Source organism: Macaca nemestrina, chromosome 9, assembly GCF_043159975.1.
Source record: "Macaca nemestrina isolate mMacNem1 chromosome 9, mMacNem.hap1, whole genome shotgun sequence".
In the NCBI taxonomy this organism is placed as follows: domain Eukaryota; kingdom Metazoa; phylum Chordata; class Mammalia; order Primates; family Cercopithecidae; genus Macaca; species Macaca nemestrina.
Window position 1 is genome coordinate 111,948,337 of NC_092133.1, and position 72,089 is coordinate 112,020,425.

Sequence of the window (72,089 nt, forward strand, 5' to 3'; positions counted from 1 at the left end):
ACATTACTACTCTATTAATTGGGTTTAAGTGAATGTACTGGTTGTGATAACATTCCTGCCAGTTTTCTTGTGGAGCTGTCTGCTTAATTCTAGATGTGTGGACTTGGCTTTACAAATGTTAATTTCTGTAGGCTGGGCATGGTGGTTCATGCCTATAATCCCAGCACTTTGGGAGGCCGAGGTGGGTGGATCATCTGAGGTCAAGTGTTTGACCTACTCAGAGGCTGAGGCAGGAGAATCACTTGAACCCGGGAGGTGGAGGTTGCAGTGAGCTGAGGTCATGCCACTGCACTCCAGCCTGGCAACAGAGCAAGATTTTGCCTCAAAAAAAAAAAAAAAAAAAAAAGAAAAAGGAGTCTGAAAAAAGAGTCTGAAAAAAATGTAAATGTATACAAGTCTTGTTTTTTAGATATAGAATCAATTAGCTTGTCAAATCACAGTAAAAATATGAATAAATAGGAGAGGCTCTTCAGTTTATTTTTCAATTATGTCCATTCTCCTTATAATTATTAATATCAGGGGACTTGCTGAGTAAGAATGAAATCTTGGTCATTGAAGACATGAGGAGGCTGGGAGCAGTGGCTCACACCTGTAATTCCTGCACTTTCGGAGGCCAAGGGGAGAGGATCACCTGAGCCCAGGAGTTGGAGACCAGCCTGGATGACATAGCGAGACCCTGTCTCTATAAAATATTTTAAAATTAGCTAAGTATGGTAGCACATGCCTGTAGTTCCTGCTACTCGGGAGGCTGATGCAGGAGGATCACTTGTACCTAGGAGCCTGAGGCTGTAGTGAGCTGTGATTGAGCCACTGTACTCCAGCCTGGGCAACAGAGCAAGACCCTATCTCCAAAAAAAATAAAAAATACAAAAATATGTGAGGGAAGCTGCTACGCCTGGTCAACGAATGGTGCATTTAACCTAACGTTCTGCACAGAGAGGCAAGTTTTATTAAACATCTTGACAATCATCCCTGATATCAACTTTAAATGGTCAGGAAAGTTTTCCAAAATATCCATTCTTTGTGCTCTCATGGCCCCGCTTTCATAGAACCTATCCCTATGGTTTCTACTATCCTAACTCCCCAACAGAATCCTGGTCTTTTTCAACGGGACCCTGTTCATATTTGTATCCCACCACCTTTTGAGCAGAGCATGTTAATTAATAGGCACTCGTTGAATTCCAATTTCAATCAGTACAGAGGACTTATTAGCATTCGTGAGATCCTGAGCACTGAGCTAAGCATTGTTGAAGGAAATGAGCCACAGTCACTGCCCTCAAGTAACTTATATTCTTGGGGTGACAACATAATTAAACTAGAGACTCAGACACAAACTGTGGCAAATTAAATATGGGAGGTTGAACATTTACATTTCTCTTCAAACCCCTTGAAGCTCCACTAAAATGTTAGTAAAGAAATACCAGGCCGGTCGCGGTGGCTCAAGCCTAGCCTATAATTCCAGCACTTTGGAAGGCCAAGGCGGGCAGATCACTTGATGCCAGGAGTTCAAGACCAGCCTGGCCAACACAACGAAACCCTGTCTCTACTAAAAATACAAAAATCAGCCAGGTGTGGTGGCATATGCCTGTCCAACCCACTCGGGAGGCTGAAGCAGGAGAATCGCCTCAGCCTGGGAGGCAGAAGTTACAGTGCGTTGAGATTGCTCCACTACACTCCAGCCTGGGTAGCACTGCAAGACCTTGTCTCAAAAAAAAAAAAAAAAAAAAAAAAAACCCAAAAACAAAAAACCCCCAAAAAACAAAATACCAAAGCCTAAAGCCACGGCATAAAGAAAACTTGAAAGAAGACCATCAGCAAACAGGATTTCAACAAAATGTTGGAAATGTGTAACTACCTAAATAGCCTGGAGAAAGCTAAAAACCTAAGCTTGCAGGCAGAATGTCAAGAAGTAAGTTAATTATCTATATAGAACACCAGAAAGCCTCGGGAAATGTAGACACCAGGAGGCTGGGGTGCAGGGTAGAGTTGAAAATAGGAGGGTTTAGTTAAAAATGTATATAAAGATCTGTTGAAATGCAATTCCCCCCCACCAAAAGTGCCAGAAGATTGTCCTCTCCCCCAGCACAGCAGAAAGAAGGAAGCTCACTCTCTAGAGAAGTTGAACCAGGGAGGCTGTGGACTCAGGGACACCACACACACGAAGATAGGGTGAGTCGCCTTACTGAAAACAGGGAAATAAAACCTACAAACTGAATGTTAAGATTGCCTAACCCCATCACTTTTGAGAAAACTGGCAGCCAGACTTATGTAAACCCGGCAAAAAATAAGATAATTCCTTTCTAGGGAAACGAACCAATTCACAAGAAATGTTTTAAAACGACATTGGGTCTACACTACCCAAAAAGGTCTATAGATTCAATGCAATCCCTATCAAAATACCAGTGACATTCTTCATATTAATAGAATGTTTTAAAAATCCAGAAATTCATATGGAACCACAAAAGAATTCAAAGTAATCTTGAGCAGAGAACCAAGCTGGAGGCATCACACTACCTGACTTCAAAATATGCTACCGAGTTATAGTAACCAAAACAGCATGGTACTGGCATAAAAGCAGACATGTAGACCAGTGGAACAGAATAAATAGCTCAGAAATAAATCCACACATTTATAGCCAACTGATTTTCGACAACAGTGCTGAGAACACACAATGGGGAAAAGATAGTCTCTTCAATAAAAGGTATTGTGATAACTGAGTATCCACATGCCAAAGAATGAAATGAGACCCTTATCTGCTACTATATTCAAAAACCAACTAAAAATGGATTAAAGATTTAAATGTAAGACCCAAAACTATGAAACTACTAGAAGAAAACAGGGGGAAAGCTCCATGACATTGGTAGGGGCAATGATTTTTTTGGATATGGCCCCAAAAGCATAGGCAACAAAAGCAAAACTATTTTTAGACAAATGGGATTATGTCAAACTAAAAAAGTTCTGTACAGTAAAGAAAAAAATTAACAGTGGCCCGGCACAGTAGCCCACACCCATAATCCCAGCACTTTGAGAGGCTGAGGCAGGTGGATCACCTGAGGTCAGGAGTTCGAGACCAGCCTGGCCAACATGGCGAAACCCTGTCTCTACTAAACATAACAAAAATTAGCCGGACCTCATGGCACTCACCTGTAACCCCAGCTACTTGGGAGGCTGAGGCAGGAGAATCACTTGAACCCAGGAGGCAGAGGTTGCAGTCAGCCGAGATCATGCCACTGCACTCCAGCCTGGGTGATGGAGTGAGACTTTGTCTCAAAATAAAAATAAAAATAAAATAAAAAAGACATTTAGAATTTCCCTAATGAAATGGCTAGTTTCTGCCCAATCACACCTTAGTGAAACGCATTAATCTCTAAACGCTACCAACATGCACAAGGTTTTCCAACACATGTTTTAGTTTCTCACTCAAGTTGTTAGAATACCAAGGCCCACCACTTATGTGAGGAAATCCTCTGACATGAGTGACAGACACCAGAGAAAATTTGGAGAACAAAAACAAAATAAAAAACAAAACATGCCAGGGGCAGTGACTCACACCTGGAATCCTAGCACTTTGGGATGCCGAGGTGGGTGGATCACCTGAGGTCAGGAGTTTGAGACCAGCCTGACCAACATAGAGAAACCCCGTTTCTAGTAAAAATACAAAATTAGCTGAGTGTGGTGGCACATGCCTGTAATCCCAGCTACTTGGGAGGCTGAGGCAAGATAATTACTTGAACCCAGGAGGCAGAGGTTGTGGTGAGCCGAGATTACACCATTGCACTCCAGCCTGGGTAACAAGAGCAAAACTCCGTCTCAAAAAAAAAAAAAAAACATATATATATAAAAATCTGAATAACAAGAGAAGATATTGGTTTGTGAATAGAAACATTTCATTAAAAACATCCATTTGGAGAATTAAGGGTTCAGAGAGTTTTACACACACACACACACACACACACACACACACACACACACCCCCATAGGGTGGGATCAGCACATCAAAGACTTTTGTTTGTTTGTTTCAGACAGGATCTTGCTCTGTTGCCCAGACTGTAGTGCAGTTGTGCAATCACAGTTCACTGTAGTCTTGACCTCCCCAGGCTCAGGTGATTCTCCCACCTTAGCCTCCCAAGTAGCTAGGACTACAGGTGCATACCACCATGCCCAGCTAGTTTTTTGTATTTTTTGTAGAGATGGGGGCTTGCTGTGTTGCCTAGGCTGGTCTTGAACTCCTGAGCTGAAGTGATCCTCCTGCCTTGGCCTGTCAAAGTTCTGAGATTACAGTTGTGAGCCATCATGCCCAGTCCATCCAAGAGATACTATCCTCCTAATTATACACACACACACACATACACACACACAGATCACCAATAGAAAAGAGTTGAAAATAAAGTTAAGAGAATATCTCTAAAAGGAGAACAAGAAAACAAAGAAATGGAAAATAGGAAAGAAAAGAGAAATGTAGACAAAAAGAGACTAAACGCTGCCTGGAAGAAAAATTCAGATCACATACAAATGATTAGGACTCGGAATCAGACTTAACAAAAGGAGCAATACCTTCAAAATATCAAGAGTAGCTTTATACTGCTGGTGGCTATTTGGAATGTGTTAAGAGTGAACTGGTAGAAAAAGTTAGGCAATTTTTAAATCCAGAGAAAACCAAAAAGTTGTACAAGGTAGGCAATGTAATTACAGTGCACTATATGGCTAAGCTGGGAATAATAATTATGTAGCGTGTAAATGCTGTATATTAATTTAACTAAAAATACTGATAGAAATATATATTGAGAAGATAAAGAGAAGAAAATATGTTGATTCAGATGGAGGCTAGTGTAAAGGAGCTATAACCTCATTTAATAATAATAGTTCATAAGTCAAAAAGCAGCAATAAAATCATGCTACTTAGAAACATGGAGATAAATACTAGAAGAAATTGCTAAAAGATTTAAAGTAGTTGCCCTGGAGAACAGAAATGGAGGTTGGATAGAGTGGAAACAGAACTTCTATTTTTCAGGGTTGTAGTGTAGTTTTCACTTTTTAAACTATGAATGTGTTTCTTTGATAAAATAGAAAAAATATATAGGTTCTAAAGAATTAAATGAAGCTAGATGCGATAGTGTGTGCCTGTAATCCTATCTACTTGGGAGGCTAAGACAGGAGTATCGCTTGAGCCCAGGAGTTTGAGACCAGTCTGGGCAACGCAAAGAGACCCCGTCTCAAAAAATTAAAAATAAGGCCAGGTGCAGTGGCTCACGCCTGTAATCCCAGCACTTTGAGAGGCTGAGGTGGGTGGATCACCTGAGGTCAGGAGTTTGAGACCAGCCTGACCAACATGGTGAAACTCCGTCTCTACTAAAAATACAAAAATTAGCCAGGTGCGGTGGCAGGTGCCTTAGTCCCAGCTACTCAGGAGGCTGAGACAGGAGAATCACTTGAACCTAGGAATGGAGGTTGCAGTGAGCTGAGATAGTGCCACTGCACTCCAGCCTGGACGACAGAACAAGACTCCATCTGAAAAAAAATCTAAAAATAAATAAATAAATAAATAAATAAAACTATAGTATTAAATACCACGTAGGAGTTTTCACTCTGACCTCTGAAATAGTTCCGTGTGGTACAAACCACTTGCAGAAGGCGGAACCTGAGGAAAGATGGATGGGATCTAGACAAGTACAAAGGAGAGAGACACATATGGCAGATCAGATCGACTTTGAAATTAGCAAATTATAATGAAGGACAGTGAAAAGACCAGTTTCCAGGAGTTAAGAATGTAAGTCATGGAGCAGTGGGAAACCCTAATTATGTAATGGGGAGTCAGTGCTAGAATAAGGCCTTGGAATCCAAGCAGAGAAATTTGAATTAGTTTGAGTAGGAAAAGGGGGTGTTGTTGTAGGTTCTTGAGTAATGAAATGACGTAATAAATGTAATGATTTTGGAGACTTAATCTGAAAGTTGCATGCAAAACAGTGGATGTGGGAGGAATTGTTTAGTCTTTTTCACTATTGTATTCCTTCAGTCTATCTCAGCATCTGGCCCATGGTGGGAACTCAACCTATAGTTACTGAATGTTTAAATGGGAAAGAGGCTGAGACCTCCCGTAGTAACCTGGGCCTGAAGTAGTGAGGCCTTGGACCAGGATGGGGTCCTGGAGCTAGAAAAGAGCAGGTGTGTCTTATACAGATTTGAAAAAGAAACGCTATAATTTTCTATTCCAAAAGCCCATTTCCAGTCATTTCAACTAGAAACAGAAAATAAATTTTCTTACAGTAGTAATGTTAAAAATAACATACTTTAATAAATGTACTAATAATAACTTTAATAAATGTACTTATAATAAATAAGTACATTTATTTTTAAACAGTGGTGATGTTCTTAGATTCCCTCCATTTAATTCATAATTAATTTAGAATATAGCCCACTCTAATACATTTATTACATATAAGTAGCATTTGACAGGATTATTTCCAGGAGAAACATTTTAAATTCCAAGTTTTAGGTTATCATTCCAGGGATCTACCGCTACGTAACAAATGATTCAAAACGGAGCAGCTGAAAACAATAACCATTTTATTATATCTCATGATTTTATGAGTCAGGAATTAGGACAGGCCTCGGCTGGGTGATTCTTCTACTCCAAGAGTGTTAATTGAAATTACTCACTGGTATTTAACGGGTGGGTGTGCTGGTCAGGATGGTCCAAGATGGCTTCACTGACAAGTCTGGTCTCTGGAGGAAAGGCTGGGATCAGCTGAGACCATTGCTTAATGCCCACATCTGGCCTCCCCAGCATGGTAGTCTCAGGGTGGTTGGTCATCCTAGATGGCAGTTCAGAGCTCCTAGAGTATTCCACGAAACTAAGGTGGAAGCTGCAAGACTTCTTCTTGCCTAGTCTCAGATAGCATGTGGTGTCACACTTCTGCCACATATATTGGTTGCAAGTGAGTCATAGGGCCAACCATGTAAGATTTAAGGAGAGAGGCTGCACAAAAGTGTGAACCCAGGAAGGCACAGTTCATCGGAGACTAACTTCCACAGTGGAGATTTTTGTTTTTGTTTTTGAGACGGAATTGCACTTTCTTGGCCAGGCTGGAGTGCAATGGCATGATCTCAGCTCACTGCAACCTCTGCCTCCTGGGTTCAAGTGATTCTCCTGCTTCAGCCTCCCGAGTAGCTGGGATTACACGTGCCTGCCACCATGCCCGGTTAATTTTTGTATTTTTAGTAGAGATGGGGTTTCACCATGTTGGCCATGCTGGTCTCGAACTCCTGACCTCAAGTGATCCTCCTGCCTAGGCCTCCCAAAGTACTAGAATTAGAGGCCTGAGCCACTGAGCCCAGCCCACAGTGGAGGTTTAATGTTCTTAATCTCTATAGGTGAAAGCACCACTTGCATTTCCATAAGAAAAAGTTATGCTAATAAGTCTCAAAATGTGCTCTCAAGGAAACCTGCTGTTTCACTGCTAGTGCTGAATAATGGCAGTCTGTTCTATATTTGGAAAAATTACTAGGATTAACCAGGTGTTAAAAAATCAATCTTTTGTTTCCCCGTGAAAATATTTCTTAAACCCTTATCGCCTGATACCATTATTCTTTAGTAGTGTGACAGGACAATGTTAAGAACAATTTTGTTTTTCCATAGCATTTTTCTCCTTCCTGGTTCTGTGATAACATTCAGGCTTTTTGTGCTCTCTTTCCCAGGAAAAGTATGTCTGTCAGGTCTGAAAGCAGAAAGCTCTTGCAGACACTTCCCTTTCTCGCTTTTATTTATTTATTTATGAGATGGAGTCTCACTCTGTTGCCTAGGCCAGAGTGTAGTGCTACGATCTTGGCTCACTGCAACCTCCGCCTCCTGGGTTCAAGCAATTCTCCTGCCTCGACCTCCCGAGTAGCTGGGACTTCAGGCACACGCTGCCACGCCCAGCTAATTTTTTTGTATTTTAGTAGAGATGGGATTTCACTGTGTTGCCCAGGCTGGTCTCGAACTCCTGAGGTCAGGCAATCCACCTGCCTTGGCCTTCCAAAATGCTGGGATTACAGGCGTGAGCCACCGCACCCAGCCTCTGGTTTTTATTTTTATGAAGACTGAGCTTCCAGAATCTGTTGTGCAGGAAGAGGAGAGAGGCAGGGGTTGAAAGGCAACAGAAGTTGGCCAGTACCTTCAGTAGCAGAGGTTCCCAGAGTTTCACTCCCTTCCTTCTACCTCCTTTCCTGCCCACACACATGATGTGTCCTCAGTCACCTCTTTGGAACCTCTGTTTCCATGGAGTAGAATTTGAAACTCACTGCTCTAGATCAATCAATCCTCAGAGGAACATAGGGGAATGGTAGAGTCGAAGTTCAGGAGCTTCAAATACAGACTACCATGTTTCTCTTTTGCATGTATAGGGGATAAAGGGAAGAGCAGAATTACAGGTGATTGGAACTTTCTTAGCCTGGAAGTATAGAAGAATACTGATACCAGTCATGAATTAAGTATTGGCAGGGAGTGGGGGATAATTCGTTTCATTTCTGGAATGCTAAATTTGAGGTTACGGTACAGCATTCTACACAAGGTAGCCTGTAAGCAGCTGGAGAGATGGCAATGTCACACAGATGAAAAAATCAGTTGTAGGTAAGAGACTCCAGCAATTGTTAAAGAAGTGAGCCTAGAAATAAGAGAGCCAGGGCTGGGGACAGAGCCCTCACCACATCCTGCTCAAAGGTTGCAAACTGGAGGCCCACCTGCCACATCCAGCCCACAGGGATGTTTTACTTAGTTCATGCATTATTTAAATTATTTTTAAATTGATGGCCAATTGAAGTTAAAAATTGAGAGTTTTAAGGAAATCTGGATTATGTCTTTCTGGAAAAAGGAAAACTTGGTAGTGTTGGGCCCACAATTCTCACGTGGTAGAAGCTGCATAGCCACTGCTGTCTTCAGATGGAACTGCCTCTGAGCAATCACAGTCCCTTCTAGTCAATTTCACCCACTAAATGGCAGCAAGAAGTGGCAAAGATTCTCCGCTTGACCAAACTCTAGCCAGGTTCCTCTGAGCCTTTGTTGAGTAGGCCTCAACCGTGGCCTATAAAGACTTGAACAAAACATGAACATAGCTTAACACCTCAAGGTCACATTCCTGGGATGACCCTTACTTCCTTTAAAGTGGCTTCCTGAGAAAATTCAAGACTATAGAAAAGATACTGTTTGTTCCAACCAATACCTGAAGATAGGGTCCCTGTCTCCTAGGTTCTGTGGGAGTGCAGGAGCCTAATCTCCATAAGGATCAGTTAGCGAACCCAGATGGGTTCCATGTGGACCAACCCCCACTTCTTGCTTTTTGCCATTTTTCACTTCCCGGGCTCTACTGAGCTCCAGCTCATCCCCCTTTGTAGTTCTCTGTGCTCCCTTTAAAACATCTAGTTACCTCTGTACAAGTCAAAGTTGAGTTCTGTTGATTCTGGCTTATTTTCCCCATTGCAATAGTGTGTTATGTATTAAAATCTGTTGATACCACTTTAACTATTTTCTGGCTTGTTTTATCTCTGACAGAAGGCAACTAGTCAACAGGAACCAATGAAGGTGTTAGGTTTCATTGTTTTTTTTTTTTTTTTTTGAGACGGAGTCTTGCTCTGTCGCCGAGACTGGAGTGCAGTGGCCGGATCTCCGGCTCACTGCAAGCTCCGCCTCCCGGGTTTACGCCATTCTCCTGCCTCAGCCTCCCGAGTAGCTGGGACTACAGGCACCCGCCACCTCGCCCGGCTATTTTTTTGTATTTTTTTACTACAGACGGGGTTTCACCGGGTTAGCCAGGATGGTCTCGATCTCCTGACCTCGTGATCCGCCCGTCTCGGCCTCCCAAAGTGCTGGGATTACAGGCTTGAGCCACCGCGCCCGGCCAGGTTTCATTGTTGTTTTAAAGATAGGGTGGCTGAGCGTATTTGTTTCCCTTTTTTCTCCAGGGAAGCCAAGAAAAGGGAGAAATCAAAGATGGAATAAGACGGTGGCCATTGGTAAGATCCAGGTATTGGACAAAGTTGGAAAGAATTTTGAATGCAACTGAGAAATTAGTTTTTGAGAGGGAGAGTGCTGACTTTTTCTGCAATTGTAGATTAGGATGACAGGATATAGATATGATGAAGGAACCAGGTAAAGAATACTAGGACTGAAAGAGTGACAAAGTAAGACTCTACCTTCATTGATTAGACTGGACTAACAGACAGAGTGTAAAGCCAGCTGAAAGGTAAGCAGAAAAGAGTATTTCTCTTAAGGACATATTACATTTATAAAGTGTCACACAAATTCCTTCTTTGAGTTACCTAATTTTTTTTTTTTTTTTTTTTTGAGACAGGGTCTTGCTGTGTTACCCAGACTGGAGTGTAGTGGCATGACCATAGCTCAGTGTAGCCTTGGCTCCTAGGCTCAAGCGATCCTCCTGCCTCAGCCTCTGTAGTAGCTAGGACTGCAGGCACTCACCACCATGCCCGGCTAATTTTATTATTTTGTAGAGACAAGGTCTCTCTATGTTGCCCAGGTTGGTTTTAAACTCCTGGCTTCAAGCAATCCCCCTGCCTCAGCCTCCCAAAGTTCTGGGATTACAAGCACGAGCCATCATGCCTGGCCTACTGATTTCTTACTGAGAAAACCGATTCTACAAAGATCATAGACTATTAGAAACTGTTGCTTGAAATTATATCAGTAAGAATAAAACATTCCACTCTTACTTGGAGGACCTAAGACACAGAGAAGCAGCCTTGACTTCCAAGCCAGGTGAAGAGCTTTGGAAAAAGGGGTTTCTGAAGACAACCCTTCCCATCCATCTTAACTTTAGTATTCAAAGAAACAGAACCTGGGGTCCACTGTAGTCCAGACCTGATTTTTGTTTGTTTGTTTTTTTGAGATGTAGTTTCGCTCTCCTTGCCCAGGCTGGAGTGCAACCTCAGCCTCCCGGGTTCAAGTGATTCTCCTGCCTCAGCCTCCCGAATAGCTGGGATTACAGGCATGCACCATCATGCCCAGCTGCTTTTGTATTTTTAGTAGAGACAGGGTTTCTCCATGTTGGTCAGGCTGCTCTCAAACTCCCGACCTCAGGTAACCCGCCTGCCTCAGCCTCCCAAAGTGCTGGGATTACAGGCGTGAGCCACCACCCCTGGCCAGATCTGATGTTAATGCCTTTACTTGCAGCTCTGCCTTGCTTGGGGCCTCTCAAAACACTGCTTCATTGAAATGTTATCAGAACTCCACACCTCCCAGAAAGCCCCGGGGGTTAATTCCATCTATTCTTTTGTTTGGTGAGATGCTCTAAGGTTCCTTGAGCTTGAGCTCTTCTTCAAGGCAGTGGATTAATAAACCTGAATCTGTTGAACTCTGAATTGGTTTCTGGAGGTATTAGGATGATTGGGTGAGCACAGGGAGCCCTGGAGGTTTTCATAGTTCAATCCTTCGTTTTACAAACAGAAATTGGGGACCGGGGGAGGAAGTGTTACTGCAGTTCTTCCGCAGCACCTCAGAGCCACTTCCTCAGATCCACTTCCCCGTGGAATTTTATGGTACTCATCTTCTAAAACTAGAAGGCAAAATCAGCTATGGAGTGGTTTTCCTTGGATATGTAATGCACAAATTTACCTAGGCCTTTTATAAAGACCATCTTTATGCTCCAGGTCAGTCATTCCTCCAGTATTGGGATTGATGAGTTCCGTATGTTCATTGCCGGCGAAGTGGCGGGAATTCGCTGAACTGCGTGGGGGCGGCGAGGGTGCGGGCTGGATACAAGGCACTGGGCAGATGAAGTGACAGAGATGCTGTGTGAGGGGGGCTGAGGGCTCTTCCCCCTCCTCACCCTGCTGTTCCACATTTCTTCAGCAACCTTCTTCATTCCTCAGGAAAATTTTCCTTTTTCTTTCTTATTCCTGTCTCCCTACATCCCACTCTCAGGAAAGAGTTACCCTTCATTGAAATCTTACTTTTTCTGGCAATGCGCTCTAAAAAGGTAGACCAGGAATGATTCCCGCCGCCAGAAAAAAATGAAAGCAACACTTCCTTTTAGGAATATAGTACTTTATGTTTTTAATTTTAAAGCTGGTCAAGTGACACAGCGGGAGTGGAGAAGAAACAAATCTCTGGCTGTCATCAACTAGTTGCAAACACCACCGCACCCGGACCAGCCTAGTGATTTATTTAAACAAACCACATTAAGTAGTTAAAGCAAACCCTTTCTCCCCCAAAGAAAAGAAAGCTAAGTACGTCTGCCTTAGCTCTGGGGGATTCTTCGGCGGCTGGGGATGGCGACTGGGAGCTGCCGCCCTGCGTCCCCAGGCACTTCTGCGAGACTGGCAGTGCTGTAAAATTTGAATCTGCGACTCCTGGCCAGGAGTGGTGGCGGAACCGGCGGCGCGGCCGTAGCGACCGGCTGCGAGCTCGGGCACGGATTGGTCGCCGGGCCTCCCGGCCCACCGCGCCTGCGCACTCCTCCTCCCGCGCCGCCCAGTCGCCCAACGGCGGCCTCAGGAGTGATAGGGCAGCAGCCGGCCAGCCGGCCAGGGGACAGCAGAGCGGGCGGACGGGTAGGCCCCATCTGCTCTTTGCGAGGAGGAAGAAGGTGGCCACTCTCCCGGCCCCCAGAACCTCCCCAGCCTCCGCAGCACGCCCAGGCCGTCGAGGGCGTCGCTGAGGAGCCGCCGACGCTCTCCCCGGTGCCGCCGCCGCCATGACTGCCATGATGGATCGGAAGTGAGCCTTAGGGTAACGGCTGCCGGCGCCGGCTCTTCGAGTCCCGGCTCCCCGGCCGCCTCCGCCCGGGGAAGCGCTGCGCAGCGCAGCTGACTGCTGCCTCTCACGGCCCTAGCGACCCCAGGCCCTTAGCCCCGTCGCGCTCCCCGCAAGACTAAGCAGCCGGGAGTGGCTCCCGGCCGCCGGCCCCGGCTGCGAGAAAGATGGCGGACCTGGCCGAGTGCAACATCAAAGTGATGTGTCGCTTCAGACCTCTCAACGAGTCTGAGGTGAACCGCGGCGACAAGTACGTCGCCAAGTTTCAGGGAGAAGACACGGTCGTGATCGCGGTGAGTGGACCCCCTCCGGCACCCCTCCTCCCGCTTCTTCGGGCCGGGCTGTGCAGAGAGTTTAGGGAAGTGGCAGGGTGCAGAATTGAAAGGGAGCAGCGGTGTCCGCAGCCCTCCCCGGCGGGGTTTGCCGGTTCAGATAACCCAGTGGAGGAAGACTGCGCAGCTTCGCGTGCGTTCCGGGATCGCCCCCACCCCGGTCTTTGGCGCCGGGAGACGGGAGGCGCCCAGCCTCAGCCCCGGACACTCCCCCACCTGCGGCAACGGAGGAACGTCCGGGGAGCAATTTCAGTGCACGTTTGTCTGCGTTTCTGTGTGTGCAATTACGGATATTGGTGTTTTGGATTAACCCCAAATTTGCCATTCAGAAAATATGTAATGCTTATATAAAGTTCAGCTGGGGACATTGAGCCGTATTATGCTTTAGTAAAGATACTTAGTTTTATAGAAACATAACCAGTCCTTGAACCGTGTTGTTTCCCCCTGGGAGAAGGAAAAAGCACCAAACAGCTACAAATATTATCTACACCTCAAACTTTCACCCACCACTTTTTGAGTGGTGAATGACTTTTCATGTTAACAATTACAAATGGTAAATGGATGATTGTAGAAAGAAATAGTTGAGCTTTTTTTTTTTTTTTTAATAAATCGGAATGAACAATTTTGTTTAATCTAGCAGACCTAGCCGACTTTGGTTGAGTCAGATAAGTGCTCCGAAAGAGAAATCGCACTCTTGCTAGGTTTTATGGGATAACAGCCTAGGAAAAAGTATCAGCTTTTTGTTTTTATATCAGACAAAGTATTATAAAAACAAGCTTATAAAAAAGATAAAAATTGACCAGTATTAGATTCATACTTCTGCAATTAAGGTCTATCTTGAAGAAAATTGATCTTTGGTAATCCCAAGAATAGTGAGATACTGTTTTTTTGTAATGTAAAACATAACTAGAGTTGAGTGATCATTTGAGACCAGAATGTGAGGGTGTTTTAAGGTCTGATCTCTGGCATTGAAAGGTCTGAGAAAATAGCACTCCTAGTTGAAGGAGATTAAAAATTAATTGTAAAGTATGGCATACGAAACAGTGAACTGTGACTAAATTATGTTCATCTTTCTTGGCAATGCTATGTAGTAGAACTAACTTTCTACATTGTTACCGTAGTATGAAATTTTAATATGTTAATTTTTCCTCTAATGTCATTCTGTAGTTAATAATTGTATGGGGCTATTTAATTTGGAAATAGGGCAGAGGTCACAGGAGATGGGACAAGGATGATTGAAAGCATTGACACTGAAGACAGACTAAAGTTCTTTAGGGTTTTGATGTGAAAGTTTCTCCAAAGTTCAGCTCCGAAAAATGAATGTCTTAGCTCCTTGGTAGGCCTTTGGCAAACAAGTCATTAGGCCACTAACAACTGCCAACTATTACTGTGTAAAGATTGTCAGGCCAGTTCTTTGTTAACAAGTGCACAAGAAAACCTCTTGTGTAAATGACATCATAGGTTGGCAGAGGCGGAGTAGGAGTAGTTAAGCGCAGTAATCCTTTTCCTTTAGGATGGTATATTTTACATATAGTCTGGAGGCTTGCAAGGCCTAGATTAGTTGTCACACTTGAGGCCATTAGTTTCTTAAGAGTTTTTGTAATTTACAGTACTCAGCTTCAGCAGTGGTTGGCACATAACAAACCTATTTTTCCTTTTACACTTGTCTTAAGAATGTCTTATTTCTTCAGATTTTGTGTTTACACAGATCTGTAGTTATCACTATGATTCTTTTTGTTGGAATGCTAAAATTTAGGATTCATAAAATGTATTAAGATTAGAAGGTAACTTTTGATGAGGCCCAGATATGACATAAACTATGAAGAAAGAACTAAAGGAAAATGAATAAAGGAAACATACATTTATTCTAGGTTTCCACTGGGAAAAAGTTGCTTATAAGTTCTGTTTCAAAATTTCAGTACTCTATATAAACGGTAATATTAGGAATAAATGTATAGGTTGTTGGTTTGTGAATCCATAATGAACAGTTAACCTTTAGGTAAACTGATAAGCATTTTAGTTGTTTTTTGGTTGGTTGATTTTTTTTTTGAGATTTTTTTGAGTTGAGTTTTGCTCTTGTTGCCCAGGCTGGAGTGCAGTGGGGTGATGTCAGCACACTGCAACCTCCGCCTCCCAAGTTCAAGCGACTCTACTGCTTCAGCTGCCTGATTAGCTGGGATTACAGGCACGCGCCACCACGCCCAGCTAATTTTTGTATTTTTAGCAGAGATGGGTTTCACCATGTTGGCCAGGGTGGTCTAGAACTCCTGACCTCAGGTGATCCACGTGCCTCGGCCTCCCAAAGTGCTGGGATCACAGGTGTGGGCCACTGTGCCTGGCCTGTTTTTGTTTGTTTGTTTGTTTGTTTTAAGTGTAAGCAAAAATACATTACAACTAAATAACAGCTTTAAAAAATGAAAGGCAACATGTTTTGGTTCATTGTTTTCAGAAATAGTTTCTTGCCTATAGTAACGACATTAATTACTGAAGTCTCATTTTTGTTCAGTTTTTTAAATGAATTATTTCATTTTGTAAATGGTTATAAGAGCAGCCAGGAGGAGCGGAATTAGAAAATCTCTGGGTAAAATCTTCTCGGTTTATTTTTTTCATTTTACTGGTTTCTAATCCTGATTCATAATGAACAGTTTAGGAGAGAATTGCTGCAATGCAGCATTTAAAACTCAATTCTTTAAAACGTGATTTAAGAACATTTTGTACACAATCTTCTATTTAGATCAAAATTGAAAGAATAGTTTATGATGTTAGAAGCATAATCAGTGCTCATGGAGAAAGTAATTTTTAAGGATTCTGATTTTTCTTCTAACTTCAGTTTTTAATACTTTGTCTAAACTTTTTTCCTGCTACTCATGTAATCAGTGATTTTAATAGGACACCATGGCAGGCAAATCTTTCAATTTCATAGTGTTTCTCTGTATGCTGTACAGCCTTTAATACAGAATTTATTTTTAATTAAGTGCTTGGTGAAGTGTTATAAATGTAACATTGAATGAAATGAATTATTTTACGAAAGTCTATAAGTGATATAAACTATTTGCTTTAAATTAGAGAACTTGTTACCTGCAAAACAAGGACAAGGGAAACAGTTTATGTCTTTGAAATGAGCTTGCTGAAAACACCAGAAAAAAAAATGATAGAAAAAATTAGGAGCTTGCTAAAAATGCCAGGAAGAAAAATCAATAAAAAATGACACCTGTTTATGAACCATGAAAGTAGAATATGGTTATTTGCATCATTAAGTATCTTTACAAATCATTATTCCTTATATGGTACACCGTGAAGGCTTCCAAAAACAAGTTGTGGTAGTTCAGAGAAATTAGAAGAGAATAAAACTAATTAGTTAATCTTGCCCAGTTCCTTGCCTAAAGGAAAACAAGATTCTCCCTTTTCAAGTGAATGATTTGGTGTTTGGACCTTCTTGATTACCTTAAGAGGGAAAAATGAAAGGGAGGAGGGAAGGAACCATCATCACATACCTTTACAGTTGTGGAATGTTAGCCCACTATAGTGTCTAAAGAAAATCTAATATAATACACTCCCAAGTGATCTGAAATAATCAGCTATTCAGAATTCCAGAGAAAGATATATCCCTGCCAGAAGGGTGTCCTTCATAACCAAATTTGGTGTTCAGCCTGGTTGGTGCATACTCAAAACAGGAATCACTTCCCTTAAGAAACCTAAGGTATGCAGTCGAGATCAATTTACTCCTTTTTGATTTGTCCCCTTAAAGCGTCAGTCAGATGTGAATGCATCTTGTGACTTGGAGTTATTAGTAAAAATTGAAATCTGAAACTTCAAGGATCTTTGAAGATACATGGGATTAAAAGTTACATAATGTAGATTTCGAGGCTGAAACCAGGTTTGAAAAATACAGATGTCCAGATGAGTTTTTCTTTGTTTAATCTATTTGAAAAATAGAGATATGCCTTAATTATAGACCATTAGAAATAATCTTTATGTATCACAAAGTCAATTTTCATTCCAGGAAGCCAGAGTCAGTCATTAATTTATGGCTAGATCTTTAATTAAAACATTTGCCTTACTTAGTATTACAAAATCATAATTTGGATTTGCAGTCAAGATAAGAAGACTGTTTTGTCAACTTAATGCTAAGCACTTGAGTTAATTTTTATTGAACAATAACTTTTAGAAAGATAATCACTCCACTCTCAATTATTTTTATGTTTGTGTGTTACCTTTTAATAGTTGCCATTTATATTATTTTAGTAAGGTTGTAATGGTAGTTTGTATATTTGCTTTGAGTTGGTAACAAGAGTAAGCAGCTTCAAAAAGTACTTTTGAGGCAGGCTTTACTACTAAAACTGTTTACTATTGTGAAGCTGTTTACATTATTGTCTGGCATATCTGTTGGTAAATGGTTTAGTAGCACTATTTTCTATTGATGTAAACATTGAGGCCAGGCATGGTGGGTCATGCCTGTAATCCCAGCACTTTGGGAGGCTGAGGCAGGTGGATCACTGGAGGTCAGTTTGAGACCATTCTGACCAACATGGCAAAACCTCATCTCTACTAAAAATACAAAAATTAGCCAGGTGTGGTGGCACGTGCCTGTGGTCCCAGCTACTCAGGAGACTGAGGCACGAGAATTACTTGAACCCAGGAAACAGAGATTGCAGTGAACTAAGATGGCGTCACTGCACTCCAGCCTGGGCAACAGAGTGAGACTGTTTTAAAAAAATATATATGTGTGTGTGTGTGCGTGCGCGCATATGTATATATGTAGATATATATAAAATTCAGCTGACATCACTAGATCACTTACATTAGATCCAAGTATACAGCTTAACTTAGTATTCAGGTTTTTGCCTGGCCTTATCCTCTATTACTCTTTGAACGCTACAGTCTGTGCTAATTATTTCTAAAATTGTGTTACTCATCTACAGTATTTCATATCTTTATAGTCACTAAATGAATGTCTGCTGAATAAATGAGGAGGGAAAATTATTTTTGCGTAGAAAAACTATTAATATGGTTCATTTCTGGGTGGTGATTGTTACTTTGATTGTACTTAACATTTGTTTTCAGAATTGTTCACCATGAATATATCATGTGTCAGCAGTAAAATAATAGATTTCTTTTAGCCACACCTGTAGAATTGAATGTTATTTGTTTCAGTAGCATCTAAGAAAAGGATACGTTCACATATGTCATAACTAAAGAATAATCAGACATTGATGCCTATTTTAAATTGATGCCAAAGTGAGATCAGCTTATTATATCTGTCAGTAATGCTTTCAGCTTTAGAGGGAAAACCAACAGCTAATAGTGGCCTAAATAATAAGAGGATGTTTTTCTCACATAACAGAAAGCCTGAATATAGGTCCTTCATGGTTCCTGACTCTGTTATACTTTGTCATCCTTAGCTGTTGCTTTTCATCATTCTATTTGTCGTATTTGCAAGATGGATACTACAGCTCCAGGCATTCATTCCAGGAAGGAGAAAGGGCAGTTTCAGCTGAGATGGTCCTTTTTATCAGGATAACAACACCCTTCTCAGAGACCTCAAACAGACTACCACTTCGTATTATTCAGAGCTTGGTCATGTGACTACTAGTTGCAGGGAGACTAAGCTAGCAGGTATTTGGCTTTCCAGCCTATTGGGAGGTAGCAAGGGAAAGGGGAATTGGGAACAGCTTTAGGAGTGTCTGGTTCATTGTTACTTTTATTTCAGACTTTGAGGTGGGGATGTGGAGTGTAGTAGGTCTTTTTCAGCTAAGACCTAGAAAGTGTTTTCTAATGTTGAGGGCTTTTTCTGGGGTCATGATTGTTTTGTGTTTTAGGGACCAGCTTCCTTTCTTTCCTTTAGAAGAAACTAGAGAGCAGGCAGATACTTGCAAATACATAGAGCCCCTTACCTCTTGTTTTCGGATACCTATTCTTTCTCCTAGATTATTAAATTGTTCCTGCAAGCATTTAAAGTTCCTCAGGTCTTACAAGTTTTTAAAACAAAAAAACAAAAAAAAAACTTTCTTAGACATATAGCAGATTTTCTGCTCCACTTGGTTACCTCCCATTCTTTTTCAATCCATTCCAATCTGACCTTTGTCATTGAGTACTTTTTAGTTTTGTCTTAGCCTCACAACTATGTTTGACATAATCACTCCCTCCTTGAAAAAAATTTTTTTTTTTGACTTACATGGACACTACTGATTTTTTTTTTTCAATACCTCTGTCTCCTCAGACTATATAAGTGGTTCTCCAACAGTGGTCCATGGAGTCCCCAATATCATTTTTGGGGCCCGGAAGATCAGAGCTGTTTTCAGAATAAGATGATGTCTTTTTAACTGTTTTGATATTTGCATTTGATTCTTGCTCCTTGTACTTCAACTTAACAACTTCCCTTGGTGTCTTGCATTCTATACTATTCTTTCTGCCTTAGGATCTTTTAAGCATCCTCCCAATGCCTAGACTACTTTTCTACACGAAACCTTTTTCATCCTTCATGAGTAATACTGGAAAGAGTGATGATAAATTAGTTGCTGCTTATTCTTCCATTCTTAAATATTCTTTCTCCAAGCGTGTTTCCCTGATATTCTGCTTTCCCGTAGACTTAGGTTCTCCTCCTATATGCTCTCATTGCGCTTTCATAGCACTCAATTGTATGAGTCAGAATTCTGATCACTTAATTGTTTAATATTTGCCCCACTATTACTTATGCTCCACTAAAGCACAGAGGGAATCTGTCTTGGTTATCATTCTAGCATGTCATCTCACATTCCATAAGTATTTGTTAAATGAAAGAATGGTTGAAAAGCTGTTGCAGGACAGGCATGGTGTTTCACACCTGTAATCCCAGCACTTGGGGAGGCTGAGACAGGAGGATCTCTTGAGCCTAAAAGTTCAAGACTAGCCTGGGCAACATAGCATGGTGGCACATGCCTCTAGTCCCAGCTGCTCAGGAGGCTAAGGTGGGAGAATTTCTTGAGCTCAGAAGGTTGAGGCGGCAATAAGCAGTGATTGTGCCACTGCACTCCAGCCTGGGTGACAGAACCGAAACCCTGTCTTTAAATAGGTATTTAAAAAAATAAAAATCACTCAGCAATATTTGGCTGCCATAGTAGTGCTAATTATAATTTACCGGGAATTACAATTGTGATTACTGGGCCCTGGGATTGCAGCAAAGACTAAAGACCATTCATGTTTTCCTGGAGTTTATTCTAATGGGTTTGTATATGGTGATGCCTAAGATCCTTTCCACTTCAAAGATTCAATGATATTAAATTATGCATACTAGGTATACTATTTTGAAGATTAAATATATGATGGCATCTGTAAAGGTTAGAAAGGTTCCTTTACCTTTAATTTGTATAGTTGAAACACTTTTTTGTTTTTCAGTCCAAGCCTTATGCATTTGATCGGGTGTTCCAGTCAAGCACATCCCAAGAGCAAGTGTATAATGATTGTGCAAAGAAGATTGTTAAAGGTAAATATATTTAACCTGCTGAGTTGTCTCAGCAATAAGTAAATAAGTTTGTGATCTTTTCTACTTATTCAACTTTCTCTTTTTCATTTTAATGCTCCTTTCTTCTAAGTTAATTGCAGAAGAAAGTTGTTTAAATAATAAAAAGGTCAAATACAATTAGTAAGTATTCTATTGCTGAAATTCCGTGATTATGTACAGTACCTAATTAAGGGTATTATGAGAACTATGTTACACACTTATTCTTGAGAGATGCATTTCTATTAGATATTCCTGGGAGAATTTCCAAGGTGGCAGTTCTAGAAAGAGAACAGCATGAGAATGAAAACAAAATGGCTAGACACATTTCTAAAAAGTAGTGGAAAATGGCAGTCTATCATTCTTCCATTCCATTGTTATTCCTTCCCCCAAAGACTTACCTATATCCCTTGAGGAATTTAACAAGGGTTGCCAAGGGTGAGAAAAGTATGTGCATTCCAGTTAATACTGCAACTTATACAAGGATATGTATAATTTTACGTTTTCTAAAACCATTGAATTTTAAAGCTTAGAGAGTACTCATTGTTTATCTGGAGTTACTTCCAGTTACTGTAGAAATCTGTTTAATCAAAGGGATGACTATTACTTTGTGATATGATTTATTTCATTTTTTTACAGCTGTAGTTGTTAAAAACTGCTTCTTAGATTGAGGCAAAATCTGTGTTGTGGCATTCACCACATTTGAGGAGTTGAGATTCAGTATAAAAGTAGATGGATTAGGATAGCATAGGAGCACAGATGTTCATCCTAGTAGCAGGAGATAAAGTGGAGTTATAGAAGGTCTATAGATGTAAGGGAGGGAAAATGTGGATGTACTCATTATATCAATTCCATATTGTCTAATACAGGGAGGAGAGTCATCATGGAGATGAGGAAGGGGGAAGAAGTTCTAGGAAAAGGCATGAAATGGATGGATTCAGGCAGTGTGAGAGTATTGCCAGGCAGTATTAAGGGCCCACGTGAGGTTAGCTGCTGAAAGAGTTGAATTTTTGCCCATTTGGAGTTTTGCTAATTGAGTACAAAAGAGGGAAGTGGGGGACAAGAGAATTGAGGAAATAGTCAAAGGAGTGATTATAATGGTGGACCATGGGATCTAAGGTGGTTAAGTTACAGGCATAAGGATATGAGGGAGGCTGAAGGGCAGTGAAAAAAGGTGGTTACATTAGTGGGTTGTAGATCTCAGTGGGGTCAAAGATTTGTTGGAATCAGGGTACTGGATGGAGTAATAGAAGGTGAATACAGACAGTCCCTGACTTAGAACAACTTAAAATTGTTTGACTTTATGATGGTGGAAAAGCAATACACATTCATTAGAAACAATATTTCTAGTACCTGTACAACCATTCTGTTTTTCACTTTCAGTATAGTATTCAATAAATTATATGAACTATTTGACACTTTATTATAAAATAGGCTTTGTGTTAGATGGTTTTGCCGAATTGTAGGTCAATGTACGTGTTATGAGCACTTTTATTTTTTTTTTATTTTTATTTTTTTTTTGAAATGGAATCTCGCTCTGTCGCCCGGGCTGGAGTGCAGTGGCGCAATCTGGGCTCACTGCAAGCTCCGCCTCCTGGGTTCACGCCATTCTCCTGCCTCAGCCTCCCGAGTAGCTGGGACTACAGGCGCCCGCCACCTCGCCTGGCTACTTTTTGTATTTTTTTTTAGTAGAGACAGGGTTTCACCGTGTTAGCCAGGATGATCTCGATCTCCTGACCTCGTGATCTGCCCGTCTCGGCCTCCCAAAGTGCTGAGATTATAGGCTTGAGCCACCGCGCCCAGCCTATGAGCACTTTTAAAGTAGGCTGTGCTAAACCATGGTGTTTGGTAGGTTACATGTGTTTGATGCATTTTCAGCTTAAGGTATTTTCAACTTACAATACATTTTTCAGGAAGTAGCCCCATTGTAAGTTGAGTATTATCTGTACTTGAAATTGAGATTATGGAAGCAATGCAGTTAGTAATGAAAGGTAAAGGAGTTGTCATGGAGTTGGCTTCTGAGGTAGTAAAGAAAGGATAAGGCCAGACATGGTAGGTCACACTTATAATTCCAGCACTTTGGGAGGCTGAGGTGGGAGGATTGCTTGAGGCCAGGAGTTTGAGACCAGCCTGGGCAACAGCGAGACCACATCTCTGTTTTTAAAATAAAAATGAAAGAATAAGATTGCAGAAAATTTGGTTGAGGAGCTGAGAGGCCAGGGTATTTTAGTGGGATTATCTGCTACAGACTTTGAAACCACCAATACTGTTGTATTACAGCAGTAATGGTATTGGTGAGAGGGAGTGAACTGGGTACTGAAATCTTTGTAAAATGAAGGGGAATTAACACTTGTAATTGTGTAAATGACTGCAGCAAAGAGGAACAGGGTCATCATGTTGTAAGCATCATGTGGTTTTCCAGAGGGATCTGTCGTAGAACACAATTTCTTTGATTGAGACATACTTCTGTCTCATCAGTACAGTTTAAGATTACATTAGCTTTCTAACTAATAGAAAGTTACTGATTCATGAATTCATGGGCAATTTGAATATACAGGTCTTTTTTATATCTCTTGCTGCCTACTTTAAACCCCACCCCATACTTGCACTTTGGAGAGCAAACCTTTAAGGTGCAGATTCCATTTTGTTCATTTTAGCTCTTAATCATATTTTGAGTTTTATTTTTATAATTATCTTACCGGGGGGGATCTAGTAAGTTGGCTGTCAGCACATTTGATAAGTCTATTAAAGTGTCAAAGGCATTGAAGTTTGAAAAATATGATTCTAAATCATTTATAAAGTGCTTAATGGGCCATGGTCCCTAGCTTAATCTTCTAAAATGAATAAGATTGTTGACAGTTATTTAAATCACACTGTTTGGGTATTCAGCCGACCTCAGAGCCTCTTACCTATACAGTTGGCTAGTCCTTAATTTGTCAACATACTCACAAGAAGATGATGAAAAACTTGAATCCTTTTATCAAGCGTTGGTGCATGAGTCTAGTATATGCCCAAAGTACCAATTGAATAACCATATCCAAACAGGAAATGAGGTTAGTTCAACCATAGTCTTTACTTAATGAAATTTTGGTATACTTATTTCATAATCTATTGCTTTTTGCATTTTGAAAATGTATGTAACATTTGTGTCTTCTATTACCTTTGTTCTCTTTGGGTTTTAAAACTAATCTACAGTAGCTGTGAGATTTTTATCCTTGGAATGTAATCCTCCTTAGTAACTAGAAACTTGGGTTCATTTGAAGCCATTCTTTTGCTATCATACTATCCACATCAACCTTAAAGTCTCTCTCAACACTGTTTATTCTGTTGTTCTGTTTTGAGGATCATATTTGTGGAAGATGGTAGTAAACAGAAATACCTCCATTATAATATCATCAGTTAATATTTTATGGTCTTTCCTAAGCAGCGCAGGTTCATTCATTCATTCATTCATTTTTTTTTCTGAATATGACTTTAAAAGTTCTTCTTAGGGCCTTAGTTTTTATTTTGTTTTGGTTTTCTAAGAGTTACTTATCCTGGACTTTTATCTTTCTCATGCTGTTCTGATGAGTTCTCTCTCTCGTACATCCTTAGTTACATAATCTCTTAATAATAGGCTCATACTCAGAGTTTTTCAAAATCTATTGTTTTTTAAGTGGTACCTAACCTTTAGGAAAAGAAAAAGATGAAGTCTGTTGTCCTAACATTTAGGATATATGCATCTATTACTTTTGTTCTGCTTTATTACTGTTTGCAGTTCTAAGGTGAAATTGTTAGCTTCCTGAAATTTCTCTTCTTTTCTCAAAATTTCAGTCCCTTCTTCATCTTGCTTTACTGTTTGGAACTGTGTTCAGGATAATAGTTCCCTTCTCTGTAATATGGTAAGAGTATAATCTTAGGAATCAGACAGTCCTAGATTGAATTCCAGGCTATGCCACTTTCTTGCTGTGTGACTTTTGGCAAGTTACCTAACCTTTCCAAATCTCAATTTTTTTTTCTGCAAAATAGGTACTAGGAGTTGTTAAACACAAAACGGGTATCAACTGCTAATTGTGGCCTCTGTCGTCGTCTTCTTCCTTTTTTTTTTTTTTTTAATTGAGATGGAGTTTTGCTCTTGTTGCCCAGGCTGGACTGCAATGGCACGATCTCGGCTCACTGCAACCTCTGCCTCCTGGGTTCAAGCGATTCTCATGCCTCAGTCTCCTGAGTAGCTGGGATTACAGACATGCGCCACCACGTCCTGCTAATTTTTGTGTTGTTAGTAGAGACAGGGTTTCTCCATGTTGGTCAGGCCGGTCTTGAACTGCCAACCTCAGGTGATCTGCCCACCTTGGCCTCCCAAAGTGCTGGGATCACAGGCGTGAGCCACCATGCTCGGCATGTGTCCTCTGTCTTCTTAGAGGAAATTATTAATTCAATCAGTCATGGTTGTATTTGGGATAAACTCATAGTCTCAACTATTTCTACTGTACAAAATTAGACTTCCAGCAAGTGTTAGAAGACAAGGTTTCTATCATAATCTCTTTCTTCTTCTATGCAACCTTTGTAATTTATGTCAGTATCACCTGGCCATGATTTCCTTTTATCTTCACCCAAGGGCTCTGTACCATTTTGGAGACAGAGACTGTGTGTAGTAGCTGGTGGGACTTGTCCTGGAGAAGGATATGAATGTGGCAGGGTTACCAGTAATACATGTATTTAAGGAGAAGGATGGCGTAGGGGTAGGTACCTAGGGAGGTGTGAGGACAGGAAAGCAGTTAAATACATGGTAGGTTGTACTTGGGACAATCATTGTTAAACAGATTGGATGGGAAGCCATGGTTAGAAATTGTTGGTAGGCAAAGATCAGCAGAATGATGGGCCAGCTGGAATTTCTTTTGAGATAGAGATTTGATGAGCAAGTTGCCAGTAATGACCTGAAAGCAGATAGTACTCTCTGGGTCACTGACAAGTTCATTGAGATTGCACTCGCTCATAATTGTCTGGACAAGTTTATAATTTGATTATATGTAGGGCTGTTACCATTCCCTATTTGTAGATTGGTTAGATACAATTGTTTCTTTTGAATAAGATTTATCCACTTGTATTCTCTTGAATTCCGAATCCGAGTGATTTGTTTCCCTTGTGTTAAGTAGTTATTTATTCAGTGCCCACTATATGATAAGCATCTCATCAGGTCTTTGTAGATTTCCTGTTTTTTCCACCATGGCTTCCTGACATGAACTCACTGCCACTGTATTCACCTTTGGTTTTTCCAGATGTAGCCTGCCTTGTGTTTATTTTGGTTCCTCTGCTCCTTGAATATATAGTACAGTGGTTAAGAGCAGGTCTCTGGAGCCAAGTCTATTTGCATTTGCATCTCAACTTCATCTTACTAGCTGTGGAGTTACAGTCAAGTTTATTGAACCTCTCTGTGTCTCAGTTTTCTCATCTCATCAATAATGGTACAGTGCAGGCCAGGTGTGGTGGCTCACACCTGTAATCCTAGCACTTTGGGAGGCCGAGGCGGGTGGATCTCCTGAGGTCAGGAGTTGAAGACCAGCCTGGCCAACATGGTGAAGCCCCGTCTCTACAAAAAATACAAAAATTAGCTGGGCGTGGTAGCACACGCCTGTAATCCTAGATATTTGCGAGACTGAGGCAGGAGAATTGCTTGAACCTGGGAGGCAGAGGTTGCAGTAAGCCGAGATTGCGCCACTGCACTCCAGCCTGGGTGATGGAGCAAGAATGTCTCAAAAGCAAAAAGCAAATAGTACAGTGCAGGGGGTTTTGTGATGATTAAATATAATAATACATAAAAAATGGTTAGAACCTGACTCATTGTAAGCTCTCAGATGTTAATAGTAACTTCATATGATGACTTCTAATTCTCAGAGCTTTTCCCTAAGTTGTCATTTTGTTGGAGCGGCTGAAGTTCAGAGAGATAAAGCAACTTTTCTAAAACGTGATCTCACTAGCTAAATATTTAGCTGTTATCTCACTAGCTAAATAATGTTTTTTCTGTTGATAAAGTATGAAAGAAGTAATACTTATTGAGAGTTGTCCACCTCTGTTTCTCATAGGAATGACAAAAGTATATTAAAAAGGGTGAGGGAGGCTTTAGAAAGATGCTGTACATTGATGATGGTAATAAATATTCAGCAAGCATTTGAGTTCCTCTGGAGTACCAGGCACTGTGTTAGGAGTTAAACACAGTCCTGACCTTGAGGAGTTGACAGGCTGGTGAGTAAAGCAAACAAGTAAATTGACAGAATACTCATTGGTAAGTATTATGATTAAATGCAGATACTGTAAGAACACATAGGATGAGACTTTTACTCAGATATTTTGGGGGTGGGTTGTGGAATTGGTTTCGAGGAAGAAGTGAATGTGATACATGAAATAATTTTGCTTTCCTTCTGAAAAATGAAAAGATTTTGAAGGAAAGTTTCAAATGTTTGGAGTCTCTTAAAATCTTCTCAGGGAAGTAAGTAATGATGTCTTTTTTCTCGTTAATAAATGTTTCTGTAGGAAATCTATTATCTAGTTAGTTGTGCCCAATGTTGGGGTTTTTTTTTCTTTTAAAAATAATAAAAACAAGGATTGGCTTGCTTACTGGTTTACTTTTCACTGTTATATGCTGTTTCCAACAGAGGCTTCTCTTTTTATTTTGACTTCCTCTAGAATAGAATGTAATTTCATAGTACTTTTCTTGTTATCAAAAACAAAAAACAAAATCCTCGAAAGCCAGAAATCAAAAGATTGCCTTTTTCCCCCCTTTGACCTAATAAAGGAATATATTTAAACGTTAATGTCAGAAGCTAGAAAAAAATTGAAAAAAAAATTCATAGGAGGGTCAGGTGCAGGGGCTTACTTAGGCCTGTAATCCCAGCACTTTGTGAGGCTTGAGGCAGGAGGGTTGTTTGAGCCCAGGAGTTTGAGACCAGCCTGGACAACATAGCAAGACCCTGTCTCTACAAAAAGTTTTTTAGAATTAACCAGGCATGGTGGCATGTGCCTCTCTAGTCCTGCCTACTTGAAGCTGAAGCAGGCAGCTTACTACACCCAGAAGGTCTGCAGTGACCAGTGAGCTATTTACTGTGCCATGGCACTCTGAACAGATGGGAGACCCTGTCTCATAACTTTTTTTTCCATAGAAACTTCTTGGTAATTGATTTTGATTTTTCATAGGAACTTCTTGGTAATTGATTTTGAGGTAGGACTGAGTGTTATACTTCGTGGGTAGGGTAAAGAGGAAGGTAGGGGTTTGTGAGGATTAGCTACTAATTAACCATCAATTAGTCTCGTTTCTAAAATCTCATCTGTATGTAAATTGACAGAAGACATTTTTCTTTTTGATCACATAAAGCTTTGGAATGTATAGTAATGACATTTGAGATACATGCTGATAGAAGAGATTCTTTATTATAAGCAATGGAATTTAAAATTTGTTTCTTAATTGACCACAGAAAGCAGTCTGGGTCCAGAAAAATTGCTTAGATGGATCATCACTAAGAAATTTACTATTGTTATATATTTATAACATATATGTATAACACACACACACATATAACATACATATTTTTATAACATATATATGTTATATATTTCCTTTAATGTCTTTATAAATCCTTTGTGTACTAAACTTTGATGGAGTCTTTCATATTAGCAGAAAGAAAATCTGAATCTTTCTTGCCACTCTTTCCACAAATAATTTTGGTAGTTTTTTTGAGAGAGTCTCACTCTGTCACCCAGGCTGGAGTGCAGTGGCTCCATCTCAGCTCACTGCAACCTCCTTCTCCTGGGTTCAAGCGATTCTTGTGCCTTAGTCTCTCGAGTTGCTAAAATTACAGGCATGTACCATCACATCCAGCTAATTTTTTTTTTTTTTGAGATGGCGTCTCACTCTGTCACCCAGACTCTGTCACCCAGACTGGAGTGCAGTGGCACAATCTTGGCTCACTGCAACCTCCGCCTGCCTGATTCAAGCAATTCTCCTGCCTCAGCCTCCCAAGTAGCTGGGACAACAGGTGCGCGCCACCAAGCCCAGCTAATTTTTTTGTATTTTTAGTAGAGACGGGGTTTCACCATGCTGACCAGGCTTGAACTCTTGACCTCGTGATCCGCCTGCCTTGGCCTCCCAAAGTGCTGGGATTACAGGAGTGAGTTACTGCACCCAGCCACTCCCACAAATATTTTATTTTACAGAATTTAGTATGCAAGGATTAGGAAGAGGGTGTGTGCACGTGTGTGTGTGTGTGTGTGTGTGTGTGTGTGTGTGTATGTGTGTGTGTGTGTGTCTTTTAGGGTCTTTTATACCTCACTGAGAATAAACATCTGACATTTCCCTGTAACATTCTTTAAGTAATTTCTTTTTTAACCTTTTCTCCACCCTATCATCTTGTAGTTTAAGTAATTTCTTATGAATCTTTCTTAAGGAAGAAAATCCCCTGAATTATAAAGTCTCTTATTTTCTCATAGATGTACTTGAAGGATATAATGGAACAATATTTGCATATGGACAGACATCCTCTGGGAAGACGCACACAATGGAGGTAACATTTTATAATCTGTGCTTAGATGTAGTTTGCAATTTCATTATTTGTGATACTGTTTCACCATGCATAAACATTTTAATTTACTCTTTATTGCCTTTTCTCATACAGATAATATGCATGTAACATCATTGTTGGAATCTAATCAGTTCCTGAGTTTAAATAGTAAGGGATACCTGTATTTGAGGTTATATTTGAGATTGTTTTATCAGTTAGCATAACCATAAAATAATGAACATTTTAGACAAGAATTTTCTATCACCCTGTTATATGGGAAATTTTGAATGCTTATGTGTTGTTGATTCTATTTAGTATAAATAACTTTTTCCTGTTCTCCTTGGCTCCTCCTTCCTCAAAATACCTCTTACTCTTCTCTGATAAGAATGTTGCCATAATTATCAGTGCTGCTGTTAATAATAGATGGGGACTCACTATAGCTTTGCTTCTAGAAAACAGCCTGTGATTTTGTGCCACTGCTAAAGAGCATCTGTTTTTATCATTTATTTGACTACTATATTAAGTAAATGACTGCTTTTAGTGTGATTCATATTACTGATTTTCATATTATAGAGAACAAGGACATCCTAGTATTTGCATGAATTTGCCTTGAAGTAGAAGGAGCAATGTAGAATTATGGAAAGAAACTAAAATCTTTTTTATTATGTTCATTTTACAATGAACATTTTACAAGCATGGATAATCTAAATCTAGTGATTAAATGAAGTGTTAAGATCTGTTGGTGACCCATGTGGTTGATGTACAGTACTATGTGTATGTGTAATAGTTGAATTGGATTTTTTAGGTATTTACAGAGCCGTTTCCACAAAATACAGTTCCCATCCTTTCTTGACTATAAGTTGTAGATTGAAACTCTTTGTTTTTACTTCATATTTTATAATTTGTCTAAGAAGTCTAGTTTTGTTTTTTGTTTAGGGTAAACTTCATGATCCAGAAGGCATGGGAATTATTCCAAGAATAGTGCAAGATATTTTTAATTATATTTACTCCATGGATGAAAATTTGGAATTTCATATTAAGGTAAATTCCTTGAGGAAAGTTTGTATTTTATTTTACAGCAAGAATACTGTTCTTAAAAAATAGTAAATGCTAGTTTCTTTAAAGTAATTTTAAAAATTATTTTTATGGAAAGGCATAGTTGAAAGATCATTCAGGTTAGTAAACTTGGATTCTTGTTCATCTGCCATTAGATGAACAGGAGTGTTAACTAACTTAAATGATTTAGTCTTTAGCCTCCTCCATAAAATAAAGGAGGTTGCTTTACTGCAGAACTTGAAAGTTTCTACTACACGAAACTATTCTAATTCGTTTTAGATGAAGATAATGTGAATTATGTCCAGTGAGAAGACTGTTTAAATAACTAAGCTAATTTGGTTAATTTATGTCTTCCCATTAGAATGTGAACTATGGCTGGTATGTTGATAACTGTTCTCCTAGTCTAAACAGTGCCTAGCACTCAGACCTCAATATGTGAGTAAGTTATTATATAATTTTAGTTGATTGATGTTTTTTTAAATTTGCCCTTTAGGTTTCATATTTTGAAATATATTTGGATAAGATAAGGGACCTATTAGATGGTAAGTTAAATTCTTTCTAGTTAATCAGTTTTAAGTAGCATCTGTTAATTCCTTTTTAATAGTAGATATGAGACTATTTCTTTGTAACCTGTATGAAACTGTCTTAAGTTATTGGAAATAGAATTTTTTTTTCTTCTAAAGTTTTAGTTGAATACCTCTAAATAGAATAACTTGTTTAAAGCGATGTTTATGGGTACTTCTTAAGTAGTAATTAGAGCACTGGACTGGGAGTTACATAATCTGAGCCCTGAGTTCTAGTATTCTGTCAGCTCTCAATTAGATACGTTGTCCTTAGGCAAATCATTGAACCACTCCCTGTTAACGTTCTTGTTTATAAAATGTGGGTGGTATAGGTTGGAGTGGTCCTAAAATTCTATATTGTTACATTGGTTTCTATTTAGATCTCCTACTGTGTCTATAAGGTCTGCTTTAGAGCAATGTTTTAGCACTTTTTTTAGAGTTCAACTATTGCTGTTAGGCTGCTCAGAGAAGCCTATCAATTGAATTATTTCACATCCAGTGTTAGTTTTAGGAGAATGTTGCTAATATTTATTTTTCTTTTTCAGTTTCAAAGACCAACCTTTCAGTTCATGAAGACAAAAACCGAGTTCCCTATGTAAAGGTATTTATAGTACAGTTGTCTAGAAAAACCCTGTAATACTTTTTTTTTGAGACAGTCTCACTCTGTCTCCCAGGCTGGAGTGCAGTGGTGCAATCTTGGCTCACTGCAACCTCTGCCTTCCAGGTTCAAGCAATTCTCCTGCCTCTGCCTCTTGAGTAGCTGAGATTACAGGCGTGTGCCACCACGCCCAGCTAATTTTTGTATTTTTTGTAGAGACGGGATTTCACCATGTTTGCCAGACTGGTCTCAAACTTCTGATCTCCTGATCCACCCGCCTTATTTATTTATTTATTATACGGAGTCTCACTGTGTTGCTCAGGCTGGAGTGCAGTGGCTCACTGCAACCTCCACCTCCCAGGCTCAAGCAATTCTTCTGCCTCAGGCTCCCAAGTAGCTAGGATTGCAGGCATCTCCCACTGCGCCTGGCTAATTTTTATATTTTTATTAGAGACAGGGTTTCACTATGTTGGCCAGACATTAATGTATTTTTAAAAATTATTTCACAGGGGTGCACAGAGCGTTTTGTATGTAGTCCAGATGAAGTTATGGATACCATAGATGAAGGAAAATCCAACAGACATGTAGCAGTTACAAGTAAGTAGAAAATAACACTGGTTAGGATTTAAAACCAGCTTAAAATATCCTTATCCAGGTGATTAATTATAAGATTGCTTTAGGGAAATTGTTAAGAGGAAATCATGTTTATTTATATTTGTGTAATTTCCTTGCAGATATGAATGAACATAGCTCTAGGAGTCACAGTATATTTCTTATTAATGTAAAACAAGAGAACACACAAACGGAACAAAAGCTCAGTGGAAAACTTTATCTGGTTGATTTAGCTGGTAGTGAAAAGGTAAAGTCTTCATGTATTTTGATAAATATTTAAGCATCTTTGTAAACTTTAGTTTGAATTGGGAGTTATGCAGGATTCGTTGTTGCATCTTGAAAACTTATCAAATTGGATTTGGTAACCTGAGATTTGTAACTGCTGATACCATTGCTTTATGATGACATCAACTGAATAATCAGTTCCAAGTTACTGTTGTTTGACCATAGTCTAGTTCAACTCATAAATAGTTTCTGTGACTTAAGATGTGTTCATGGTGAGAACTTGTTCGGTGTATGTTGTTATAAACTTTATTAGGTATCCCTTTTCTAATTTTTGATATGTATTTTATCCATATTGGCCAGCGGGGTCCCTATTAAAACTGGTAACTGTCCATTAGTCTTTTCTGGTTTGGTTGGACTTGCTTCTTTCCTTTGGATGATTGTTTCATTATTACAATTCTATACAGTCTGATTCTTGTCTGTATCAAATTAAGTTTGAATGTTATAATAGGGACCTCTGTGACCATTTTTGCTGTTGTGCTAATTTTGTTTCTTCTGCTTAGAATGATACATCTGTTCTGTTCTGTTGTGAAGTCTTATACACATCTTTCAAAGATTATCTAATGTTGAGAATTCTCCTAAGTTGTTTCTTCAGCCAACATTGCTAATTTATTGGTCTGACCTATCTTTAACATAGATACTAGCTGGGCGTGGTGGCACAAGCCTGTAATCCCAGCTACTGGGCAGGCTGAGGCAGGAGAATTGCTTGAACCCAGGAGGCGGAGGTTGCAGTAAGCCGGAATTGAGCCACTGTACTCCAGCCTGGGTGACAGAGTGAGACTCAGTCTCAAAAAAAAAAAAAAAAGCCACACAACAAAGATATTTAGATACTTTATTTTATTTTATTTTTTTTAGAAGAAGCAGGTTTGCTTATATAATGAGTTTAAACTCAGTCTCTGTTTTCTAATAGTTACAACATCAACATTATGCATTAGCCAGTTTTAGAAGTTTCCTCTTTTCTAATGTAGCAAAGGGGACTAAGATTAATGAACTACAAATTTACATTTAAAGCGGTTATTTTCAAGAGTACCTACAAACTACAGATAAAATTTGATGTCTCTCTAATCAAACTCTTAAGAGTAGTACTCAAGAAATGGTGGTACCTAAGAGTAAATGCTTGGCAAATAAGATCATGAAGCTTTTCATGTTCTTTTTTCTTTTTACTGGTTGTTGATGACCTCTGAAAATTTTAGAAAATTTAAAGAAAATTTTTGTAATTTTGTTCTGTTCTTTTGAAATCTTATGTATAGGTTAGTAAAACTGGAGCTGAAGGTGCTGTGCTGGATGAAGCTAAAAACATCAACAAGTCACTTTCTGCTCTTGGAAATGTCATTTCTGCTTTGGCTGAGGGTAGTGTGAGTATACATGTCTTCTATCTCCCTGTTACCTTACGGGGCATTATTTAAATATAGGTGTATATGTGTGCATGGGTGTTAGAGAGGGAGAGAGAGAGATTCACTGTGTTTGAATCAGTATGTGTAAGTTAGTCGTCTTTTGGGAGTTTATAATATTGTATGTATATCCTAGTTCACATTTTAATATCAAATAGTTAACTGAAATAACCTTTTAATTTATTTAAAGTAGCATATTTTTATAACATTTTATTGTACAGAAACCCACTGGTCTTGTTTTCTTTCTTTGTTTTTGTATGCAGACATATGTTCCATATCGAGATAGTAAAATGACAAGAATCCTTCAAGATTCATTAGGTGGCAACTGTAGAACCACTATTGTAATTTGCTGCTCTCCATCATCATACAATGAATCTGAAACAAAATCTACACTCTTATTTGGCCAAAGGTTTGTTGTTAAGAAAGTACAAAACCTAAATGTAGATAGACCTTTTGTTTATAAAATGTAGGAAAATGTGAGCTGTTATTCCAACCTGTACATATTGTTTTGTGCTAGACACACTCAATTTGAATTGATGACAGATAATACAAGATGGGCCTGTTTTTGATACTGCTTGGTTTAAGTTTTAGTACACATTAAAGTCAGATGTAATTTTAGTCAAATTTATGTGACAAGCTGTAATTTGGTATTAAAGAAAATAAGCATTTGACTCAAATAATGATGTAAAAGCCTGGCAAACATAATCCTGTGTTAGGCCTGTAGACATGCATGACAGGTTAACATCTATATGAGATGATTGGGAAAATCAGTAATGATGATTCCGTCTTTGACTTTCAACAGTAATTTCTTAATTCAGCCTTGCAAACAAATTGGAAAAATATAGGTCTTTGTCTTTTATTTTTAGTGATTTTTTTTTTTAAGCTATTGACGGATTTTGGAGCAGACTCAAATTTAGTTGGGTTGTAAATAACCTCATAGGTTGTGTCTTTTAGTATTTAGTCTAAGAGATTATTGGACAAGAATAAATTTCTTAGCCATATATACATATATTCCATATAGATAAAATTAAAAATAATTTCAGTCTCATCCCTTTTTTCCTCCAATTACATCTCTTAGGGCCAAAACAATTAAGAACACAGTTTGTGTCAATGTGGAATTAACTGCAGAACAGTGGAAAAAGAAGTATGAAAAAGAAAAAGAAAAAAATAAGATCCTGCGGAACACCATTCAGTGGCTTGAAAATGAACTCAACAGATGGCGTAATGGTAATAACTTAAGAATTTGTCATCTTAAGTTTGTTAAATACAGATTTAGAGCATAGAAACGTAGAAATAGTTCAGCAAAATCAGTAAGTGACTAGATCAAGAAATTTAATAGACATTGAAATAATTATTTAAAATCTAATAGAAATCCTGGAGCTGAAAAATAAAATGAGCAAAATGCAGTAGAGACCATCAGTAGTAGAATTAATTGACCAGAAGAAAGCATCTGAACTTGAAGACAGATTATTTGAAAATAACACAATCAGAGAATAAAAAGTTTAAAAGAACGACGCTGAGTGCAGTGGCTTACGCCTGTAATCCCAGCACTTTGGGAAGCCGAGGTGGGCAGGTCACCTGAGGTCAGGAGTTAGAGACCAGCCTGGCCAACATGGTGAAACCCCATCTCAACTGAAAATACCAAAATTAGCCTGGCATGGTGCTGGGCAGCTGTAATCCCAGCTAATGAGAAGTCTGAGGCAATAGAATTGGTTGAACCCTGGAGGCAGAGGTTGCAATGAGCCTAGATTGCACCACTGTACTCCAGCCAGGGTGACAGATTGAGACTCCGTCTCCAAAAAAAAAAAAAATTTTTTAAAGGAATGAAATTGAAATTAGTTTTAGACATGTTGTTTCTTATTAACCACTTTATCATATTTTAGGGGAGACGGTGCCTATTGATGAACAGTTTGACAAAGAGAAAGCCAATTTGGAAGCTTTCACAGTAGATAAAGATATTGCTATTACCAATGATAAACCAGCAACCACAATTGGAGTTATGGGAAATTTTACTGATGCTGAAAGAAGAAAGTGTGAAGAAGAAATTGCCAAATTATACAAACAGCTTGATGACAAGGTAGGTATTTCCCGATTTAGGTCTGTTTTATATTAGGATACTATTGACATGAGTGTTTTTATTTTCTAATTTTTCATATTTTAGTGCTGTGGGCACTTAGGATCTTTATACATATTCCTTGATTTCTGTTAATCTTGTAAAAATTATTAACAAAATAAGTCATAATTTCTATGTGGAAACTGTATGAGGGTGTATCTTTTTTCCCCCTCTTTTTAAGCTGAAAGAATTTTATAAGGCAGCAGTCCCCAGCCTTACTGGCACCAGGGACTGGTTTCAGGGAAGACAATTTTTCCATGGACCAGGGTGGGGGAGATGGTTTTGGGATGAAACTTCCACCTTAGATTATCAGGCATTAGATTCTCATAAGGAACCTGTAACCTAGATCTCTTGCATGCACAGTTCGTAATAGAGTTCACACTCTTAATGATATTCTAATGCCGCTGTTCTGTCAGAAGGCGGAGCTTAAGTGGCAATGCTTGCTGCTCACCTCCTGCTGTGCGTCCCGGGTCCTAACAGGCTTCCAGTACTGCTCTGTGGCCTGGGGACTGGGGGACCCCTGTTCTAATGAAAACTTGGCATTGGGTCGTTGGGAGCCTTAGTGATACCAACTGTTAGAATCAGGGCTCTGAAGATTCCAATAAAAGATGATGTAGGAGATTAAGGGAAACACAATAGAGTGGAAATACTATCTTCCTGCTTTGCATATGGAAGTAAAGTCAATAGTATGAATAATAGCAAATTAAGAACATAAGAATGGAAGGCAAGAACAAGAGCAGTAAAGAAATTAGGCTGGGTGCGGTGGCTGAAGCCTGTAATCCCAGCACTTTGGGAGGCCGAGATGGGCGGATCATGAGGTCAAGAGATTGAGACCATCCTGGCTAACACGGTGAAACCCCGTCTCTACTAAAAAAGTACAAAAAACTAGCGGGGCGTGGTGGCGGGCACCTGTAGTCCCAGCTACTTGGGAGGCTGAGGCAGGAGAATGGCGTGAACCTGGGAGGCCGAGCTTGCAGTGAGCTGAGATCCGGCCATTGCACTCCAGCATGGGCGACAGAGAAAGACTCAAAAAAAAAAAAAAAAAAAAAATTTCTTCTAATTTTTTTTTTTTTTTTTTTTTTTGAGACAGAGTCTCACGCTGTTGCCCAGGCTGGAGTGCAGTGGTACAATCTCAGCTCACTGCAAGCTCCGCCTCCCGGGTTCATGCCATTCTCCTGCCTCAGTCTCCCGAGTAGCTGGGATTACAGGCGCCCGCCACCACGCCCAGCTAATTTTTGTGTATTTAGCAGAGACAGGGTTTCACTGTGTTCACCAGGCTGGTCTTGAACTTCTTCTGACCTCAGGTGATCCATCTGCCTCAGCCTCCCAAAGTGCTGGGATTACAGGCGTGAGCCACCACGCCTGGCTGAAAATATTTTTTTAAGCTGATATTTTTAATGTGTTTTAAGCAGAGATGGCAGATTCGAAGTACATGACCATTATAAGTATTGATAATTGAAAGAAATTCCTTTTGTTTTGCCATTTTCTTAAAAGACATTAAAATAAGCAATGTTGAATTTGGAGAAATGGTTTTGAGTATTTGTGGGGGAGTAGTAATCTTATAACCTGTATTGGGAAACAACTAGAACCAGGTTGTTAACTACTTGGTTAACTGGATACTCCAAATTCTAGGATGAAGAAATTAACCAGCAGAGTCAACTGGTAGAGAAACTGAAGACGCAAATGTTGGATCAGGAAGAGGTGAGTTGAGTACCTTTTATATTGCTTCCAGAAAAGCTTTATAGTTTTGGTTTCTGAATCCCATTGACTTTGTCTTTAGTAGTTGTATAATTTTGGGTATGACTCTCTTAGTGGGAATAAGAATGTCACATGGATAAAATGAGTTTTTACTCGTTCGTCGTATCTACCCACATAAAATCTGTTGTTCATTTTTGCCATCGTTTTTTTCATCCTGGTTCTTGACTTTTCTCTTCTTGTCACCTACTTTGGATTCTCATTTTACCTTCTCACCTAGCAGAGCAGGGGGATAATTGAAAAGCAGTCCTTTAAAATTTTTTTGTGGGAGTGGTGTGTAGGGTGAAGACAAAGACTGCTTCAGTAAGAAGGAGATACTCTCCGTCGGTGAACTTAATCCTGGTCATATCATCTTTCAACTATAGCATTTTGTATTTCAACTATAAGTGCATTATTCCTCAGAGGGGCACTATCGACATTTTGCATTGGATAATTTATGTTTTTCTGTCCTTTGCATTATAGGACATTAAGCATTCCTGGTCCCTACTCCTAAATGCCATTAGCATTCTACCCTATTATTAACACTCCCACAGATTTCCAGGTATCCCTACAGGAGAACCACTAATGTGGATGATTGTGGTGTTCTCCTAATCAGTCTCTTGGTGTCCTTGCAGTTCAGATTTTGTGCTGATACCAGGTTTTGTTTTTGTTTTTGTTTTTGATATGAAGTCTCACTCTTGTCCCCCAGGCTGGAGTGCAGTGGCGTGATCTCGGCTTGCTGCAACCTCCGCCTCCCGGGTTCAAGTGATTCTCCTGCCTCAGCCTCCCGAGTAGCTGGGATTACAGGTGCCCACCAGCACGCCTGGCTAATATTTTTGTATTTTTAGTAGAGACAGGGTTTCACCATGTTGGCCAGGCTGGTCTCAAACTCCTGACCTCGTGATCTGCCCACCTCGGCCTCCCAACGTGCTGGGATTATAGGCGGGAGCCACCCCGCCTGGCCCAAATCTAAATTTTTAAGCAACTCTTGTAGAATGCTGTTTTCCTTTATTACATTAATTTGCGTGTGACTGCAGTCGATCTCTCATAGCCAGCTTCTCCATGAATACCCTTTCCTGTATTACTAAGCACTTTATCTGTCCCGTCCCTCTCTTACGGTTCTTACCTTCTATCTTGTATTGCACTTATTCATGTACCTATCTTCTCTTCTACTGTGTTCCTTAAACATACAGTCTTTGATTTTCTTTCTGCCTTGCAGCATCCAGCACAGTGCTTGCACATAGTTGACATTTAGTAAACCTGTTTAATGAATAAATGTTGCCACACTGAATACCATCCATATTTCACTCCGTTTGTTCTTGGCAAATGGTGAAGCTTCATGGGTGTTTTTTAAAACCTGCATACTTTTGGGGAAAATAAATTATTTTCTGTCCTGTAGCTTTTGGCATCTACCAGAAGGGATCAAGATAATATGCAAGCTGAGCTGAATCGCCTTCAAGCGGAAAATGATGCCTCTAAAGAAGAAGTGAAAGAAGTTTTACAGGCCCTAGAAGAACTTGCTGTCAATTATGATCAGAAGTCTCAGGAAGTTGAAGACAAAACTAAGGAATATGAATTGCTTAGTGATGAACTGAATCAGAAATCGGTAGGATATAGCTTTATTTTCTTTTTTAATGCTTTAGTACAAGTATTCTTAACCTAAAAACTACTTAAGTAACTTATTTCTATGTAAGTCAAATATCGATAACATCAATTTTCAAGGACTCGGGTTTCAACTTCTATTCTTTCTGTATATGAAGCCTTAGAGGTGGAGGAAGACAGTTATCTTAGTTCCTAAGATCTGTTAATATCTAATTTAAATGCTATTTTAAAGGATGTTTGCTACTCCTAATGTTTAATTTTTTTAATTTAGTATATAGCATGTGGAACCTAATGTTATTACTAATGTTAAAGGAAAAATAATTTAAAGCTCCTAGTTGCCAAGTAAAGCTACTAGATGATTGTTCAAACAATAAATTAAATATGCAATACAAATTAAAATGCTATTTAATCAACTATGTGAATTATTTGGAATAGATGTGAGGATATGTAACTTAATACGATTTATGTTTTATTTACTGTTATATTTCCACTACCTGGAGCAGTGCCTTCTTAGCACAGTGTAGTTGTGGTTCCCCAATAGATGGAGATTTTTACTTGCTAAAAATTGATACAGGAGAGACATTGCCAACCTCCAACAGTGATGGCAGAAATAATATCTGTGATTGTTTCAACATCATGAAGGAGCTATTTTGTGATTTTGTTGTGGTTAATGCTAGCTTCTTGTTTAGAAATCAGCATCTAGAGTTGCACTCAGGACCCGTGTCCACCCTTTATTTCCCCACTCACATTAACTTGTCTAGAAGAAAGCAGTCAACAGTACAAAATAACACTTTTAAAAGGTTTCCTGCGCCCCTATGAGTTCCTTTTCTCTTTTTAATCTACAAAGTTACATTTAGCTTGAAGTTAACATTGAGTACTGTAGAGATCCAAGACACCATTATAACTAACTCTTACTGAGTTGCATTATTAACAAAGCTAATTGTTGTATGAAAGAATAACAGGAGTTTCTTACAACTCTGAAAGGTGGTCCTTGGCCACTGATTTTGGTCTTAAGACAGCTATATATATGTTTCACTTGTGGAGCTGAAATCTATCAACATTACATTGATAATAGGAGTTAGAAATGCCTAGTGTTTAGCATCTATTTATGTGCTTAGACAGTGTTGCTGTTTAGTTGTTAGAGAAAACGGTAATTTAAACAATTATGGTAGAAGCATGCTATATTATACGACTTGCAAGATAATTGGTATCATATTGTAGATTAACCTGGGTGGATACACACTCTACTGATACTCAGAAACTTAAGGAAATGATCAACTACCATAAGAATTAAGCAGTTGGAATGATGGCATCTTTCCTAAAAGATATTGATGAAAAGTCAATAAATGGCATTAAAAATACAGTACAGTACAGGCATTAAAAATAAGCCCCACACTTTTCAGATTTTGGAATGTGTGCATTATACTTACCAGTTGAGCATTTCTAATTGGTAAGTCCAAATGCTTCAGTGAGCATTTTCTTTGAGCATCATGTAAGCACTCAAAAAGTCCCAGATTTTGGAGCACTTCGGATTGGGGATGCTCACCTTGTATCTAATCTGTGATATGAGTTATTTTGAAGTGGGCCAAACTGGGTTGGACTTTTCAAAATTTGGTGATTTTGTAGCTGGTAAGCAAGCTATGATTTGAGATTTATAATTATAGTCATTAAACAGATAATATTACTTTATCATGATCTCCTGGATAATTGCTTGTATCATAGTATTGTCACATGGATTCTTTCCAGTGAATAAGTATATAGAAAGTAGATGAAGAAAGCATACTAACCATCTAGAAAACAGTGTCATTGTAACATTAATTTGCTGACTCACTTTCTAAAGATAAGACATAATATAGTAATAGATGATAATCAAATCTAGTTAAATTTGAGGCTTCCCATTTTTTTAGACAGAAAATATTATTCAATCTCAGGAATTTAGTGACATAACAACACAAACTGCCTGCTCTTAATGGAGAACAATGTGGCTACTTTTACCATAGCCTATTAGGTCTAAAATATTTTTTAAGTTTGAGCTGGGAGCCCAAAACTTGGTAGATGGTTCAAGAAAATGAAAGCAGAAAAGGCATGGTTTTGTAAAACCATGTGTAAAACTTGAAACATCTATGAGTATTTGATTTGAGTTTTCATGTAGATTTAACTATACTTTTTGTTTTGGGTTCTCTTAGGCAACTTTAGCGAGTATAGATGCTGAGCTTCAGAAACTTAAGGAAATGACCAACCACCAGAAAAAACGAGCAGCTGAGATGATGGCATCTTTACTAAAAGACCTTGCAGAAATAGGAATTGCTGTGGGAAATAATGATGTAAAGGTAAATATAATAACTAAATATTAAGGACAATTTTCTGTATACACTTGTACTTTTGTTTACTACTAATATGAAGTTCTTTTCGTATTCATGATCTCATCCTCACAATCAGTCATGTGTAGTAGGTGCTATTAACTGCATGTTAAATAGATCAGGAGGGAGCAAGAGAATAAGGGCGCCCAAATAGATAAATTCAGTAGGTGGCATTTATTGGATCTCATGTTTGATTCTTTACTATAACATTTTCCCCAACCTGGGCAATGTGGCAAAACCCTGTCTCTACAAAAAATACAAAAATGAGCCTGGCATGGTGGTGTGTCCCTATAGTCCCAGCTATTGGAGTGGGAGGATTGCTTGAGCCTGGGAGGTCAAGGCTGCAGTGAGCTGCAGTCACACGACTGCACTCCAGCGTGTGCAACAGAACAAGATGCTGTCTCCAGAAAAAAAAAAAAAAAAAAAGATTTAGCACTTAGAAATTACGTTAGTAAATTTCCATAAGTGAAATGATTGGAACAACAATTAAGATAAGTTCAGGGACCAGACATAGTGGCTCAAGCCTGTAATCCCAGCACTTTGGGAGGCCAAGGCAGGAGGATAACTTGAGCCCAGCCTTGGGGAGTTCGAGACCAGCCTGGGCAACATGGCGAGACCCTGTCCCTACAAAAAACTTAAAAATTAGCCGAGCATGTGGGCATGGTGATACGTACCTGTAGTCCAAGGTGTTTAAGAGACTGAGGCAGAAGGTTAAGGATGCTGTGAACCATGTTTGTGCCATGGCACTCCAGCCTGAGCAACAGAGTGAGACCCTATCTCCAAAAAAAAAAAAAAAAATAGCTCAGGGAATACATTTATAGTGAATGGGCTTGTGGTTGCTTTAAATATTTAAAGAAAAGTAAAAGATGAGCACCGCTTTCTTAATTCTTTTTTATTTTAGTGTGAAAAATTGCAAACATATAATAGTAGAGAGAATAATGTAATGAGCTCCAGAGTTTTCAGTTTTCAAAATATTGCCGTATTTTCTTTATATCTCTTTGTCCTAATCTTTTTAAGAATACTAATATTGGTTGTTAGCATCAGGCATGTGACTTGGTAAAAACTAAGACCAAAGAATCAAACTAAGACTCTTAACTGAAAAACCATGCATATAACATGAAAGATTTGTACGTTGCAGTAGCTGTTTAGACTTTACCTTTTTGATTAAAGCCTAATTACAATAACAAAGAGAACATACACTTGGGTTTATATTGAGAGCCTTCTAAAAAGCCCAGTCTGTTAACCAGAGTTGGAACTGAAATAAAAGTTTTGACAATATGGAGTACACATTTCCGTCTGTTGTATTGTTTGATGTTGCTGTTTGCTGTTAACTGATTCTTCAGTTTAAAAATGAAGAAAAAGTATTTTAAAAAATAGAAAAAGAATAAACTAAAATCAAAATAAAAGTTGCTGTTTGTTGATGGAGGCAAGGATTCTCATGACTCTTCATATGTTATTCAGTGTACTCACTTTCGGGCCACTTGACTTGCTTTCTTTTCATCATCAGTCTAAACATTTCTGCCCTGTCCTGTTTATGGTGAAGTAATGTGAGATGTAGAGTAATGATGTGAGATGGAGAGAAATCTCTACGATGGAAAAGTACATTTATTTTATATCGCAGAACACCAGAGAGATGACGTTCAAAATTTGCTTTGTAGGTTTGCAACTTTTCAGAAAAATCTTACATTTTATGTTCAAATAATTATGATTTAAGTCAAAAAGTGTCGAGAGAGAGTGGAAATGGCTTACATTTAGTGGCAGATGGATGAAATCCAGGTTCCCTGACCACTAGATTTTTTTTTTTTTTTTTTTTTTTTTTTTGAGACGGAATTTTGCTTTGTCGCCCAAGCTGGAGTGCAGTGGTGCTTGGCTCATTGCATCCTCCACCTCCCAGGTTCAAGCAGTTTTCCTGCCTCAGCCTCCCGAGTAGCTAGGATTACAGGCACGTGCCACCACGCCTCACTAATTCTTTGTATTTTTAGTAGAGACGGGGTTTCACCATGTTAGCCAGGATGGTCTTGATCTCCTGATCTCATGATCCACCCGCCTCGGCCTGCCAAAGTGCTGGGATTACAGACGTGAGCCACCATGCACGGCCATAGATTTTTTTTTTTATTTCCCACTATACCATAGCATTTTGGAAATAAGTCATCTTTGCAAATAGCTATTCTGATTTAAAAAAAAAAAAAAAAGGATCCTCAGTATTTTTGTCATTAACAAGTAATTCTTTTCCTCTCGTCATATATAAGTCTGTTAGAGTGCTACTTTTTTTTTTTTTTTGAGATGGAGTCTCGCTCTGTCATCCAGGCTGGAGTACAGTGGCGCAATTTCGGCTCACCACAACCTCCGCCTCCTGGGTTCAAGTGATTCTTCTGCCTCAGCCTCCTAAATAGCTGGGACTACAGGCGTGCACCACCACACCTGGCTAATTTTTGTATTTTTAGTAGAGATGGGATTTCACCATATTGGCCAGCCTGGTTTCGAACTCCTGACTGCAGGTGATCTGCCTGCCTCAGCTTCCCAAAGTGCTGAAACTACAGGCATGAGCCATTGTGTCTGGCCCTATTGCTGAGTTTTGTTTTGTTTTGTTTTTGTTTGTTTTGAGATGGAGTCTTGCTCTGTCGCCTAGGTTGGAGTGCAGTGGCACTGCAACCTCCTCTTCCTGGGTTCAAGCGATTCTCCTGCCTCAGCCTCCCGAGTAGCTGGGACTATAGGCTCCCACTCCCACGCCTGGCTAAGTTTTTGTATTTTTAGTAGCGACGGGGTTTCACCATATTGACCAGGCTGGTCTTGAACTCCTGACCTTAGGTGATCCGCCCTCCTCAGCCTCCCAAAGTACTGGGATTACAGGCGTGAGCCACCTTACCTGGCCTCCTATTGTTGAGTTTTAAGAGTTCTTCATATGTTTTGGATATAAGTCTTTTATCAGATAGTGCTTTGCATTATTTCGCAGTTTGTGGCTTTTTTTACTCTATTAATTGTCATCTTTTGCAGACTAAAAATGTTTAATTTTGATGAGGTACAACTTACCAAGTTTTTCATTAATAGATTGTGTTTTTGGTATTGTATTTAAAAACTTATCGCCAAACCCAGTATCACCTAGATTTTCTCTTATGTTAAAGTTTTCTTTTAGTTTTGCATTTACATTTAGGTCTGTGATCCATTTGTAGTTAATTTTTCTGAAAGGGTAAGGTCTGTACCCAGGATTCATTGTTTTACATCTGGATGTCCAGTTGAAGAGACTATCCTCTCCATCAAATTGCCTTTGCACCTTTGTCAGAGATCAGTTGACTGTATTTTGTGGTTTTATTCCTGGGCTCTTCATTCTGTTCTGTTAACCTATTTATCTGTTCTTTTGCCAGCACTCTACTGTTGTGATTATTATAGCTTTACAGTAAGTTGCATAGTGTCAAGTCCTGTGACTTTGTTCTTCCTTAGTATTGTGTTAGCTATTCAGGGTCTTTGACTGTACATGTAAACTTTATCAATCATATCATCTGCAAAGACAGTTTTATTTCTTTCTGAAAGTTAAGGAATATACAGTGACCACAGTTCCTTTTGGTTGAGCTTAAAGGTCATCCTTTCCTCACCACCTAAATATCCTCTTGTTAAATTTTAAGCTGAACATGTACATGATTAACAGTGAATTTCCTGAAGAGGTCCTGTGAAGAGGAAATAAAAAAATTGAAAGAGGCAGAATTTATTAGTTTGGTTATATTTTTGTATTTTCCTTAGGTTTACATTTATTTATTTTTCTTGTTGGCATGTATTAACATTATTTTCAGTTTAAAAAAAAAGTAAGGAAAGCAAAAAGTAAGCTGTGTTTACCTTTCATTGAAAACAGTAATAAAAGAAAAAAATAAGATCCAGACTTTGTATGAATATTGAGTAATACTAAAATATATTTTATAAAAAGATTTTACAGCCTAATTGGGAAAACACACATTGAACATTTTTTTGGCTTTAATTTTTTATTTTACTTTTTCCTCACAGCAGCCCGAGGGAACTGGCATGATAGATGAAGAGTTCACTGTTGCAAGACTCTACATTAGCAAAATGAAGTCAGAAGTAAAAACCATGGTGAAACGTTGCAAGCAGTTAGAAAGCACACAAACTGAGAGCAACAAAAAAATGGAAGAAAATGAAAAGGAGTTAGCAGCATGTCAGCTTCGTATCTCTCAAGTAAGTTACAGAACAAAATTTATTTTTTGAAACAGCCACATAGAAATTGTATTTATTGTACAAGTTTTCAGAAAAATGTGTGTCTGTAGGTGAAATTTAGTTGTTTTTTTCCTAGTCTAGCTGTAGTAAATTTGAATGATTTAACTGAGTTATATTTGCCTAGTATAAATGTGGGTTATGTATAGAAATTTACCAGAAAGATGTGACTGGTAGTAACTTGTTAAAGACTCCAGAATTCCAGGGTGGACAAAACTGCAGGGAACCAGTTTCCTGGCGACTGAATGAATGGGGCCATTCACCACAATCGGAATTTCACAAACAGGGAAGATGATAACGTTAGATGGCGGTATCTTTAAAATTAGTATTTCATATTTGAGTCTTCAGTGCCTTAGTTTGCAAGTTATGATGACCATTTAATTAATTGATTAAATTCTTTTAACATTTCAAAATTGGCTCCTGAACATTTTAGGTTTAAATATTCCCAAGTTTATCATATATAGATAATAAAATGTTTACTGTCAAATATTCTTTAAAGTGTATGCATGAGATATGTTTTCCACTTCATACCAGTATATTTTTTCCAAAAGCATGAAGCCAAAATTAAGTCATTGACTGAATACCTTCAAAATGTGGAACAAAAGAAAAGACAGCTGGAGGAATCTGTCGATTCCCTCAGTGAAGAACTAGTCCAGCTTCGAGCACAAGGTATAGCTCCCAACGGTTTATGAGTTACATCTGTGTTCTTATTTTAGTATAATTGTAGTAAACTTAATATTCACACTGACAGAATAGTAGGGATATGACTGACTTGGAATGCTAAACAAATCATACATATTAATGTTGCTTTGAAACATAATTTTTTTTTGCTGTTTTGAGACGGAGTCTTTGCTGTGTCACCCAGGCTGGAGTGCAGTGGCGCTATCTTGACTCACTGTAGCCTCCACCTCCTGGGTTCAAGCAATTCTCCTGCCACAGCCTCCCTAGTAGCTGGGACCACAGGCACATGCCACCATGCCCAGCTAATTTTTTGTATTTTTAGTAGAGACGGGGCTTCACCGTGTTAGCCAGCATGGTCTCGATCTCCTGACCTCGTGATCCACCCGCCTCGGCCTCCCAAAGTGCTGGGATTACAGGCATGAGCCACTGTGCCTGGCGAAATTTTTTTTTGTTTTGTTTTTTAAGATTTTGTTTGAATATGGAAATAGCCAATCTGGGGATTTCCCACAGTTATGAAGGGGGAGGGGCGTGTGTGTGTGTCTGTGTCTGTGTCTTAACATAGGGGACTTAGGAGTTACCTCATTTCTTTACCATTCCCTTAACTGTTCTGGATTAGGCAAAAAAAAAAAATGAATAAACAAAGGAATACATAATACCAACACAATGGATATGACTTGTATACTAGTCTACATGTCATTGAACTGGGAGAGCAGGTGACATTTGGGTAATTTGAAGTCGAATATTGCTAAGGAAAATGCTTATTGTAAAATCCATTTGCTCCTTGGTTTATATGAGGAACCTTAAAGGCTTATTTCACTCTTCTATTTTCTCTCTATTCAAACAGAGAAAGTCCATGAAATGGAAAAGGAGCACTTAAATAAGGTTCAGACTGCAAATGAAGTTAAGGCAAGTTTGATGTCACGTATCTAATGACTTTAATTCATCAGTATTAATTTTGATTAGTCTGACTTTAACATCCTTTTCCCCCTCAAAATTTTAGCAAGCTGTTGAACAGCAGATCCAGAGCCACAGAGAAACTCATCAAAAACAGATCAGTAGTTTGAGAGATGAAGTAGAAGCAAAAGAAAAACTTATTACTGATCTTCAAGAGTAAGTATTATACTTCTCTAGTTAGACAGGAGGAAAGAAGCAGTTACTGATGGACACAGTATATTCTTATTAGAAACCTGCAGTTTTCATCAAAATTACATTTTTATCTTGGAAAATAAAGAATTTTCTCATTTATGAGTAAAACTTCTAAATTCCAGGTGAAATTTTTGAAACTTTTTTTTTTTTAGATCTTTTGTTCTAAATTATTCAGTAAAAAGGAAGAAAAAAAATCCCCAACCTAAGTCCATTATTGCAAATAGATACCACAGTCTCCTCCAAATCCTTTATTTAATTTCCTTTTTGAGACGGAGTCTCGCTGTGTCGCCCAGGCTGGAGTGCAGTGGCTGGATCTCAGCTTACTGCAAGCTCTGCCTCCCGGGTTTACGCCATTCTTCTGCCTCAGCCTCCTGAGTAGCTGGGACTACAGGTGCCCACCACCTCGCCCGGCTAGTTTTTTGTATTTTTTAGTAGAGACGGGGTTTCACCATGTTAGCCAGGATGGTCTCGATCTCCTGACCTCGTGATCCGCCCGTCTCGGCCTCCCAGAGTGCTGGGATTACAGGCTTGAGCCACCGCGCCTGGCCTGATTTCCTTTTTTAAAAAAATTCTTGGCTGCGTGCAGTGGCTGATGGCCTGTGACCCCAGTGCTTTGGGAGGCCGGGACAGGAGGATCACTAGAGGCCAGGAGTTCATCAAGACCAGCCTGGGCAACATGTTAGTGAGACTCCGCCTCTACACAAAACAATGTTTTAAATTAGCTGAGCATGGTGGTACATGCCTGTAGTCCCAGTGACCCAGGAGGCTGTGGCACAAGAATTACTTGAGGAGTGTTGGAGTTTTGAGGCTGAAGCAAGCTATGATTGTACTCCAGCCTGGGTGACAGAGTGAGACCCTGACTCAAAATTCTTAACTGGGAAAAACTTTTCTGGAAATTCTATGGATTTTCAAAGGTTTTTTGTTTTGTTTTGTTTTTTTTTAAGTTGTCATCTTAGTTTATCTAGAAGACAGTTTCCCTGCCTCCATAACCATGTGCACATACATAGAGTTTGTGGAAGTCAGAGTCTGCAACAATTTGAGTAGGGACCAGAAGAGAGTAACACAACAAAATGATGATTAGGTTTGGGGCATAGGTCTTACTATGAGTACCTGATGGAAGTAGGCATAAGGATTCAGGAAGATGAAAGACAGAGGAGAACAAAATCATGATTTCAAACCAAAATACAAAAAATTTTGTATGCCTGCAAGTAGCCAGGTCCCTTCCCTGTTTTCCTCCATGGGGGATAGGATAACAGAAAAGTCCTTGATGAGATTATAGAATTTAAAAGTTTGGAAATTTTAATGATGACATTGAGAAAACTATAATATTGATACTGTGTTAATTTTTTTTTTCTTTTGTCAGCCAAAACCAGAAAATGATGTTAGAGCAGGAACGTCTAAGAGTAGAACATGAGAAGTTGAAAGCCACAGATCAGGAAAAGAGCAGAAAACTACACGAACTTACGTGAGTAATTGTTTTTAATTAAAGTTTAAAAATAAAAGCTAAATTAGAGAATTATAGGCATTACCCTTGGATATAGCCAGTGGATACATATTTTACTTTGTATGGGCTAAAGAATTTTTTCTTAAATCCACTGAGTTGGTTTGATTTATATCTAAATACTTGTAATATATACTTGTATTTTAGTGAAAGCAAGGTCTTATATTTCATTGTGGTTAAGATTTAGATTTCTGTTTATCAATCTGCTTGCTGTTTCTTTATCTCCATATTACTTCAGGATCCAGCATAAAAATGAACCTAAAACAGTATATTAAGTAATTTAGAAGATTTTAAGATCTATCACAAAAACTGACTTTTTGTTAAATTTTCTTTTGCATAAAAGAGCATTGTGGTTTTTAGCCTTGCCATTTTGAACAGAGGTTTTCATAGTTTATCTTTTCTTATTTTCTCAAAACTCAGTTTTCTAGAATCTTAGGTAGAAAATTCATGATTATAATTTTTCACATACCTTGAGTTTGTGAGACAATTTGCAAATGAACTGTGATATTATTAGGATAGTTGGAACATCAGGACCAGTTCAGAGTGGATTTTATGAAGATTCTGCTAACTTGCAGCTGTGATTTTGTTTAGAATACTTGATAGTTTATAATCTATAATCAATCAGTATCATTTTGGATAAATAGCAGTATAATATATGTGGCATATTTTAAAATATAAATTAGAACCATTCCTTGTTCTTTGAATTCTGCCACATTTTATTTCATCTCTTCCATTGCTATATATGGAATGTATAACAATAAACTTGTTTTAGAAGGCATGTGAAAATTTTTTGAAATCGCCCAGGTGCAGTGGCTCACACCCATAATCTCAGCACTTTGGGAGGCCAAGGCAGGAGAATCAGTTGAGCCCAGTGTTTGAGAATCAGCCTGGGCAATATAGTGAGACCCTGTCTCTACAAAAAATTTTTAGACAGGCCTGGCTGTACATGTCTATGGTCCCAGCTACTTGGGAGACAGGTGAGGAGGATCACTTGAGCCCAGGAGGTTGAGGTTGCAGTGAGCAGTGTTTGGGACAGAAACCCTGTGTCCAAAAAAAAAAAAAAAAGACAGTATGGATAAATTGTTTAAAATAGGCATCTTGTATTTATTTAAGAATTTATCCTTTCAGATACAAAATATTTTACTCAACTCTCATGCTAAGTACAGTTTTACAGAATAAAATTTGAAAATACATGTTTGTTCTTCTACTGTTAGGGTTATGCAAGATAGACGAGAACAAGCAAGACAAGACTTGAAGGGTTTGGAAGAGACAGTGGTAAGAAAAACATGAAAATAAATAGGATTTGGGAATATTTTGTGTGTTTTTTTCTACCATGATTATTCTAAATTTAAAGTCTGAACTCCAAAAATATCACTGTTCTTAATCCAAGGCAAAAGAACTTCAGACTTTACACAACCTACGCAAACTCTTTGTTCAGGACCTGGCTACCAGAGTTAAAAAGGTAAAGTAACTATGCTGAGGTGGGTGTTTGCATAAATGGTGCTTGCTTCTAGGTAATTCTTTGTATTCAAAGTGAAATAACTTTACAGTCATGTCAATTTTTGTATAGTTAAGCTTAGATTTTTTTTATTTTTTAAATTTTCATAATCTTATTGACCTCTTTTCTCAGAGTGCCGAGATTGATTCTGATGACACCGGAGGCAGCGCTGCTCAGAAGCAAAAAATCTCCTTTCTTGAAAATAATCTTGAACAGCTCACTAAAGTGCACAAACAGGTACTAAAGAGTATATTTTCTGGTAGCTGCAAGATAGTAAAAATAAAAAATCGAGGATTGGCAAGTGAGTATTTCAATCTTTCAGAGTCCTCAGGAATGTTTATATGCTGAGCCATTTTATCAGAAATTATATAAAGAAACCACAAGTAACTTTTAGAGGAGTTAGTATTTTTAACAACCTTATTACCAAAAGAGGCAGTAAAAACATGTATTCTCATTTTCTCTTTAGGATTTTAAGACTGGATTTTCATAATTTATTCATGGTAATTTTGAAATCTCTACTACACAAGACTGCAGTTAAAATACTGCAAAGTCTTTTGGGGAGAGTGGTCTTTTTATATCTAATACCCCAGTGTGTCAAATATAATGAAGCAGTTTTCATTTCACCAGATTAGTTGTCTCACTGAAGAAACATAGCACTATCTTGTATTGTCTTTGCTTAGTAGAGGGAGAGAACAATTCTTCCCCTAAAAAGTTAAAAGAAACTATACCTTTGTCAATAAATAGATGTGTGTATGATTTGTAGAGATGGATGTATTCCCTGTGTGTTTCTGCCTAAATTAGATAAATGGGAAACAATATAAAATGCAGTTTTACTTCTTTTCTAAAGAGCAATTATGAAATGCTCGTACTTTTTCAAATCATCCTGTTAAATCTGGAATCCTTGTTTTGTTTGTGTATGTTTAGTTGGTACGTGATAATGCAGATCTCCGCTGCGAACTTCCTAAGTTGGAAAAGCGACTTCGAGCTACAGCTGAGAGAGTGAAAGCTTTGGAATCAGCCCTGAAAGAAGCTAAAGAAAATGCATCTCGTGATCGCAAACGTTATCAGCAAGAAGTAGATCGCATAAAGGAAGCAGTCAGGTCAAAGAATATGGCCAGAAGAGGGCATTCTGCACAGATTGGTTAGTAGAACACATTAAAACCTTTAAACCTTGCTCAATTTGAATGCTTGCGTTTAGCTGAAAACATAATCCGAATTTTATGTGTTGTCATGGTGCATCTGTCTTTATTTTCTAACTTAGCAAAGAGTGGCACTGTTGGGAGAGAGGAATAACCACATTAGCAGAACAAGAAGATAAATGAGAACTAGAGAAGCAAGCAAGAATGGTCATGGAATGGAGAAACTATATAGAGCAGTATTATTAAAGCCAAGAGAATTGCAAGAAAATAAGCCATCAGCAATGATTTAATGTTTAAGAATGATCATTAGTGGCCAAGCGTGGTGGCTCACGCCTGTAATCCCAACACTTTGGGAGGCCAAAGCAGGTGGGTCACCTGAGGTCAGAAGTTCGAGACCAGCCTGACTAACATCATGAAACCCTGTTTCTACTAAATACAAAAAAATTAGCCAGGCATGGTGGTGAACACCTGTAACCCAGCAACTTGGGAGGCTGAGGCAGGAGAATCGCTGGAACCCAGGAAGTGGAGGTTGCCAAGATGGCACCATTGCACTCTGGCCTGGGTGACGAGCGAGACTCCGTCTCAAAAAAAAAAAAAAAAAAAAGGTGCAGGAAGTGTTTTTTTGTTGTTTTTTATTTTTAGTTTGTTTTTTGAGACAGAGTTTCACTCTTGTTGCTCAGGCTGGAGTGCAATGGCGTGATCCTGGCTCACTGCAACCTCTGCCTCCCGGGTTTAAGTGATTCTCCTGCCTCAGCCTCCCTAGTAGCTGGAATTGCAGGTGCAAGCCACCATGCCCAGCTAATTTTGTATTTTTAGTAGAGACAGGGTTTTTCCTTGTTGGTCAGGCTGGTCTCGAACTCCTGACCTCACATGATCCACCTGCCTCGGCCTCCCAGAATGTTGGGATTACAGGCGTGAGCCACTGTGCCCAGCCTTTTTTTTTTTTTTTTTTTTTTTTTTTTTTTTTTTTTTTAATGACATGGTCTTGCTTGTCACCCATGCTGTTCTGCAATAGTGCAATTACGGCTCACTGCAGCCCCAACCTCCCAGGCTCATGCGATCCTCCTACCTCAGCCTTCCAAGGAGCCAGGACTACAGGTGCATGCCACCACACCCAGCTAATTTTTTTATTTTCTGTAGAGACAGGATTTTGCCTTATTGCCTAGTCTGATCTTCAACTCCTAGACCCAAGTGATCCACCCACCTCAGCCTCTCAACATGCTGGGATTATGCAGGCATGAGCCATTATGCCTGGCCAGAAAGATTTTTTTTTAAAGGCTAAGAATTATATAGGTCCTAGAGAAAAGGATGCTACAGAAAAGAAAATGTGATGGAGAAACAAAAAGGCGAAGAAAAACAAAACATTTGGGAATTTGTTGTGAATAGAAGAAACCTTAACAGTCATTGCAGTCACATCTTAAGTTTTATTCTAAAGTCCGTCTTTGTTTTTCATATTAGCTAAACCTATTCGTCCCGGGCAACATCCAGCAGCTTCTCCAACTCACCCAAGTGCAATTCGTGGAGGAGGTGCATTTGTTCAGAACAGCCAGCCAGTGGCAGTGCGAGGTGGAGGAGGCAAACAAGTGTAAACATTTATACCTACCCACAGGTTTGTTATTTATATCTGGCTTTTCATATCTGTCTGTGGAAAATTGGTTGTCAAATAGGTTTTTTGATTTTTAAAAAAATTCTCACATTGGTGTTATGATTTTTTTTTTTAACTTAAGCAATTATAAAAGTAATTTAGCTTGATCTTTTTGTATAGTTTAGATCATACTGTATATTCAAATTTGTGGTCTTAATTGTTTTGAAATCTAGCATTGGACCATTTGTAATAGCTCTTGATATTCAGTCTAAGGGATGTACCATGATTTATAAACATTCCTTTTTGCTGGACATGTAATTATATAATTTTTTCCATAATTGAAATTTTCAAAAACTAAAATTTTCATATATGAAATTTGAAACTTTTTTTTTTTTTGAGATGGAGTCTCACTCTTGTCACCCAGCCTTGAGTGCAATGGCGTGATCTCAGCTCACTGCAACCTCTGGCTCCTGGGTTCAAGCGATCCACCTGCCTCAGCCTCCAGAATAGCTGGGATTACAGGCTCCCGCCACCATGCCCGGCTAATTTTTGTATTTTTAGTAGAGATGAGGTTTTACCATGTTGGCCAGGCTGGTCTCAAACTCCTGACTTAAGGTGATCCGCCTGCCTTGGCCTCTCAAAGCACTGGGATTACAGGCGTGAGCCACCGCGCCCGGCCTGAAACATCTTGTATTCCCTAACCTGTTAGAGATTATTTCCAGGAGGTTCCCAGAAATGCAGTTACAAGGAAATGTGAACATTTTTAAGGCTCTTGCTACATACTAACACATTGGTTTCTAAAAAGACTGCACCAAATTGCATATGAGCACAGCTTACTAACAAATTTCTGAGTTTTATTTATAATTGTATAAGTAATATCTGTTCTTTATAGGGCATAAAACAATCACAAATTAGAAAAAACATCTAGAGATACTATACAATGTACTATATTTCTCTTTTTGGAACTTTCTGTATTAGTTTTTCAATTTAAAAGCTTAAATTGTTGATAACTATTCTAATACACTCCACCTATTTTACTACATATGCTGCTTCGTAGCCTGCATTCCCCCCACCCGCTCCAAGACAGAGTCTCGTTCTTGTTGCCCAGGCTGAAGTGCAATGGCGAGATCTTGGCTCACCGCAACCTCCGCCTTCCGGATTCAAGCGATTCTCCTGCCTCAGCCTCCCAAGTAGCTGGGATTACAGGCATGCGCCACCACGCCCGGCTAATTTTGTATTTCATAGCCTGCTTTTTAAACTTAGCAATATATTTGGAACACGTTCTTCTACAACATGATTGAATTAGTTAGTGGTTGTATAATAATTCATCATATAGCAGGAACTCTGTAACTCTTCAGAAAGTCCCTGATGTGTATATATGCTTTGGAAATAAAATATACTAGATAATTACGAAATGATTAGCTGTTTCTGACAAATACTAAAGCAACTTTATTTTAATGTTGCTTGTTTATACTTGGACATTTGGCATAATACTGGCTCTAAATTTGAGTAGAGAATTAAGAAATATTCTGAAGGATTCACATTTCTAACAATTTTAAACATTTTGTTCACACAATGTAGAATTTAAAACAGTAGTAGAGTGAAAAGAACATGGACTGTGGAGTTCCATCCAAGTTGGAATCCTGACTCCTTTTATGAACTTGAGCAGATAAACTTTTTAATAGTTTCTTTCTCATTCTGACTTGTTTTACAGTACTTCAGCATAAAAATAAATTATGGATTTATTGCCTATTTAATGAATCTCTAAAACAACATTTTTCTACATAGCCACAATATTATCACACCCAATAAGATTATATTTTTAATATTATTTAATGCCATTCCATATTCAGATTTTTCCAATTTTTTTTTACTATTCTGTACAACTGGTTTGTCTAAACCAGAGTACAATTCAGGACTGCTGTTTGCATTTGGTTTTATCCCTTAAATCTCTTCTGATCTTGAATGAGCACCCTGTTTAGTGATATTGACTTAATGAAGAGTAGACCCAGTTGTCTTGAGGGTATAATACCTTCTGGATGTTGTGTCTGATTGTTTTTATGTGTAGTCACCTTGTTCTCTCTCCCCTCTATTTCTATGCAAAAGCATTGATTAGACTCAGCATAAACATTTTTGACAAGATTATGTCATAGATAATAAGTACTTAATATCAGTAGACATACAATAGCTGGTTTTCCTGATAATTAGAGATAGCTCCTGTGTTCTTCCCCTTTGGACTAATAACTCTGTTTTATTAGTAAGATGGAAGTCATTCTTAAGAATTACATGAGTTGGCGGGGTGCAGTGGCTCACACCTGTAATCCCAGCACTTTGGGAGGCTGAGGTGGGTGGGTCACCTGAGGTCAGGAGTTCAAGACCAGCCTGACCAACATGGAGGAACCCTGCCTCTGCTAAAAAGACAAAATTAGCTGGGCATGGTGGCGCATACCTGTAATTGCAGCTATTCGGGAGGCTGAGACAGGAGAATCACTTGAACCCGGGAGGTGGAGGTTCCAGTGGTCCGAGATCGTGGCATTGCACTCCAGCCTGGGCAACAAGAGCGAAATTCTGTCTCAGGAAAAAAAAAAAAAAGAATTACATGAGTTAAGATGTTACCCATCACACAGTATTCAGTAGATGCAAGCCTTTTCCTACCTTTCTGGAAGTGGGAGCTGGGCAAGGGGATTTCAAAGCATAGATATAAAGTTTATCCTTTTTGGATATTGTTCTCACATTAAAATTCATATGTCAACTTTAAACTTACCTCATTGTAGAGAGGATAGACCATACTTTTGTTAACTGTATACTGTTATATGTTAACATTATAGGTATATGTTAACTGTATACCATACTTTTGTATAGCTGATCCCTGCATAGTGACACCAGGTTAGCACATAAGGGAGATAGCTAACTCAGCCAAACTAGGTTTTTAAGATTTGAAAGTTATGGTGTAAAAATACAATTATTTACAGGTTTGTTTTGATGCTGGTCCAAGGATAGTGGTTCTTAGTTTTCAAACTCTTGTAGCCTATCTTAAACCATGATTGGGGAGTATGTGATTCACTTAAGTGATAAATTATTTAAATGTTAAATAATTTGCAGAGGTTTGTTTGTTTGTTTGTTTGTTTGTTTTGAGACAGAGTCTCGCTCTGTCGCCCAGGCTGGAGTGCAGTGGCAGGATCTCAGCTCACTGCGACCTCTGCTTCCTGCTTTGAAGCAGTTCTCCCTGCCTCAGCCTCCCGAGTAGCTGGGATTACAGGCGCCCACTACCACGCCCGGCTAAGTTTTTTGTATTTTTACTAGAGATGGGGTTTTGCCACATTGGCCAGGCTGGTCTTGAACTCCTGACCTCAGGTGATCTGCTCCCCCCTCGACTTCCCAAAGTGCTGGGACTACAGGCATGAGCCACCGTGCCTGGCGAGAAATTTTTTTAATGTTAAAAACATTTCAAGTCACTGTGTTTATTTTTGGAAAGGATGACATTTATAATACTGATACTTTTAGTTCCCAGTTTTACATGGCTGGTCTTCTGCCTTGCATAGGACTTTAAATAGGTTGAGTTTTTCTAAATGCATAGGTAAGTAGGCAGTTTAATACAAAGATGTTTAATACTACTAGAATTATTTTGCTGTTACTTTTCCTACTGTATACACCTCTTGTTTATCCCTATTCCTCTACACCTCTCCCCCTCTTTTTTTTTTTTTAAAGCTTCTGTATATATAACTAGTAGTAGCTGGTTAGTGTTGCTTGGTTTAAGGATGTCACTGACCACTGTCTGCTGGTTAAAAGATTAGCCATCTTTTTCTTTTTTAAACAAATATAATTCATAAATCAGCTTACCCATAGCTTTATTGGGGAGAATAAAAACAAAGGGAGGGCTGACCTCCCTTTAAACATTACTGCTTCTAAACAGTTCTACTTAGGCAGTAAATAAAAGGAAACCAACTCATTTAATATTGCTGTCTTTGTAATTTTGGGGAAAGTAGCCACAGCTGTTGGCTAAAATGTTTATAAACTATTGGCATATTTTATTTTCTTGTTTTATTCTTCATGATTATCTCAAACACAAATTTTGTAAAACTAAACATATTTACTCTCTATGCTTTCTCCCATTTTTAGGTATTAAAAAGTAATCGAAGTATGAAGAGGACATGGTATCAAGCAGTCATTCAATGACTATAACCTCTACTCCCTTGGGATTGTAGAATTATAACTTTTTAAAAAATGTATAAATTATACCTGGCCTGTACAGCTGTTTCCTACCTACTCTTCTTGTAAACTCTGCTGCTTCCCAACACAACTAGAGTGCAATTTTGGCATCTTAGGAGGGAAAAAGGACAGTTTACAACTGTGGCCCTATTTATTACACAGTTTGTCTATCATGTCTTAAATTTAGTCTTTTCTGTGCCAAGCTAACTGTACCTTATAGGACTGTACTTTTTGTATTTGTTTCTTGTCTATTTTTTAATCTCAGTTATTTTAAATTACCTAGTTGCTACTGCTTCTTTTCTTTTCCTATTAAAGTTTTAGTCTTCCTTTTTTTTTTTTTAAAGAGAAAATGGAACATTTAGGTTAAATGTCTTTAAATTTTACCACTTACAACACTACATGCCCATAAAATATATCCAGTCAGTACTGTATTTTAAAATCCCTTGAAATGATATTATTAGGGTTAAAATTACTTGTATTGTTTCTGAAGTTTGCTCCTGAAAACTACTGTTTGAGCACTGAAACCTTACAAATGCCTAACTAGGCATTTGAGATTGAGCAAGGCTACTTGTTATCTCATGAAATGCCTGTTGCCGAGTTATTTTGAATAGAAATATTTTAAAGTATCAAAAACAGATCTTAGTTTAAGAGAGTTTGGAAAAGGAATTATATTTCTCTTTTTCCTGATTCTGTATTCCACAAGTCTTGATGGAATGAAAATACCCTGCTTTATTCTGGTGAGCCTGCTAGCTAATATAAGTATTGGACAGGTAATAATTTGTCATCTTTAATATTAGTAAAATGAATTAAGATATTATAGGATTAAACATAATTTTATACTGTTAGTACTTTATTGGCTGACCTAAATTTATAGCCTGTGGAAATTGAGAAAAATGAAGAAACAGGACACATATGTGATGAATTAAAAATATATATAGGTCAATTTTGGTCTGAAATCCCTGAGGTGTTTTTAACCTGCTACACTAATTTGTACACTAATTTATTTCTTGTTTAGTCTAAAAATAGTAATTTGTTTGCAAGTCACTAATAATCATTAAATAAATTATTTTGTTGGCCATAGCCCATAATTTTGTAATTAGTACTAAGTGTATACGTATTTTTGCCACTTTTTCCTCAGATGATTAAGTCAACAGCTTATTTTAGGAAACTATAAAATAATAGGGAAAGAGATTTCACTATTTGCTTCATCAATGGTAGGGGGCGGTGACTGCAACTGTGTTAGCAGAAATTCACAGAGAATGGGGATTTAAGGTTAGTCAGTAGAGAAACTTGGAAAGTTCTGTGTTAGGATCTGGCTGGCAGAATTAACTTTTTGCAAAAGTTTTATACACAGATATTTGTATTAAATTTGGAGCCATAGTCAGAAGACTCAGATCATAATTGGCTTATTTTTCTATTTCCTTAACTATTGTAATTTCCACTTTTATAATAATTTTGATTTAAAATATAAATTTATTTATTTATTTTTTTAATAGTCAAAAATCTTTGCTGTCGTAGTCTGCAACCTCTAAAATGATTGTGTTGCTTTTAGGATTGATCAGAAGAAACACTCCAAAAATCGAAATGAAATGTTGGTGCAGCCAGATATAAGTAATACAGTTAACAAGCAAAAAGAGTGCTGCCACCTCTTTATGATCGTTTTCTAAGTGAAGAAACATTTGGCTGCATTCACATAGACCTGTATGTTTTGTTTTCAGTTGAAAACTTGCCTCCTTGGGCAATATTCATAAATGAAGCAGAATTTTTTTTTCTCTTTTTTCCGAATATGTTAGTTTCGTTCTTGTAAGATGTATCATGGGTATTGGTGCTGTGTAGTGAACAATGAATTTTAATTAGCATGTGGTTCAGAATATACAATGTTAGGTTTTTAAAAATATCTTGATGGTTCTTTTCTATTTATAATTTCAGACTTTCATAAAGTGTACCAAGAATTTCATAAATTTGTTTTCAGTGAACTGCTTTTTGTTATGGTAGGTCATTAAACACAGCACTTACTCTTAAAAATGAAAATTTCTGATTGTCTAGGATATTGACACATTTCAATTTGCAGTATCTTTTTGACTGGATATATTAACGTTCCTCTGAATGGCATTGACAGATGGTTCAGAAGAGAAACTCAATGAAATAAAGAGAATAATATTTATTCATGCGATTAATTAAATTATTTGCCTAACTTAAGCAAACTAACTGCTGTGCTTAACTCTCAGTTTGTGCTTAACTCCATTTAACATGAGGTGACAGAAGAGTCTGAGTCTACCTGTGGATTATGTTGGTTTATTTTCAGTGCTTGAAGATACATTCACAAATACTTGGTTTGGGAAGACACCGTTTAATTTTAAGTTAACTTGCATGCTGTAAATGCGTTTTATGTTTAAATAAAGAGGAAGATTTTTTGAAATGTAATGACTTTCTTAAAACTTAAGTGTTACATTGATTTTACATGACTGAGTTCAGGCATGTCTTGACAGAAGAGTGACTGATACATCATTATATTTATGTATATTTTGTTTCCTAATGTCTTGCAGTCTTTTAGACAGCAGGTATTAAATGTGTAGAGCTAGAAATGAATGACCAGTCTCACCTATAAAACTTTTTTTTTTTGAGATGGAGTCTTGCTCTGTCCCCCAGGCTGGAGTGCAGTGGTGTAATCTCAGCTCACTGCAACCCTCACCGCCTGGATTCAAGTGCGGATTCAGGGACTCCTGGATTCAAGGATTCCTGCCTCAGTCTCCAAGTAGCTGGGATTACAGGCATGCGCCGCCATGCCCAGCTAATTTTTGTATTTGTAGTAGAGATGGGGTTTCACCATGTTGGCCAGGCTGGTCTCGAGCTCCTGACCTCATGTGATCCTCCCGCCTCCGCCTCGAAAAGTGCTGGGATTATAGGCATGAGCCACTGCGCCCGGCCAGTCTCACCTGTATTTTACTTTGTATAGTCCCCATTGTTCATCTGAGTCTGGTGGTTTTATTAACCAGGATAATAACACCTGTTAATGTTTGTTTTTTAGATACTTCCTCGATCTTTCAGGTCTAGCTGGAGAATAACTTTAAAAAGATTGTTCCTAAATTCAAGTGGCAATTTTTATTTCTTGTTTTGGGGTACATTGGGCTTTATATGTTTTTACACTATTGTGGAAAATTGTAAGCAGATATGAAATCAGACAGTAATAAACTCCAAGTACCAGTTACTCAGTGTCAACAATTATCAACTATAGCTAATCTTGTTTCATCCATAATCTACTCATCTTCCCCCAACAACCCCCCCACATTATTTTGAAGCAATCCTAGAAAACATATGCTTTTTTTTTTTTTTTTTTTTGAGACGTAGTCTCGCTCTGTTGCCCAGGCTGGAGTGCAGTAGTATGATCTCAGCTCACTGCAGGCTCTGCCTCCCTGGTTCAAGCCATTTTCCTGCCTCAGCCTCCCAAGTAGATGGGACTACAGGCGCCTGCACCATGCCCGGCTAATTTTTTTTATTATTTTATTTTATTTATTTATTTGTTTATTTATTTTAGTAGAGATGGGGTTTCACGGTGTTAGCCAGGATGATCTCGATCTCCTGACCTCGTGATCTGCCCGCCTCAGCCACCCAAAGTGCTGGGATTACAGGCATGAGCCAGCGCGCCCGGCATTTGCTGCTTTAATAAGTATTCCAGTATGTATTTTTAAAAGATAAGGACTCCTTAAAACATACCCAACAAATACCATTATCACATCAAAAAATTTATAATTTCCTGATATTCAGATAATTTAGTTTTTGTAAACAGTTTGAGTGAAGATCCAATGGAAGTTCATATATTAATGAAGAGTCCCACTCTTTTTTCATTGCAATGTATGAAGAAAATAACTTTTTTGCCTTGTAGTTTCCTAGATACTGCAGTTGCATCCCTTTCATATCATTTAACAAATTTCTGTGTCCTTTATATTTCCTATAAATTTGTTTTGGATCCACAGACATAATTTGGATCCACAGACATAATCAGATTCAGATAGTTGTTTTGTTGGATGGGGACAGTATTTATAGGTGGTGGTATTCTTCCATCAGGTGACAATGTGTACTTGTCTGCTCTTGAACTGTTAAGTCACTATTGATCAGTTCCTAGATCCATCAATTAAATAGGGAATACAGAATTACAGTATTTTTTTTCATTTGTTTGCTGCAGTAGAGAAACTTGGTCTCTTACTTGGTTATCTAGTGGGAATGGGGGTGTGTGTGTATAGTTTGTATAGGAAAGATAAGGTAAATGCTTCTTTCCCTTTATTTATAAGCTTCAAAATGAGCTGCATCACTACGATCTTCCAGTAGTGACTAGTTTTGTATTTTTTCCTTTTTATTTTATTTTTTAGCTGTGCTCTATGAGCCTTCATATTAATTTTTTTTTCCTTTCCTGGAGAAATCTGAAAACAGTTTTTTTTCCAAATTAAAAAAAAAATCACAGCACATCTAAGGAATGGGATGCAAAAGGGAATATAGGAGTGATAGAAACTAGTGAGAAAATTTATACACTCATGCAGGCAAACTAGGATAGGGGGTGGATAATTAATACAGTATCATAACTGATGGCTGGAGAATTAGATTTTTAAAATTATTTTTGAATTGAGATGGGGTCTCTTTTTTTTTTTTTGAGACGGGGTCTTGTCACCCAGGCTGGAGTACAGTGGTGCAGTGGTGTGATCTCAGTGCACTGCAACCTCTGTCTTCCCAGCCCAAGTTATTTTCTTACCTTAGCTTCCTGAGCAGTTGGGATCACAAACATGCACCACTACGCCTGGCTGTTTTTTTGTTTTGTTTTGTTTTGTTTTTTGGTAGAGATGGGGTTTTGCCATGTTTCCCAAGCTAGTCTTGAACTCCTGAGCTCAGGTGATCCACTCACCTGATTATAGGTGTGAGCCACTGCACCTGGCCTCCAATGCTTTTTTTTTTTTTTTTTTTTTTTAACATATAAACTGAGTTTCCCACTTGTTGCCCTGGCTGGAGTGCAGTGGCGCAATCTTGGCTCACCGCAACCTCTGCCTCCTGGGTTCAAGCATCTCTGCCTCCTAGGTTCAAGCAATTCTCCCCTCAGCCTCCCGAGTAGCTGGTATTATAGGCATGCACCACCATGCCCAGCTGATTTTGTATTATTTAGTAGAGACGGGGTTTCTCCATGTTGGTCAGGCTGGTCTTGAACTCCCGACCTCAGGTGATCCACCTGCCTCGGCCTCATAAAGTGCTGGGATTACAGGTGTGAGCCACCGTGCCTGGCCCAATGCTTTTAAAATTTTTCTTGAGGGTCTGGCTCCGTTGCCCAGGCTGGAGGGCAGTAGTGTGATCTTGTCTCACAGCTACCTCTGTCCCCCAGGCTCAAGCTGTTCTGCCTCAGGTTCCCAAGTAGCTGGGACTACAGGCATGTGCCATCATGCCTGGCTAATTTTTGTAGAGACAGAGTTTCACCATGTTGCCCAGCCTGGTCTCAAACTCCTGAGCTCAAGTGATCCACCCACTTAAGTCTCTCAAAGTGCTGGCATTACAGGTGTGAGCCCCCATGCCTGGTCAGCTTTTTTAAAAGATGGGGTCTTTCCCTGTCACCCAGGATGGAGTGCAGTGGTGCAGTCATCCCCATACTGATGGATCATACAAAACTCTCAGTGGCTGCTTGAGGCCCTGTGGTCAAGAAAGGCAAACTCACATTTTTGTTAGAACAAATTGCAGACCCTCCTGGGACAGGAGACTCAATGTACTCAACTTACCACCAAGTTGATAGTTGGTTTCTTCAAGGAACAATTGAACTCAATATTGCTGGTAGGACGTTAGTCAGAAGCAGTAATTCGATCAGGCTTTGTAAGTGGGAGCCCTCGCTACTGGACGTGCATAGCTTTCATCTCCCACTGGCCACACCATTCCTGTACTCACTATACCAGCACTGCAGCGATGGATGACAGACTGGCTGATGTCAACCATTGGTTAAATTCCTCTTCCCTAGTAGATACTGTCTGGTAGGCATTAACATGTCACACAAGATCCTCACATCCTTTGCTCATACCTACCCCTGTCTATGTCTATGGAAAGGGCAGGCACAGCAGCTTGAGACTTCTGTTTGGCCTTTGTCACTATACGGATAACCTGTATCCAACAGGCCAAAGATGTAATGTAGGGATCATGCCAGTTACTAAGTGTTGTCAATTCTAGTTACACATCAGAGACACGGAAATGACCAGCAGAGGGATCCACAGAGCACGTGCCGCTTTAATGTGAGCACTATATGTTACCTAAGTAGAACTTAGTTGGCACTCCATACCTCCATGTGTGCCCCCCATGATGATGTTTTAGGTTTCTAGGTACAATGTCAGCTTAGACCCTGTATCCAACAGCCTTCAAAATATTTGGGCGTTCCCTTTTATCTAGTGTCCAGTAACCTGAACAAATGGCCATCATTCTTTTGAGGGCAGGACTGGGGAATTGTACTGGGTTGCTGCAAGGTCCTTCTTCCTGGGGACCGAACCTCATTACTGCAGAGGTAATCAGGTTAAAATGCAGTCATCATTTTCCAATATAACTGAAAGGGAATGCATAGAGGGGAGATGATGGGCAGATATGGCATCTACAGGCTAAGGAAAGAGGTCTTGAACAGCTTCTTCCCTCACAGACCTCGGAAGGAATCCATCTTGCCAACACCTTAATTTTGGACTTGTAGCCTCCAGAACCATAAGACAATACATTTCTGTTTTTTAAGCCACCCAGTCTGTGATATTTAACAACAGCCCTAGCAAACTAACACAATAGCCTGCTCTGATAATTCAGCAGGACCCTCTAAGCATTTCTCCATAGCATGGTCAGCATAAGCTTTGTACAGTTGAGCTTTGTCAATACGAGAGAAAGGGGCTACTTTTCTCAGGTTTGGCATGCTTCCCCTGGCTGCTTATTACCATCCTGTTGTTAGGCATGGCTCAGCCCCAGCTGTGACCCGAGTATGCAGTCACTTAGCCAGCTTGCAGCTCTGGCCTTGGCCCTGTGACTACCTCGCTAGCTGGCAGGTGGCTCCCTCTGAGCCTGTCCTTCAGCCTCAGCTCACACATAGCCTGGAGAGGCACTCGCTGCTTGCGGCTGCAGTTTTCTGTCCCCTTGTACTCTGGAGGAGTGTGCCAGCCTCAGCCCATGTGTACCCCAATGGTGTGTTTCCTTCTTGCCCAACCTGGCCATGATTCCCTGCTTGCCAGTGGCAGCCTGAATGCACCTCAAAGGAAAGTTTCCTGGTAACTGACTCAGCTGTCACCCAGGGTAGTCCAGCAAATGTCCCTGCCATACAGTGGGCTGCAGCCACACCTCCACAAAATCTGAATCCCAAACTTGGGGAGGGACATCCCTATCCAAGTTTGTTCCTTCCTTGGGTACTTTTCCTTAACCCTAGGGTATCCTGTAAAGTTTTCTGTATCCATTTGTAAGGCAATTCCCTTGGACCTTGGCTGATACAAAGGGTGATATGTAAGTTTATACTCAGAATTATTTATTTATTTATTTATTTATTTAATTTTATTTTATTTTGAGATGGGGTTCTGCTCTTGTTGCCCAGGCTGGAGTACAGCAGCATGATCTCAGCTCACTGCAACTTCCACCTCCCAGGTTCAAGTGATTTCCTGCCTCAGCCTCCCAAGTAGCTGGGACTGCAGGCAGCCACCACCACGCCCAGCTAATTTTTTTTTTTTTTTTTTTTTTTTAATTTTTAGATGGAGTCTTGCTCTGTTGCCATGCTGGAGTGCAGTGGCACAATCTTGACTCACTGCAGCCTCCGCCTCCCGGATTCAAGCAATTCTCCTGCCTCAGCCTCCTGAGTAGCTGGGACTACAGATGCGTGCCTCCACACCCGGCTAATTTTTTGTATTTTTAGTAGAGACGGGGTTTCACCATGTTGGCCAGGATGGTCTTGATCTCCTGACCTCGTGATCTGCCCGCCTCGGCCTCCCAAAGTGCTGGGATTACAGGCGTGAGCCACTGCGCCCAGCCCAGCTACTCTTTATATTTTTAGTAGCAACGGGATTTCGCCAAGTTGGCCAGGCTAGTCTCGAACTCCTGACCACAGGTGTCCACCTGCCTCGGCCTCCCAAAGTCCTGGGATTACAGGTGTGAGCCACCGTGCCCAGCCTATATTCAGAATGTTTAATGCTTAGCCCTTTCCCCTACTTGGCTGTCTGAATGCTGGTAGCCAGGCTTACGCTTCCAGCCAGGAGATGAGAAGATTCTGTGCAAAATTTGGCAGCTGGTATCGGGGGTCTCTAGGGAAGCAGCAATTTCAGGAATGCCACAGTCAACAAATCCTACTCCTCTGAGCCAGTTGCTTCCAGTCAGCTTATTGTCCTCCTCTTCAATATGCGCAGACAGGCAAGGATCACCAGCCATTTGAGGGATGCCTCTAGGGTGAAAGGTAGAATCAAAACCCAGAACCCAAAATGGAGCAAAGTGGGACTGTGAAGGGAGAAGAAAACATTTTTAAGGAACTGCCACTAATATCCTCAGGTTTTCAAATTGTAAGGTTTTTCTCCATCTAAGAAAAAAAGAATATTCAGAAAACAAGTCCTGAAAATAGAAATTAAAAACTCAGTAGAAGGGTTAGAAGATGAAGTTGAGGAAATCTCCCAAAAGTAGTACAAAAAGAACAGCTAGAAAGTAGGAGAGAAAAGACCAGAACAAAAGGCCTCAGGTCTGAAAATAAGCATGCCATACAGAGAACAGAAGAAACAGCAGAGGAAATCATTAGTGAAACTGAAAGCCTTGGCTTTCCAATGCCCAGCACAATATATCAAAACAGACCCACACTAGGGCAAGCCATTGTGAATTTCACTACAAAGAATACCTGAACTAGAAAAAGTTTTAAAAGTTTCATACAAATGACTGAGAATCTGAATGCCTCAAATAACATCAGATATTAGAAGAAAGTAGGGGGGAGGGGAGGGATGGCATTGGGAGTTATACCTGATGTAACTGACGAGTTGATGGGTGCTGACGAGTTGATGGGTGCAGCACACCAACATGGCACAAGTATGTAACAAACCTGCACGTTATGCACATGTACCCTAGAACTTAAAGTATAATTAAAAAAATAAATAAATAAATAATAATAAAATAAAATTTCTTGAAATAGCAAAAAAAAAAAAAAAAAAAAAAAGAAAGTAGCTCGATATATTTAAAATTCCAAGGGAACGTTATCTCCACCCTCAATTAGTGTAAGGGTAGGTGGAATAAAAAGGTTTCCAGGCACACTAGTTCCCAAAAATGTTACTTCTTATTTTTTAAGACAGGTTGCAGTGGTGCAGTGGTGTGATCTCAGCTCACTGCAACTTCCGCCTCCCAGGTGCAAGCGATTCTCATGCCTTAGCCTCCCAAGTAGCTAGGACTACAGGCATGCACCACTATGCCTGGCTAATTTTTTTATTTTTGGTAGAGATGGGGGTTTCACCATGTTGGCCAAGCTGGTCTCAAACTCCTGCCCTCAAGTGATCCACCCACCTCAGCCTCCCAAAGTGCTGGGATTACAGGCATGAGCCACCGTGCTGGCCAGCAAACATGTCACTTCTTACGTACCTTTTACCGGGAAGCTGTTCCTCAACCATAATAAGGGACTAAACTAAGGAAGATGCAGGGCATACAAAAGAACGGGACCCCCAAGGTGACATACACACCCCCAAGGTGCATACACAGCAACCAGTCCAGACAGGAGCCAGTCAGAGACGCTTCCAAGACAAAATGGAGAGTAATTGATATATTTGAACATTTTGAGAGGAGATTTATAAAACTGGAGAGTTTAGGGTGGAATAAATGACTGGTACAAAGAACACTAAGAAAAAATTACTATTCATAAAAGAATCATATAAGCAAGAAAGGGAAAGTAATAGTCTAATTACATGACTCAGCTGTGATTGGCATGTCATCGTCATAAAAATGTAAACAAGGATTATTAACAAAATTCACGATACGCCCTTATTGGGAAGAGGAGGAGTTGAGGGGTGTGTGTGTGTGTGTTGATGGTAGTGAAAGAGTTAGTCCTCATCTCCCATAGTGATGGGACAACTGATAATGGTTAAACATGAATAATTTGGAAGTACTGGAGATCTGGAGATGAGAATAGAGAAAGTGGTTGCTTCCGGCAAGTGCAAAGAATGTGAAGTGGGAAAGGAACTGCTGGTTTTTTAAGGATGTTTTCTAGAGCTGGTTTGACTTTTTGGGCCTCAGATTGTATTTTGCCATCAAGCTCCCATTTGAATATGGTAAGCAGCTATGGGAAGTACAGTCAGCCCACCATATCCATGAGTTCCACATCTGTGGATTCAACCAACCACAGATGAAAATATTCCAGGAGGGAAAGGCTGGGTGCAGTGGCTCACACCTGTAATCCCAGCACTTTGGGAGGCTAAGGCGGGAGAATTACTTGAGCCTGGGAGGTCAAGGCTGCAGTGAGCTATGATCGTGCCACTGCACTCCAGCCTGGGTGACAGAACAAGACCCTGTCTCAAAAAAAAAAAAAAAAAGTCTTGAAAGAGAAAAAAGAAAAAATATTCTGGGGGAGGGAAACAATAAAAATAATACAATTTTTAAAATAATATAATAAATAATTATTTACCTAGCATTACATTGCAGTAGTTGTTATAAGTAATCTAGAGATGATCTAAAGTACACAGGTGGATGTGTGTAGGTTATATGCAAATGTTATGCAGTTTTATATCAGGGACTTGAGCATGTGCGGATTTGGGTATCTAAAGGGGAGTCCTGGAACCAATCCCCCTCAGATAGAGAGACAACTGTACTTCTTTTTCTTTTTTTTTCTGAGACGGGATCTCACCCAGGCAGGAGTGCAGTGGTGCCATCACATCCCACTACGGCCTCGACCTCCCCAGGCTCAAGCGAGCCTCCCACCTCAGCCTCCCAAGTAGCTGGAACTACAGGTGTGTGCCACCATTCCTGGCTAATTTTTGTATCTTTTGTAGAGACAGGGTCTCGCTATGTTGTCCATGTTGGTCTTGGACTGCTGGGCTCAAGCAATCCTCCTGCCTTGGCCTCCTGAAGCGCTGGCATGAAGTCACCACCCCTGGCCAACTGTACTACTTACTTCACCAAATAAATGCTTCCAATTTTTGAAGATTTGGAAGAGAAGCTTTTCTTAAAAAAAATGTAAAATACACTTAACATAAAATTTACCACTGTGACCACTTTTTTTTTTTTTCCCCAGACAGAGTCTCACTCTGTTGCCTAAGCTGGAGTGCAGCAGCGCAATCTCTGAGCTCACTGCAACTTCTGCCTCCTGGGTTCAAGCGATTCTCCCGCCTCAGCCTCCTGAGTAGCTGGGATTACGGGCGCAGGCCACCATACCTGGCTAATTTTTTATTTTAGTAGAGATGGAGTTTCACCATGTTGGCCAGGGTGGTTTCAAACTCCTGAGCTCAGGCAATCTGCCCGCCTCAGCCTCCTAAAGTGCTGGGACTACAGGTGTGAGCCACTGCGCCCGGCCTTGCCCACTTTTAAGGGTACAGTTCAGTAGTGTTGAAAAAGAAGCAATTTTTTAAAAGGAAATGTACACAGAAATCAGTTCAGGACTTGAAGTGCTACTATCTTGTGCTGTATTTGTTTCATGATCTGCACTGAAATATTTGTTTAATGTTCATATTAACTTGCCAGAATAATATAAACATAAAAACTTTCAATTGTTTCCACTGGATGTAAAATTAGAACCTATTACAACTATTTAAAATAGTCAAGAAATTAACTCATTTTCCCCCCACTTCACAGTTAAGAGCCATTTGAAATGAAAAATAAAGGAATGTTACTAAATCTAAGCAATCCCAAATAAATACCCATTGTTTCCTGAGAGATAGACAAGACATCACCAGTATGAGTGACAGAAGAACACCCACAATAACATCTTGGATATATTATTTGCTCTCTGAATAAAAAGTAAGGCGCATAGCTTTGCTATACAATAACTGGAATTGTGCATGGTCCCCCTCCACATTGCTCTGAAAATGAACTTCTGTTTTATGCAGATGTAGGCGAATTAGAATGAACAAAGGCCCACATTTTAAGGCTGAGAACATTCAGCTGAAAATGAAAAATGGATTTTTCTTCTGTTAGACAGGAGAGCAAATGTAAATGTTTTGCAGCCAGCAGGCTAAGGCAGACCTGAGGTCCCAGAGTTGTCTCCTTTGAAAGTGGCTGGCTATTGGCAAGTACTAACACTTCCTGAATGCTCCCATCAAGGGTCCTCACATGGCCCATCAGGAGGGATAAACAGGAAGAAGCCAAAACCACTTTCCTGTCTCCTCTGGCCCAGTATCTGCACAAAGGACCAACTGCTTCTCACACTCATTACAGTATCTGGTTCATTTCAAGGTCTGGACCACTTGCTAGAGGATTGGACCTACAGAGATCTATCTATGGGGCTGGGAAACTGCCCAAGACCCTTCAACAGAACTTTTACAGGAGAGAATTCTGGAGACCATTCTTAAGAGGGCTGGTGCCTAATTATTAAGGAACGTTGAGGTCCAGATCCCTGAGCCTGGGCACAGAGGCAACCTTCAAATCCCCTTCCGTCTCCCTTCCCTGACTCCTTCCCAACACCCCACAAGGCTAAGTTCACTCTAATACCTGACGATAGGTCCATGGAGAATTCACAACCAGCAAACCTCTACCGTGTTGTCTGCAGCTGTAGTCATTGTTCACAGTCCAGAATGATCGATCACCCCTCTGCTCTGTCTGATTCAACCTTTCTGCTCCACAATTAGCCTTCCTCACTGCCTACCTCATCATAGACTCTCATTCACCCCTTAAACGCTGATGTTCTCACCATTCTTTCGGCAACACGTGCTTTCTGACGTACACCCACGTGATTTTAACTCTCATCTATATGCTGATAAATATAAATCTAAAATCTGCTTCTCCGACCCCAATTTCCCCCATAAATATCTAACTCATATATCCAACTGCATGCAGGCCATATCCAGGTGAAGCCTCCACAGGCATCTACAACTCAGCATATCCAAAAGTGAACCAACAAAGACACATGTGTGGGTAAATAAAATCCACAATCTCTTACCTAAAACCTTGGGACAAATGTTTTATGAAATTGTAAATTTTCAGAATTTAGAAAAGGTAATACGCAGTATACAAACCACCAGTTATTTATGTATATCAAACACAACGTTTTCTTCAGTAAAAGTTTTTTCTTCCAGCTCTTTATATGAAGTGAAATATACAAAGAATACAAACGGCCTAATGTCAATTGAGGTCATGCTATCAAGTGAGTTTGTATCAAATTTACAAAAAAAAAAAAAAGAAAAACTTTTCAGAACTTTTTAGATACTGGAATTGTGAAAAAGTGACTATTAAACTTTACTTGTCACACGTATGACATTAAAGGGCTAGTATCCTTAATACACACAGGGCTCTTAGAAATACAAAATAAAAACATGAAAACCCCACAGGAAAAGGGACCAAGGACATGAATAGACCATTTAAAGAAAATATGTTTTAAGTGTTCAACCTTATTGTAAAAAAAAAAAGGCACCTCGAAATAGTAAGGTATTTTCTGCTTATCCGATGAGCAGGGATAAAAACTAAGTTGGCTAAAGTATAGAGAAATAGGCACTCACACTATTAGTAAATGTTTGTAAAAAGCTTAAAACAGTTGTCTAGTAAGCACATAGTAAGCTTTATATAAGTGCTTAAGTAACTTGGTGGAAGTTTATAGTGGTACGAACTTTTGGGAGGACAACTTATCAGTATCAATATCTATTAAATTTTTTTTTTTGAGACGGAGTTTTGCTCTTGTTGCTCAGGCTGTAGTGCAATGGCGTGATCTTGGCTCACTGCAACCTCCACCTCCCTCCTGGGTTCAAGTGATTCTCCTGCCTTGGCCTCCCAAATAGCTGGGATTACAGGCATGCACCACCACGACCGGCAGATTTTTGTATTTTTAGTAGAGACGGGGTTTCTCCATGTTTGAAGGTTGCCTCTGTGCCCAGGCTCAGGTGACCTGCCCACCTCAGCCTCCCAAAATGCTGGGATTACAGGCGTGAGCCACCACACCTGGCCAATATTTATTAAAATTTTTAATGTGTATATCCCGTCATCCAACACTTCCAATTCTAAGAATGTATTCTACCAAAACTACACAGATGTGCAGAGCTCAATTGTGTGGAAAGATGTTCACTGAATCACTCTGATAATGAAATCTGAAAACAACACTGCCAGCGCTTGTGCTGTGTTTTTTCTCAGGCCAGTGGAAAGATGGCCGCATCACATTCAGATGCATCGGTAACCAGAGGATGGAGAGAGAGTGTCTCTCTTTCTGTGGCTCTGTCTTAGGAGTGGAAAAACTTCTTCCAGAAGCTTCCCATCAGATTCCCTCTCCTGTCTCAGTAGACAGAACTGGACCACAAGAAAGTTCCCAGACCAATACCTGACAAGGGGATGGGATTATTCTAGGCTAGTAGTCCTCAAACATTTTTATCTCAGGACCCATTTGGACTCAAAAATTAGGGCCAGGTGTGGTGGCTCATGCCTGTAATTCTAAAACTTTGGGAGGCCAAGACAGGAGGATTGCTTGATGCCAGGAGGTCAAGGCTGGGCTGTAGTAAGCTATGATTACCTATTACGCTCCAGCCTGGGTGATAGCAAGACCCTAAAAAAAAAATTATTGAGGATTCCCCAAAATCTTTGCTTTTCTGAGTTATATCTA

The 72,089-nt window shown here is 39.3% G+C and overlaps 1 protein-coding gene across 1 annotated transcript; it reads left to right on the forward strand.

The window, feature by feature from the left end:
* Positions 1–12,697: 12,697 nt before the first annotated feature.
* Positions 12,698–60,575, forward strand: LOC105479932 (kinesin family member 5B). Its single transcript, XM_011738267.2, has 26 exons — positions 12,698–13,032; positions 20,446–20,533; positions 29,009–29,082; positions 30,016–30,120; positions 30,629–30,677; positions 31,244–31,299; positions 31,806–31,893; positions 32,031–32,155; positions 33,441–33,545; positions 33,845–33,990; positions 34,660–34,808; positions 35,465–35,658; positions 37,327–37,395; positions 38,828–39,034; positions 41,217–41,360; positions 45,384–45,572; positions 46,160–46,277; positions 47,134–47,195; positions 47,290–47,399; positions 48,799–48,900; positions 50,151–50,211; positions 50,327–50,398; positions 50,567–50,671; positions 51,359–51,575; positions 53,032–53,182; positions 57,278–60,575. Exons 1-25 carry the CDS (start codon positions 12,907–12,909, stop codon positions 53,160–53,162), a joined length of 2,892 nt encoding a protein of 963 aa, XP_011736569.2. The 5' UTR covers positions 12,698–12,906; the 3' UTR covers positions 53,163–53,182; positions 57,278–60,575.
* The last annotated feature ends 11,514 nt before the right edge of the window (positions 60,576–72,089 follow it).

Coding starts and splice junctions, on each gene's coding strand:
- LOC105479932 (XM_011738267.2), top strand. CDS start 12,907: ATGGCGGACCTGGCCGAGTGCAACATCAAAGTGATGTGTCGCTTCAGA. Junction 20,534..29,008: donor TGCAAAGAAGATTGTTAAAG/GTAAATATATTT, acceptor ATTTTCTCATAG/ATGTACTTGAAGGATATAAT. Junction 50,399..50,566: donor TGGCTACCAGAGTTAAAAAG/GTAAAGTAACTA, acceptor CTCTTTTCTCAG/AGTGCCGAGATTGATTCTGA.